The 71689-nt window shown below is 37.5% G+C and overlaps 9 protein-coding genes and 1 pseudogene across 10 annotated transcripts; 7 read left to right on the top strand and 3 right to left on the bottom strand.

The window, feature by feature from the left end:
* Positions 1–17942: 17942 nt before the first annotated feature.
* Positions 17943–22028, bottom strand: LOC128199377 (uncharacterized). Its single transcript, XM_052888667.1, has 2 exons — positions 21433–22028; positions 17943–21352 (listed from the first exon to the last, which is right to left on the bottom strand). Exons 1-2 carry the CDS (start codon positions 21935–21937, stop codon positions 18021–18023), a joined length of 3837 nt encoding a protein of 1278 aa, XP_052744627.1. The 5' UTR covers positions 21938–22028; the 3' UTR covers positions 17943–18020.
* Positions 22029–29520: 7492 nt separating this feature from the next.
* Positions 29521–31906, top strand: LOC128199379 (uncharacterized). Its single transcript, XM_052888678.1, has 3 exons — positions 29521–29989; positions 30155–30255; positions 31162–31906. Exons 1-3 carry the CDS (start codon positions 29707–29709, stop codon positions 31777–31779), a joined length of 1002 nt encoding a protein of 333 aa, XP_052744638.1. The 5' UTR covers positions 29521–29706; the 3' UTR covers positions 31780–31906.
* LOC112055933 (uncharacterized) lies at positions 30008–32339 on the bottom strand. The gene is made up of 2 exons (XM_052888675.1): positions 31902–32339; positions 30008–31078 (listed from the first exon to the last, which is right to left on the bottom strand). The coding sequence occupies exons 1-2, from the start codon at positions 32337–32339 to the stop codon at positions 30269–30271; spliced, it is 1248 nt and encodes a 415-aa protein (XP_052744635.1). The 3' UTR covers positions 30008–30268.
* A 669-nt stretch (positions 32340–33008) lies between these two features.
* LOC128199378 (leukocyte receptor cluster member 8 homolog) lies at positions 33009–35023 on the top strand. 2 transcript variants are annotated; one of them, XM_052888677.1, is made up of 3 exons: positions 33009–33253; positions 33344–33447; positions 34308–35023. In XM_052888677.1, exons 1-3 carry the CDS (start codon positions 33022–33024, stop codon positions 34923–34925), a joined length of 954 nt encoding a protein of 317 aa, XP_052744637.1. In that variant the 5' UTR covers positions 33009–33021; the 3' UTR covers positions 34926–35023. The 2 variants fall into 2 exon arrangements, with proteins under 2 accessions (XP_052744637.1, XP_052744636.1); XM_052888676.1 differs by having other exon boundaries at positions 33011–33447.
* On the bottom strand, positions 33242–34270 carry LOC128199380 (uncharacterized). Its single transcript, XM_052888679.1, has one exon. The coding sequence runs from the start codon at positions 34191–34193 to the stop codon at positions 33456–33458; it is 738 nt and encodes a 245-aa protein (XP_052744639.1). The 5' UTR covers positions 34194–34270; the 3' UTR covers positions 33242–33455.
* Positions 35024–36284: 1261 nt separating the features above from the next.
* Positions 36285–37025, top strand: LOC128199367 (uncharacterized). Its single transcript, XM_052888566.1, has one exon. The coding sequence runs from the start codon at positions 36285–36287 to the stop codon at positions 37023–37025; it is 741 nt and encodes a 246-aa protein (XP_052744526.1).
* Positions 37026–53457: 16432 nt separating this feature from the next.
* On the top strand, positions 53458–54957 carry LOC128199366 (uncharacterized; annotated as a pseudogene).
* A 1224-nt stretch (positions 54958–56181) lies between these two features.
* Positions 56182–63902, top strand: LOC112048424 (uncharacterized). Its single transcript, XM_052888565.1, has 5 exons — positions 56182–56777; positions 56858–60028; positions 61528–61677; positions 62091–62194; positions 63798–63902. The coding sequence occupies exons 1-5, from the start codon at positions 56273–56275 to the stop codon at positions 63900–63902; spliced, it is 4035 nt and encodes a 1344-aa protein (XP_052744525.1). The 5' UTR covers positions 56182–56272.
* Positions 63903–67146: 3244 nt separating this feature from the next.
* On the top strand, positions 67147–67719 carry LOC128199365 (testis-specific gene A8 protein-like). The gene has a single exon (XM_052888564.1). The coding sequence runs from the start codon at positions 67147–67149 to the stop codon at positions 67717–67719; it is 573 nt and encodes a 190-aa protein (XP_052744524.1).
* A 199-nt stretch (positions 67720–67918) lies between these two features.
* Positions 67919–68641, top strand: LOC128199364 (histone-lysine N-methyltransferase SETMAR-like). Its single transcript, XM_052888563.1, has one exon. It carries the CDS (start codon positions 67919–67921, stop codon positions 68639–68641), a length of 723 nt encoding a protein of 240 aa, XP_052744523.1.
* Positions 68642–71689: the final 3048 nt, after the last annotated feature.

Here is a 71689-nt window from a genome sequence, read left to right as displayed (position 1 = left end):
AAAAAAAAGACAAAAAGTTTTCCTCTGTCCATGCTCGAACTCAGGATTATTAGATCGTACCTTTGTTATACACCACTAGGCCAAATGACTATATGGAACATTGTTGAAATTAATGTACGGTTACTGTCTATCTGTAATAATCCCTTTGCTTTAGAAATACAAACACATTCTTCCTATCGCGCGTCAAAATTAAAAGGATAAATAATTCTTTTCTTTTGTTTTTTTTTCCATACTTACACGGTTTAAATCTCTAAAAACATTAAAATACATACACACCATAAGTAATTGAATTTACTATCCTGGAATCTTAAATCTAGAATGTAGATGGCGCTGCTTCATAAAGATTTCACGTTCTTCTAAGTTCCCATGGCATGGTTAGGAGTAGTTAGTGTTCTGTGTATTGAATTATTGATCGTATTCAATTCATTTATAACGTATAAGTTTCGTTTCGTATTCGTCGTATTCAATAATTTACTCAGGATAGTGTAGTTTTAAATTATAATTACAGTAATTTGTTTTCACTAAATAGTACTATTTATTAAATCAAAAAGGAAATGGAAAATTTTAAATGTAAATTGTTAAAGTGTATGTAGGTTAAACTTACCGTATGTTGAATTGTTGACGGTTGTTCAAATTAAATATTTATTTCAATCATTTGTGGTTAGAATTAGAACCGAGTTTTGTTGTGGTCTATAGAAAATGTTTTTGCAATGTTTTGTGATGAGATTTTTTTGTGTAAGAGTTACGAAAGTGGTGGGATGAAGTTAAACTTTGTTGTGTTTCAATCTGAATGTCTAGTAGAATGGTAAAGGTAAAACAAGGTCTGGCGGTCAGATGTTCTTTTAGAAACCTGTATGGCCATATCTTCGTCTTTTATCGTATGCTGAATGTTATTCAGTCTGTTCTACTATGACAAGTAGGTACAACAGTTGATAGTTGGGATCATGTAGTTTTGAGCAATAGCTACTACCTGTAGCTGGTAACGGGAAGCTCCTTGTTCTGTGTAAAAAGTGATTTTCTTTGAGACTTACTGTATTATATATTGTTTTTAAAAGCTCTATATATTGTTTTTATAAACGCCTCCAGGATATTTGGCCCAGCCAGGTCTTGGAGGTGCCGTGCGAACTGTGAAGGCTTTCTATCACCTAACTCCTCGTGCATCAGGAGTTTCCGTACTATCAATTCGTGTGAGGCAGATAGTATTTTTATTAATTCCAACTTTACTTTTTCATAGCGGTTACAAGGGGGTGGATCTATTATGACATCTTTCACTATCTTCCCGAAAACTATAGGTACCTATCTAAATTATTTATCACATGAGCAAAACTTGTTTGGTCTTCAGTAATTCCAGCCGTCCAATCGCCCTTCCAGTAAGCCAAACTATAATTGTAGATCCTCTGCTGAAAACAACGGCACTTTGATGCGTGATTTGCCAACATATTAAAATTTGTCTGGTAACTATTGGTAAATATATAAAAAAATAATTGAAAAGAGAAGCTCAAGGCAGAATAATTCCAGACATTAAAATGAAACTATCTTATGATGAAATAGTTTGAGATACAGCTTAAATGAAGTTTTGTTTTCAATGGATGACAGTGGGATAGCATTTCAGTTAAATCATTGATAAACTTATTTAAAAAGCTGAAATTTCTTTTGTTCTTTTTGTTTCAGATTTTGTTGTCTCTGTCTGCTCTTTAGTCGCTTATAAGTAAGCTCAATCCAGTAATACACAGAATTTCTAGTACTGTTTGAAAATAAATTTAAATTTTAACTTGTTTAAGCGCTGATGAGCGTTTAAAAAAGCTTCATGTTGTGGTGTTGAGTTGTTTCTATAGTTTGCTCCTATAATTTTATCTTTCTTCTGGTTTTATAGAAACTTGCTCTTCAGTCGTTCCCTTGTTGTATTGATTACTTCTTCAACCATTAATTATTTTAATAATAGTGTCTTAACTTTTTGATGAAGTTTGTTCAATTAAATCCAACAAAAATAGTTTTATCTTTATTGCTATATTTATAAAATTTATAAATAAACACAAAGATACAGCTATTTTAAAAAAAAAATTAAAGTAAATTGTTTAGATCAGCATTTTCTAAAATTAACTCTTTATTTGAACCAAGTATTTAATTGAATGTCTAGTAGAATGGTAAAGGTGAAACAAGGTTGGCCGTCAGATGCTCTTTCAGAAACCTGTGATGGCCATGTCTTTGTCATTTACCGTATGCTGAACGTTATTCAGCCTATTCTACTATGACAAATACAATGGTTGATAGTTTGGATCATGATAGTTTAGAGCGATAGCTGTAGCTAACAGGACCCTCAGTGTTCTGTATAAAAAGTGATTTTCTTTGGAACAGTATGAAAGACATAAATTCATAGCAACTCTTTGCTGGACATCCCTAGGGCTTACATTTATCTAAAAAGCCACAAAGCTACGTGTCTTGCGGAGAACAGGATTTTTTATACTATTTCCTACATTATTATAGTTTTCTACACCGAGAAAACAATACTTCTAATTGGTCTTATGTTGGCAAAAATGTGCTTGAAATATTAATAAGTATATGAGCTTTTAAAAAATCTGGTAATTTGATGATTAAATTAAAAAAAATAATTAAAAAAGAAGATCAAGTGGTATTAAACCCAATAAGACCTTTTTTTTTTTTTAACGTGGGGAAATCCTCATGGATACCTTTTCGCCACGGGGAGGCAAGAAGGTGATGTCGGACTTCAACCGACTAAAACCCCACGGTGTTCCGACTCGCCGCCTTATGACTGAGCCACGGGAACATTTCATAAACTACCGCAACCCAGCCAGCAAACCCAATAAGACCTGAATAATCTCAAAATTGGATATTTTTTTGATATATTGTTGTTAAAGGCACTATAACTTATTTCTGGTAATTAAAAGTTGAATTGAATTCTTCCTTTACTATCTAGTTTTCGAGGCAAGAAATGCGATTTCATTCATTCAAAAAAAATGTCAGAGGTTATATTTTTTGCTTTTGGCTTGGCTTGGCTTTGACATATAAACCACTGAACCAGGAGGCATTCCATTTTCAAATTCAGCTTTCTTCCTCTGCCCTTTCATAATGCATGCAGGAGATACAAAGTTTCCTTCAGCATTACAACAGCCTATTACCGTTATCGTTTCCGCTTTTTCTGTAGAAATTGACATAGCTTTGGAACCATTTCCAGCCAAAACTGCTAGATTATTTAATTGCAACCTGGACTCGTCCATTTTGTAAATATGACCAGGTTTATTAATTAGATAATTTTCTCTGAGGGTTCTTTCAAGCATTTCAAAATACGCATTAATATCTGCTTAATTCATCTCTTGGTTTCTAGCATGTGACACCCCTTCCGATTTCCTCAATGAAATATCGTAACTTCTTTTCAAAAACATTGCACCCAATAATAGCCCACCTTTTCAGAGGTCATATTGAACCTGTGGTTGATACCTAATAGTTCAGCATACTTGAATGAAATTTCAAAGCAAAGCCTCTTGACTGCATATCATTTAAATGCTTGCTCAGTCTTATTTCATTTTTGATACCGTAGGTTGATGTTGGTCCCATGGGTCACTTTGTGCAGTTATTTTGTTTTAATCTTCTTTCTAGTGTTTTTCTTGGAATATTATATATAATAGAGGCCCTATAAATCTTCATTCTTCTATTTTGTACTTCTTCCATAGCATTTTTCAAATCTTCTGCTCTCCAGGCACCTCGACCAACTGCTGTTTTCCGTACGTATTGGTTAGGCATCTGTATAAAATAATGTAGATTAAAAATAAATCCAAATGAAGACATTAAATTTTATGGCTATCTCTCCCGTTAGTACCATGGCCATCTCTCCCGATTGTCCGAGTGAGATGGCCAACTTAGGTAAATAAAACAAATCCTAAAATTCAAAAGTAATTTTGAGGTTAAAACATCGAGAATATTGTTACTTCATCGGGAAACCACGAAATCGGACATATTTTTAAAAATCTTTTTTGGGCACTTAATATTAGGGGTTAAAGTATGAAATTGCCGATTTGTACTGAAAATCTAAATTGTTTATTTTTTATTTTTTTTACAAATTTATTTAATCAAAATAGTTGCCATTATTATCTATACATTGCTGCCATCTAATGGGAAGGTCATTAATGCCTTTGCTATAGAACTCCGACGATCTAGACTGCACAAACTGTGTGAAAGCATTTTGTGCTGCCTCCTGGGAAGAAAACTTCTTGTCACGTAGATAATTGTCCAAATCACGAAAAGATGGTAGTCCGTTGGAGCAAGGTCTGGTGAATACGGAGGATGACGAATAGTTTCTAACTGCAGTTCCTGAAGGGTTAAAATGGTTTCTCGTGCTGTGTGAGGTCTCGCGTTGTCGTGGAGCAATAATGGTGGTAATAATTCATGAGTCGGGGCTGTTTAACTGCTAGTTTTGTCTACATGGTTCGGAGTTCGGCACAATAGACATCTGCCGTTATTGCTTGACCAGATCGAAGAAAACTATAGTGAATAACACCATGCTGAGACCACCAAACAGTTACCATTACCTTTTTATTGATAAGTTTTGCTTTAGGACACTGTTGTGGCATTTGACCTGGGGTCAGCCATTGCATTTTTCTTTTCCGGTTATCATAAAGAATCCACTTTTCATCACATGTTACAATTCGACCCAATATTCCTTCATTTCTGTACCGGGTCAACAAGGTAACACAAGTTTCAACACGCGTTTCTTTCTGCAGATCAGTCAAATCATAAGGCACCCATTTTTCGTATTTTTTTATTTTATTGATTTGACGCAAGTGAGTCAATATTGTGCGTAAGGTAACGTTAAACCATGCCGCTAATTCCTGGGTAGTTTGACTAGGATCGGTTTCCACTATCTCTCTTAATTCATCGTTATTCACCTGTGTGGGCGGTCTTCCTCGTGGCTCATTCTTTAAGTCGAAATTTCCATCACGAAAGCGTTTAAACTAAAATCGCACGGTGCGTTCATTATTAGACACCTCTCCAAACGCAGCATTGATATTGCGGGCTGTTGCTGCCGCGTTAGTTCCGCGTCGGAACTCGTATTCAAAAATCACTCGAATTTTCGCAGTATCCATCTTTCTTGTCTAAATTGAATAACAAAAACAATTGAAAGCCGATATTCAAATGTTTCACATTTTTTTTAAAAAAAAAACATCATAGAAACCATTTGAAAAAAGTTTCCCCTATTAATAGCAAATAACTCACCTTTCGGTTATTTTTCAAAACATAACCGACACTGGTTGGCCGCGGTCACGTGGACCCAACTGAATTGTAAGTAGTGCCATCTATTAATTATTTCCTGAATTTATTTCGATTGGTCATCTGTCCCGTAATTATCCTATTATAATCCTGTTACTTTTTATATAAACAAGAGTGCCCTGCCACGCTGTGCCTTAAACATATTTTATTTGTTTGTCAGCGGAATAAAATTATTAAGGCGATTCTCACAAACTGTTCTAGTACCTTCATATACGAGACTTTTTTAATGAGTCAGCAGCTGAAAACCAGCGAATAAATTGTCACATTGAAAGCTCTTTGGCAGAGACTTAAAATGGTAGGGCAAATTGTCTATAATTTTTACTAGAGGTGATGCTGCTTTACCAATCATTTTGTTATATTCAAGGTTCTCTTTTCCACTCTTTCCCTGTTATATCTCAAAGTTGACCAAGTGTCCATAAGATGTGTTCAGACACCAGTTTTTAACCACCAAAACGGATGGGCTTGCCACAGATAAACTGCTTGCAGTCATGTTTACCAAAGTATTCGATCATTGACTCTTCATAGTTTTTATTCTTGGTAAATCGCGACATGATAAAAACGAAACTGTTGATGTTTTTCACAACGCAGAATTCGCAATAATCGTCAAATTGATGAAAATGTTTACTGATACGAGTATATTGGCGATGCGACAGCAAACCTCAAATACTGTTGAATTGAAGCTCTTCCCAATAAGATCAATGACACTGCTTCGTTGATGTCATGGTATCATAGGCTAAGAAGAGCTTTAATGAGACTTTTTGTACTTCTCATGAAATTATCTAATTGCTGAATATTCAGTAGAAGATATTCAGTCTGGTGGTCGTGTGCTAACTGCCATGTCAAGTATTGATAAATCATATTCGGAAAGCCTAACATTGATCATAACGGGTTCTGTAACATAATAAGTTTGATCCTTGCCAGCCAGTTATTCTAGGTATTATATTTTCTCCGCGTTGAAGGATCCAGATCATCAAAATATTATTAGGACTCATGATATATCATTTTTACTAGAGGTGATGCTGCTTTACCAATCATTTTGTTATATTTAAGATTCTCTTGTCCACTCTTTCCCTGATATATCTCAAAATTGGCCAAGTGTCCATAAGTTGTTTTCAGACACCAGTTTTTAACCACCAAAACGGATGGGCTTGCCACAGATAAGCTGCTTGCAGTCATGTTTACCAAAGTATTCGATCATTGACTCTTCATAGTTTTTATTCTTGGTAAATCGCGACATGATAAAAACGAAACTGTTGATGTTTTTCACAACGCAGAATTCGCAATAATCGTCAAATTGATGAAAATGTTTACTGATACGAGTATATTGGCGATGCGACAGCAAACCTCAAATACTGTTGAATTGAAGCTCTTCCCAATAAGATCAATGACACTGCTTCGTTGATGTCATGGTATCATAGGCTAAGAAGAGCTTTAATGAGACTTTTTGTACTTCTCATGAAATTATCTAATTGCTGAATATTCAGTAGAAGATATTCAGTCTGGTGGTCGTGTGCATAACTGCCATGTCAAGTATTGATAAATCATATTCGGAAAGCCTAACATTGATCATAACGGGTTCTGTAACATAATAAGTATGATCCTTGTCAGCCAGTTATTCTAGGTATTATATTTTCTCTGCGTTGAAGGATCCAGATCATCAAAATATTATTAGGACTCATGATATATCATTTTTACTAGAGGTGATGCTGCTTTACCAATCATTTTGTTATATTTAAGATTCTCTTGTCCACTCTTTCCCTGATATATCTCAAAATTGGCCAAGTGTCCATAAGTTGTTTTCAGACACCAGTTTTTAACCACCAAAACGGATGGGCTTGCCACAGATAAGCTGCTTGCAGTCATGTTTACCAAAGTATTCGATCATTGACTCTTCATAGTTTTTATTCTTGGTAAATCGCGACATGATAAAAACGAAACTGTTGATGTTTTTCACAACGCAGAATTCGCAATAATCGTCAAATTGATGAAAATGTTTACTGATACGAGTATATTGGCGATGCGACAGCAAACCTCAAATACTGTTGAATTGAAGCTCTTCCCAATAAGATCAATGACACTGCTTCGTTGATGTCATGGTATCATAGGCTAAGAAGAGCTTTAATGAGACTTTTTGTACTTCTCATGAAATTATCTAATTGCTGAATATTCAGTAGAAGATATTCAGTCTGGTGGTCGTGTGCATAACTGCCATGTCAAGTATTGATAAATCATATTCGGAAAGCCTAACATTGATCATAACGGGTTCTGTAACATAATAAGTATGATCCTTGCCAGCCAGTTATTTTGGGAATTATATTTTCTGCGCGTTGAAGGATCCAGATCATCAAAATATTATTAGGACTCATGATATATCATTTTTACTAGAGGTGATGCTGCTTTACCAATCATTTTGTTATATTTAAGATTCTCTTGTCCACTCTTTCCCTGATATATCTCAAAATTGGCCAAGTGTCCATAAGTTGTGTTCAGACACCAGTTTTTAACCACCAAAACGGATGGGCTTGCCACAGATAAGCTGCTTGCAGTCATGTTTACCAAAGTATTCGATCATTGACTCTTCATAGTTTTTATTCTTGGTAAATCGCGACATGATAAAAACGAAACTGTTGATGTTTTTCACAACGCAGAATTCGCAATAATCGTCAAATTGATGAAAATGTTTACTGATACGAGTATATTGGCGATGCGACAGCAAACCTCAAATACTGTTGAATTGAAGCTCTTCCCAATAAGATCAATGACACTGCTTCGTTGATGTCATGGTATCATAGGCTAAGAAGAGCTTTAATGAGACTTTTTGTACTTCTCATGAAATTATCTAATTGCTGAATATTCAGTAGAAGATATTCAGTCTGGTGGTCGTGTGCATAACTGCCATGTCAAGTATTGATAAATCATATTCGGAAAGCCTAACATTGATCATAACGGGTTCTGTAACATAATAAGTATGATCCTTGCCAGCCAGTTATTTTGGGAATTATATTTTCTGCGCGTTGAAGGATCCAGATCATCAAAATATTATTAGGACTCATGATATATCATTTTTACTAGAGGTGATGCTGCTTTACCAATCATTTTGTTATATTTAAGATTCTCTTGTCCACTCTTTCCCTGATATATCTCAAAATTGGCCAAGTGTCCATAAGTTGTGTTCAGACACCAGTTTTTAACCACCAAAACGGATGGGCTTGCCACAGATAAACTGCTTGCAGTCATGTTTACCAAAGTATTCGATCATTGACTCTTCATAGTTTTTATTCTTGGTAAATCGCGACATGATAAAAACGAAACTGTTGATGTTTTTCACAACGCAGAATTCGCAATAATCGTCAAATTGATGAAAATGTTTACTGATACGAGTATATTGGCGATGCGACAGCAAACCTCAAATACTGTTGAATTGAAGCTCTTCCCAATAAGATCAATGACACTGCTTCGTTGATGTCATGGTATCATAGGCTAAGAAGAGCTTTAATGAGACTTTTTGTACTTCTCATGAAATTATCTAATTGCTGAATATTCAGTAGAAGATATTCAGTCTGGTGGTCGTGTGCATAACTGCCATGTCAAGTATTGATAAATCATATTCGGAAAGCCTAACATTGATCATAACGGGTTCTGTAACATAATAAGTATGATCCTTGCCAGCCAGTTATTTTGGGAATTATATTTTCTGCGCGTTGAAGGATCCAGATCATCAAAATATTATTAGGACTCATGATATATCATTTTTACTAGAGGTGATGCTGCTTTACCAATCATTTTGTTATATTTAAGATTCTCTTGTCCACTCTTTCCCTGATATATCTCAAAATTGGCCAAGTGTCCATAAGTTGTGTTCAGACACCAGTTTTTAACCACCAAAACGGATGGGCTTGCCACAGATAAACTGCTTGCAGTCATGTTTACCAAAGTATTCGATCATTGACTCTTCATAGTTTTTATTCTTGGTAAATCGCGACATGATAAAAACGAAACTGTTGATGTTTTTCACAACGCAGAATTCGCAATAATCGTCAAATTGATGAAAATGTTTACTGATACGAGTATATTGGCGATGCGACAGCAAACCTCAAATACTGTTGAATTGAAGCTCTTCCCAATAAGATCAATGACACTGCTTCGTTGATGTCATGGTATCATAGGCTAAGAAGAGCTTTAATGAGACTTTTTGTACTTCTCATGAAATTATCTAATTGCTGAATATTCAGTAGAAGATATTCAGTCTGGTGGTCGTGTGCATAACTGCCATGTCAAGTATTGATAAATCATATTCGGAAAGCCTAACATTGATCATAACGGGTTCTGTAACATAATAAGTATGATCCTTGCCAGCCAGTTATTTTGGGAATTATATTTTCTGCGCGTTGAAGGATCCAGATCATCAAAATATTATTAGGACTCATGATATATCATTTTTACTAGAGGTGATGCTGCTTTACCAATCATTTTGTTATATTTAAGATTCTCTTGTCCACTCTTTCCCTGATATATCTCAAAATTGGCCAAGTGTCCATAAGTTGTTTTCAGACACCAGTTTTTAACCACCAAAACGGATGGGCTTGCCACAGATAAACTGCTTGCAGTCATGTTTACCAAAGTATTCGATCATTGACTCTTCATAGTTTTTATTCTTGGTAAATCGCGACATGATAAAAACGAAACTGTTGATGTTTTTCACAACGCAGAATTCGCAATAATCGTCAAATTGATGAAAATGTTTACTGATACGAGTATATTGGCGATGCGACAGCAAACCTCAAATACTGTTGAATTGAAGCTCTTCCCAATAAGATCAATGACACTGCTTCGTTGATGTCATGGTATCATAGGCTAAGAAGAGCTTTAATGAGACTTTTTGTACTTCTCATAAAATTATCTAATTGCTGAATATTCAGTAGAAGATATTCAGTCTGGTGGTCGTGTGCATAACTGCCATGTCAAGTATTGATAAATCATATTCGGAAAGCCTAACATTGATCATAACGGGTTCTGTAACATAATAAGTATGATCCTTGCCAGCCAGTTATTCTAGGAATTATATTTTCTGCGCGTTGAAGGATCCAGATCATCAAAATATTATTAGGACTCATGATATATCATTTTTACTAGAGGTGATGCTGCTTTACCAATCATTTTGTTATATTTAAGATTCTCTTGTCCACTCTTTCCCTGATATATCTCAAAATTGGCCAAGTGTCCATAAGTTGTGTTCAGACACCAGTTTTTAACCACCAAAACGGATGGGCTTGCCACAGATAAACTGCTTGCAGTCATGTTTACCAAAGTATTCGATCATTGACTCTTCATAGTTTTTATTCTTGGTAAATCGCGACATGATAAAAACGAAACTGTTGATGTTTTTCACAACGCAGAATTCGCAATAATCGTCAAATTGATGAAAATGTTTACTGATACGAGTATATTGGCGATGCGACAGCAAACCTCAAATACTGTTGAATTGAAGCCCTTCCCAATAAGATCAATGACACTGCTTCGTTGATGTCATGGTATCATAGGCTAAGAAGAGCTTTAATGAGACTTTTTGTACTTCTCATGAAATTATCTAATTGCTGAATATTCAGTAGAAGATATTCAGTCTGGTGGTCGTGTGCATAACTGCCATGTCAAGTATTGATAAATCATATTCGGAAAGCCTAACATTGATCATAACGGGTTCTGTAACATAATAAGTATGATCCTTGCCAGCCAGTTATTTTGGGAATTATATTTTCTGCGCGTTGAAGGATCCAGATCATCAAAATATTATTAGGACTCATGATATATCATTTTTACTAGAGGTGATGCTGCTTTACCAATCATTTTGTTATATTTAAGATTCTCTTGTCCACTCTTTCCCTGATATATCTCAAAATTGGCCAAGTGTCCATAAGTTGTGTTCAGACACCAGTTTTTAACCACCAAAACGGATGGGCTTGCCACAGATAAACTGCTTGCAGTCATGTTTACCAAAGTATTCGATCATTGACTCTTCATAGTTTTTATTCTTGGTAAATCGCGACATGATAAAAACGAAACTGTTGATGTTTTTCACAACGCAGAATTCGCAATAATCGTCAAATTGATGAAAATGTTTACTGATACGAGTATATTGGCGATGCGACAGCAAACCTCAAATACTGTTGAATTGAAGCTCTTCCCAATAAGATCAATGACACGGGAAATGGTGTATTCTGGATCTTCTTTTGATCCAGAATAACCATTTCCCTCTACTGACGCCCATTTTGATTCATTTGAAGTCATTGTCGAATGTCGTACGAAAACGAATACAGATTCGTATCGCACTTCTACTTACAGTTTTGGCAATATTTTCTCTTGGGCCAAATAACCTGTCGCAGGGCAACTTCAGGGTGTGGGAGCACGATAAAACAAATCAATTCAAGAATCAAACTTGCTTTTATTGAAAGAAACTTTACAATCATATAGGTTAAGGGTTTGCCCCGCATGGCTGGCTAGACCAAAGAGAGCGGGCCGGAAAAACACAAAATGACAAGATGACAGATCAGTATTTCCATAAACGATTATAAAAGAGATGTAGACACATAGACAAAATTTCCAACATAATTCCTGGACACTTCCTTAGTATCAACGACATTTTCTTGTCGTCAAATTAAAAACATTGAAAATTTAATTAGTAAGAAATACAATGAAAAAGTCCATGAGTTCTACTTATTAAAATGTTTTCATGATACATGGGTACATAGACAGGTGCCTGCAATGATGCTAAATAATATTATTCTTGAATGACAGTTTTGGTCCAGGTTTTTTTGGAGTTTTTGGTGGTGTATCTTTGTTCTCTTTAGATTCTTTTAGGACAACATAAACAACACGTTTTCCTATTCCTAATATTTCAGCTACTTTAGTTACACATTCATCTTTCTTTCAAACTCCGCCAATTTCCCAGACTGTTCTTGATACACGTACTTGTAGGCGTTGCTGATCATTAGTTTCTCCGTGACAGCTAAAGCCTTTCGTGGACGTTTTTTTGTCGGAGACAAAATGCCGTGTCTTTATCATGTGCGATGTGCTTGGATGAGTATCCATTTTGAACGAAAACAAACAAATGCAGTCAAAGGCCACAAACAAAACAAAAAAAAACGTAACAATGAAACAATACGCAATGACAAAACAAACGTAACAACGAAATAAAACTTAAAAACAAACTCAACAATATAACAACTATTACAGAGGAATCGAAACATTCGTGCGCTCAGGCTGAAAGAATGAAGCCGAATGGCGAAAGACAAGAAAAAAAAATCGCGTTTAGTGCAAAATACCTACCTCTCTCGACTTTTTTTGTTTAAAAATAATCGAGATAGATGGGTTTTTTCTTGTCTTTTTTTGCTGTTAAATTATATTAATTAAATAATTTAAGTATGGTATCATCTTAACATTATTTTTGAAAGTTACATAAGCGTATGTCAGTTTACTGCATCGATTTAAATGTCCGACTATAGACTATATTGAAAAACGCACGAAAAAAATGAAACATTTGCCCTTAAAAATCTGCTTTCTTGGACTTTAAAAATACATACGTATGCAGAAAACTAATAAGTGAAAGAAACTATTATAATATTTTGTATCTACTGATCACTTTGAAGGCGGTGCCAATGGTCCACAAACAAAACTTTTTATTGAGTGGTCCGATTTTAATCATTAATTTCATCATTTGATAAAATAACTTCAACTCTAAAAGTAAGAAAACAAGGTATGATTAATTTTAGTGTAAAACCAAGCATAACTTTATATTAAGTAGTCCGAATTTAATAACTCTGTTTTAAATAGAAAGGGTATGTAAACGACGCGAATTAATATTACTTATTTGTTGTTTATCTGAGTTTATATAAAGGGTGAAATGGAACGCGTGTGGTGACAGTAAACGTCACTCATTGACAGCTAATTTGAAATTCAACGACTTTTCCTCCAACCGAGAAACCGTCACCAGGCACGTCTCCAAATAAATAAGCCGTTTCACAAGAAAAACTGTGTTTTTTATTGAGCCTAGTCCCTACAAAGTGGTCCTTCGAGCCGGATCTTGAACCGAATACAAGATATGTTTCAAACTCCGCCGCCAAGCAATATGGCATATCCTGCGCGTACTGATGAACAAGGGCAGGAACGGGAGCAGAAACAGCACGTCACTGAAAAAGAAAGGCAAGTACTCATTAGAGAGGAAATTCGTAAAAAGCTCTTTGATATCGCAGAAGCGGGCTCTAGTGGCTCAAGTAACAGATCAGTTACACATAGCAGAGCTGCACATTCAAAGGCGTCCTCAGCCTCCATCCAGGCGAAAAAGGCACAACTGGGGCTAGAGGCAGCGGAGACAAAAGCTTGCATCGACAAGGAGTTAATAGATAAAAGGTTAGAAGCTGAAGTAGCGGCGCTAAATGATGATGAATACAGTTCACAAGATGATAAACTAGACTACTAGTAACGTTGAGGAATGGCTAGATCGTAGCCAGCAGGTGCAGGCAGCGCGGCCCGCTGTAGACGAGCCGTGCCTCCCCGTCGCAGCAATTGCTGACCACAGCTACAAAAGATATGACAGCCCTTTCTCTGCGCAACGTCCCAAGCAATATCAGCCGTATCAGCTTACAAAAAGAGTTACCGGTATACATGGGTGACCCGATGGAGTGGCTCCATTTTAAGCAAGCGTATGAAGAGTCCACTCAGGTTTGCAGTTCCAGCGAACAGGAAAATTTATAGAGACTGCGGAGCTGCCTACGCGGACCGGCCAAGGAGGCGGTTACGGCGTTGTTGATTGGAGCCACAACCACTGACAAGATAATGTCGCTGGAATTAGTTTGGCAACCCAAATATAATTATTCTAATTTTTTTTACGTCCTGTATTGTTCTTTTGGCTTTCTTGATTTTTTAGAAGAGTTTCTTTCCAGCGCCGCCTGTACAATTGTTTTTTGGGTTTTCCAAATGGTAGCAACAGTGGATTGACTTAGTTCAAAACACTTTCCAACGTCACTTTTCTTTTCTCCCTTTTCAATCGCACGTATCACACAAACTTTTTCGTCAACACTAATCGCTTTCCGATTACTGGCCATGTTAACAGTTTCAAAGTAGGTTCACAAATGAAAATACGATAGGTACGCAGTATGCTTGGTCGAAGACCATCACTTCCGAGAAAACAATGTATCAATTTGAACACGTATTCAAGGCAATTAAGGATAACAGAACCTAGACGGACCTCGGATGTTTCGGAGCTTCAAAGTCTTTTTTTACCTGATAACATAACAATAACATAAACAATAATACCGGTAATAAATATTTACTGTCTAAAAATATGAACACATTTCTTCGTAATAGAGAATGGCGTATAGCTATAAATAGTTTAATATGTGGGTTTTAACGCAAACCAACCAAGCTGGGCTCACGTCAACGTGTTTATTGTTATAAAGGATAACGTTATAAAGAATTTACACTGTATTCAAGTTCGTTAAAAATGTGGCAAATATTATTTTAAAAAATAATTAGTAGAGTGGATACTGGATGTTTTAGGTACAGAAGTGAGCACAAAGTTTAAAGAGGTAGTGTCACAGGAATATTGGGAATTGTTTGATGGCAAGGTAGGCTGCATTTTACAGCAGATTAATAATGAAAGTGATGAGAGGGCTACCCCGGTAATTTCACCTGCTCGTAGAATTCCATATGCACTTCATGTTAAAGTAAAACAGGAGTTGGTTAGGAGTTGGACATAGAATGGTTACTATGTATTATGTGCTAGTATTAAACTTGTAGATGAACCAACAGAGTGGGTTCGTCAAATGGTTGTGGTGCAGAAAAAAAATGGCTCATGACGTATTTGTTTAGATCCAAGGAGCTTTAACTTAGCTACTAAAAGAGCTCACTATCCATTACCTGAGTTGGAAGATATTTTATCAAATCCGAGTGGTGCAGAACATTTTTGTAAACTGGACGCCCAATCAGGGTTTTGGATGTTGCCATTTAATGAAAAGAGTTCTAAATTATATACATTTCAGAGGAAATGGGGTATGTATTCTTTTTTAAGGCTCCCATTTGGAATTAATGTGGCACATTGCAAAGTAAAAGGTTTGTAGATACGGAGGTAGGTTTTTTCATGTTAATGATAGCTTTATTCTTTTCTTTGTCAATAGCCATAGCTTTACAAAACTTATGACCAAGAAATAAAATTTCCTGGACATCATAAACAATTTTACTCGGATTTATTTTTAATCCGAGTAAATTTGTTTATAATTTGATATCCGAGTAAATTTGTTTATGATATGATTTATGAAAAGCTATCATTAACATGAAAAAACCTACCTCCGTATCTACAAACCTTCGTGGGGAAACTCCAAGAGGTTAAATAGCAAGTTGAACATCAACAAAATATTCGGAAAGGAACGACTGATAAGGGCCGTCGTAACGGGCCTAACTATGAGGAAGGTGATCTGATCCTTGTCAATAGCCATCCGGTCAGCAAAAAGAAAAAAGGTTTCACTCAGAAATTTGCAGACGAGGGTCCGTATCGTATTGGGAAAGCTTTGTCCCCAAATACCTATCAGGTGCTGGGTAATAATGATATGGTGAAAGGAAAGTACCACCTGAGCCTTCTTACACCGTATAAGGGTAATGAGCCAATTATAGAAAGCTGGAAACGGGGTAGACCTAAAACTAAGCCAGGGTTCTCGGGCTGAGTCCAGTGCATAGGAGTTCCAAGTCACCTCCGGGCCGTAGTTGTGACTTGGAGGGGGAGGTTATAGCACATCACTATAAACTCAGACCAATTATTGTATTGGATTTGCTTTGCTAGACGTTACTTTTCTGTCAAAGTATATGATCAACGATCTATTGCGATTATAAAAACTGTCTTTATAGTATCGATGTTAAATAGTTGTAATTGTGTTCGTCGATTAAAGAGCTCCTTAAAAATGTTTTTGTGAAGTTGAATGGTGTTAAAAACGGGCAAAAACTACTAGTTTAGTATAAGATATATACCAAATCGAAGCTCGTTTTCCTCAGAAAATGACAGACAATTTTGCTCGTGACTATGAGTGTGATACAGGTCCTTCTATAATTGGTCTGACTTCGCAACACTATAAGCCGTGGGCGCCCGCGCCGCGCGCGCCGCGCATAGGCAGTCGATCACAACGTTGATACGCGAACGGACGCACTCGTGGTCGAGTGCGCTAATTACGTACTATTAGTAACAACCCCAGTTCTTTATTTGTATAACCATAAGTTTTTTTAATAAAGTGTATAAATAGAATACGTGTTTGAATAGTATTTCCTATACAATTTAAAAAACTGTCATCGTCCCTATTCAGTAAAGCTGGAGTCAATATTCACTTTTCAGTATATTTTACTGTGTAATTATATTCAAATTCAGAAGTCTTATACAGGGTGATTCGGACTTTAGTGCGGATATTTTTTTTCGTGGTTCCGTATCATTAATTGAACTTAAATCTACAAACAGTTAGATACATTTTATGTCTATTTTTTTTTCAATTTATGTCTCAGAAATAACAAAATAATGGACACATTACCAAACAAACTGCGCAACTGCTGGCGACACTTTGTAAGACGCCGACAAAGCCGTCGCGTGCGCATTTAAGTCGAATCACACGTGGTACCACCTACCTAGTAACCTAGTACCTACCAGCTGATTTTGTAGCTGCCTATTACCTAGTACAGCGATAGGGTGACCCTCAAATTTTGTTTAAACGTAAATAACTTTAGCTAACGATAACTTTGTTATTTTTGAGCTAAAAAAAAAAGAAAAAATACGTGATCATTAAATTTTGTTTATGTACAAAATATAAAAATATCCGTACTAAAAAAATTTTCTTCCTGTATAGTGTCAATCAATTACGTCAAAACTTTTTAAAAAATTACTCTGGCAGATTTCCATCGTCTTTTAGTATCAGAAGAAGTATTTGAAATGGTGGTCGATTGTACGAACATTTTTGCTATAAAAAAAATTATAGTCTAACGTAGCATCTAAATCTGCACGTATTCGACAGTGGAAACCTACATCGGCAGGAGAGATGGAACAATTTTTCGGATTAATAATTTATATGGGGATCGTAAAATTACCTAAAATATCTGACTACTGGTCAAAAAATCCTGTTCTTGGACAGAATTTTTCTTGAACAATATAAGTCGAAACCGATTTGAACTACTACTACTACTACTACAAATGTTACACTTTTCTAAGCAAGACGAAAACAATAATGCTAATAGATTGCACAGGATTGAGAAACTACTCGAAGTTGTGAACAGGAACTTCCAAAAAAACTACATTCCTTCCGAAGAGATCTGCATAGATGAAAGCGTAGTGCCTTTTTGGATGCAGAAACTTATCTCGTAGGCACACTGCGGAAGAACCAGAAGCATCTGCCAAAGGATGTAGTAAATGCTAAACTGAAACGAGGCCAATTCGTGTCGAAAGAGAACAGTGAAGGCATAACTGTAATGAAGTGGAAGGATAAAAGAGACGTCCACAAAACATTCAGTGCGATTCCAAAACGTGCGAAAACGTAGCAAAGTTATTTTTAAACCAAGAATTGTTTACCAAGTTATTGATTACTAGCGGCCCGGTACGTGCTTCGCTACGTATAAAGTGAAATAAAATAAACAAATCGGAACATCAAATTCATTTATTTAATCAAAAAAATATTTTATTTAAAATCGAAATCAATTGCTAGCTATTTACAACACACTTAATCCAAAACATTTGGATAAACAATATTTTTTGTTTTTCCATTTTGAGCATAAATAAACAAACGGCTGGGGGTACCGACTCTGGAACAGGCAACATATAACTGGCCATGTGAAAAACAATGTTCCTCCAAATTCACACCACAAACGTGAAGTGTTTGACCTTGGGCCTTGTTGATGGACATCGCAAATGATAAACGCACAGGATATTGTAAACGTTTGAACTCAAAAGGCATATCAGTTGGAATCATAGGTATACGCGGTATCAAAACAACTTCTCCTTTTGATTTACCAGTTAAGATCGTAGCTTCAATCAAATTTGGCAATAACTTTTTCACTGCCAATCTTGTTCCGTTACACAGTTTTGGTGGATTAATATTTCGCAATAATATAATCGAAGAACCAACTTTCAGATTCAAGCAATGCGGTGGCATACCAGCCGGCTCCAATGAATTTAAAAATTCAATTGGATAATTCATTGCCTCATCTTGATTCATAACACTGTCAATTGATTTATATTTCGTGACTACGCCTGGCAGTTTCGCTTGAATTTGAAAATTAATTGCATTGACATGAATGTTTTTCGGTGCTAAAATGGCGCGTTCTGTCAACCAATCATGATTTCTGTAATTCTGAACAATATTCGGAAAAACACATTCAATCAATTCATCTATCGATTGCGCAATTGTACAAAAATTGTTCGGTACAGCGATCAATCCGTTGGTTCTGTCGATTTGTATTTTGCCGTCACCAATTTCTAACAATTGTTTTGAGAACTCATGGGCAGCTGGATCATTTTGTAGGTGAACACGCATATTAATGTTTAGTGTCAATTTTTGTAGATATCTCCAAAGAACTGATGACTTCAAGCAGGCATTTATTTCATCAGCAGGAGTTGATCGAGGAATGACAGGCAATGTTTGACGAAAATCCCCTGAAAGTAATATCAAAGCACCACCAAAAAGCTGTTGATTACCACGTAAATCTTGCATTGTTCGATTGAATGCTTCTAGTGATTTTTTATTCGCCATTGTACACTCATCCCATAAAATAATTGACGTTAATCGCAGAACTTTTGCCATAGCAGAATTTCTCGATATATTGCAAGTTGGAGTTTCAATCACCTGTACATTCAATGGCAATTTTAATGCAGAGTGTGCGGTCCGACCACCTTCTAATAATGTAGCAGCAATTCCCGAAGATGCAAGTGCTAGTGCAATTTTCTGATCTGATCGAATAGTCGCTAAAATCAATGATATAACGAACGTTTTACCTGTGCCACCAGGTGCATCCAAAAAATATAATCCACCTGCATTATTGGAAACGGCTTGCATGATTGTATCATATACATGTTTTTGCTGAATATTTAATTTGGTTATATTCGATTGTACAAATAAACGCAAATCATTACAGTTGAATTCCTGCTCACGTTGCAATTCACGATCAAACAAATCATGCATGGGACGATTTGGTGCGGTCATACCCAATTGTACTAATGCTTTATTTGCAATCGTTAGACATATATCTTCAATTATTATCAAAGCTTCGTTGCACATTTCCAAGGTAATCAACAAATCAGGATTTCTTGCATGATGACGCATACGAATTAAAATATCTTCTGCCATATAATTTTTATATTTGTTCCATAATTCAAGTGGATTTGATGGCATACATGTCGATAATATAATGGCAAATAGCATTCGTATTTGTTGTGGATGAGCTGACGTAGATGCATCATTAAGTGTTGAATCCCAATGTGCATCATCCTCCAACAAATGCAAGAGTTGACATGCTTCACGATATGTTTGACACAAATGACCGTCGACTGTCCTTAATTCTTGAAATGATTTTGGGCCATTGACGTTAACTAATAGCAATCGCAAATAAAAACACTCAGCATTGTTTGGATGTACTGTATACATTCTCCCAATTGCATCTGTTTTGAAAATGCCTGAATGCCCATCGACTGCTGTTCCTTGTTTACGTCTTTGAGATTTTTTTGAAGACACATTCCATGTATAGTACTGAGGCACTTCGGAATATAACAAATTTCTAGCAAATGTATCAGTTTCGCATAATTTGAAAAAAGCTGTCAACGTAGTCGCTGGTGGGTGTGCTGCTCTTTCCAATGCATTTGCTTCATTAAAATAAATACGTTGGCCATTCTCAAGATGCACAGCTAAGTGAACAACCACAGGATGTCTTTCGTGCATTGGAAACGACAGAATCCTCCAGACAGCTTCATTACTACTAATATAGCGCCCCAGTTGATACTGAGTAATTTCATCATTTCTATTATCACCAGCTACACCGAAAACAGCCATATCGCTCCCTTTATTTACATACTTGCAAATATATTTAATGGATTTGACTGAATTACAATACTCCACATTTATATGAGCCTTGAATATTTTCGATAATAATGGACAATACGGAACCACCCAACGATTATCAACTTCAACGTCCTGGTTACGCATTCTAATGGTTGCCGTTTTGCCATTATCATTAGGTGATCTACGTCTATACAACGGATATCCGTCATTGCCCGTTATTGTGTCTGAAGTCAATTGTCTTGGGTATCGTTTCGAACACTTTCCATCAATCATACATGGCGAATTCATATTTAGTTCACCGCACGGACCATGTATCATGTTTTTAACGACAACATCAAATAACTCAGGATCAACAGTTTGATCAGGAATTTCACCTGATATAACGTTATCGATTTGATCCGGAGTTATTTTATTTACCAGCCAAATTAATATATGTGCGTGCGGCAATCCCCTTTTTTGCCATTCGATGGAGTACATATGGCAACGCACCTCTCCAAATACACGTAATTTCACAATTAAATCCATAAGTGCTTTCAATTTTCGCCGAAAAACACGTGCTGTAATGTCATGACGATCAGTTGTCGACTGGCCTTCAAATAAATTGTTCTTGATGTCATCCCACTGCGGATTACATGTAAATGTAATGAACAGATCCGGTCGACCGTATTTTCGTACATAAGACATTGCGTCTTGTGCATATTCGTTCATATGCCGTGGGCTACCAATATACGAAGATGGCAATATAGTTAAACGTCCGATGTCATTAACATTAGCATCATTCGCTATCGCATCTTGCAAATGAATATATTCTTCGGATCTTAATTTTGCTTGGTTGAAACGAATATAATTAAGACGTTCAGTCTCTATTTTGGCATACATATCAACGATGTACTGATGATATAGTTTACCACATTTTAAGATATAATTTTGTTCTTGTGGACGAATCATCAATCGATACGAATAAAAATTCATGGCACTAACTTTTTTCTGTATATGTAGACCTGAAAATAATTACAAAATGTGACTTTAGAAAGTTGTAGAAATGAAATGTCAACACACTAAAAATAGGTCAATTATTTACCTGTTCGTGGATCAATCATTGGTATATTGATATGGTAACCATCGTCACCTTTCCAATGCAATATTGGGTACTGTAATGCATCGTAACTACGATGAAGTTCCGAAACACGTTGCAATTGCTCATTTCTACGATGAAGTACAATATCACGGGATTGAAACTGATCACCAAGAATTACAATTGCAACCTCATCAATTGTTGGTGCATTAAATCGCCTTGCATGCTCTCCAAAAGGTGTTCTATCAGCTCTTATTACGATTTTGTGATTATCAGTTGGCATACGATCGAGAGCAATTTTAAACAATTGAACTAATGCGTTATGCTGATGGAAAAACCTTTGTAGCTCACGAATAATTTCTCGTCTTGTATTCGAAACAATTGCACAACGTTGATCCAATTCACGATTTTCATCACCAATAAAATAAATTTGCAAAAATTGATGATCAGCGTCGGGGTATGGCAATAACGAACCAGCTTGATGATAAATCTGGCCCTGAATCTGTAACATGTATACAATTTTAGGTAAATCTTATATCAGTTTTTTTTTAAATATACTTTATGCTTCAGATTGATACAAACATGGAATAATCCTGTTGAAGTATTTACCTTAAACGTCGGCATAAAATTATCTCTAATAATTTTAGTTGCACCAAAAGAAGTCATTTGAAATGCCGAATTGTATTGTTGAATATGACTCAGAAAGTGCTTCGACGCTTGCGATGTCCCAAAAATAAATGAATACAATGGTTCGGGTGGAGTTTCTAATGCTGGCAATCTCACTTTGCCATTAGCACAACACATGCCGGGCGTTTCACCTGGAAAGTTAGCCGCATCACAATGTGGACATATTGCGTCCATCATTCCAATGTATCCATACATACTATAATCAATCTGACTGTTGTAATTAAAAGCAGCACGCATCATTTCAGCCAAAACAGCACGACGTATTCGTGATGGCCGTGCAAGATTCAGTACAGGTACTGGGTTAACAAATCCATTGCGTGCATTACGTTCACGCTGCGATGCATTAGCTTGTGCGCGTTCATCTGCAGTCTGTGATCGTCTTAGTAATGCCACATCATTTGCATTACGCGTTCGCCGACCTATATTTGCTCGTCTGGCTGGTGGCATTTTTCCCGTATGCACATATGTTTTCGCTTAAAAATCGAAAAAAAAAATTAGAACAAAAAAAAAACAAATTCCCAAGAAGCTGTCGCATATGATGCCATGTGAAATCATATACGGCAACTTAGAAAAGTACACATAAATTCAGGACTCACCGTTTGTATGAATGCACTGCAAATGCAATTATGTGAAAAGAAATTTATCGCTGATAATATGATTTAATCAAACCACGTCCAAAATGAATTGACGGCATGAATGACATAACAACGTGCTTGTCCTGTCAACAAAACTTCAAAAAAGTTTCTGTGAAAAAACTTTCTATTGAATTCATTTATGACAAAAAATGTGACAAATGAGGAACCGCTCGACTAAAATAATAAACACAAAGAAATTTATCGCTGATAATATGCTTTAATCGAACCACGTCCAAAATGAACTGACGGCATGAATGACATAACAACGTGCTTGTCCTGTCAACAAAACTTCAAAAAAGTTTCTGTGACAAAAGTTTCTATTGAATTCATTTATTACAAAAAATGTGACAAATGAGGAACGGCTCGACCGATTTTATGCAAACTTCACATAAACCATCTACTAAATATGCCGACCAAATCCTAAGCATTTGGTTTGGATAGGTGAGCCCGTTCTTGAGTTATGGAATTACAACGAAAAGTGGCATTGATTTTTATATATATAGATAACGGCGCTAAACGGGCAGTATATCTGTCAGATTAAATGGCTGCTTACTCAACTCCACTGAGGAAATCCATAAAATGGTACAAGAAGTTTTTATAACTTCATCGACCCATTTCTCTCTTGGTCTACCTCTTTTTCTTTTGAATATTGGCCCTTGCCATGTAGTCACTCTCTTTGCCCATTTTTCATTGTCCATACGTGCAATATGACCTGCCCATTTCCATTTATAATCTTTGTTGTTTTTCTTATCTCTGTGTTACGTTTTCTATGTATTCTTCTTATGTTTAATATACTTCTTTTCATCGTTATTTGACATACTTATTTTGTTTTTGAGAATGTTCCAAAGCATCAATAATCTTTGTTGTTTTTCTTATCTCTGTGTTACGTTTTTTATGTATTCTTTTTATTTTTAATATACTTCTTTTCATCGTTATTTGTTTTTGGTTTTATTATTGTATATCCATGTTTGGCAGCCATATGTAAGACAGGGAAGCAGGCATGAGTCCATTATTTTTTTCTTTAGATTTATAGGGAGTTTTGATTTAAGAGTTTCTTTATTACTCCAGAATTGATTCCAGGTTATGTTTACTCTTCTTTTAACCTCGTCTACGTTTTTTGTTTTCAAGAATGATATTTGTTGACCCAAGTAGTCATAACTTAGAACATATTCTAAAGGATTGTTATTGACCTTTATTGGTATGGTATTGTGGTTTGTCATGACCTTAGTTTTGGTAGTATTTAGTTCCAAACCAATTGTGTTACTTATATTATCAAAGCGTTACTAGGCAAAAATTACAAATGGGAGACTTTCGCTTGGAACTGCTAAAGTCGTTTTGCAGCCAACTAGATGTTCCAGTTGCAAAGCCTAAAAGAATGGCACACAAACTGCAACAAAAAGAAGGGCAAGCCAGAATAGCAGGCGTACTTGTGTAAATTGCTACAAAAATAATGTAGCGTCTTACGGCAGAAAGTTAGCTAAAAACAAGACTAAAAAGGTGATAACATTTTGTCCACAATGCCCAGATAAGCCATTTCTTTGCATATCTTGCTTCAATGTGGTTCATCATTGATATTATTTTTTTTTACTGGGCTCAAACTCGACACAGAGAAGGAAAGTCTGATTATTACGCGCAAGCTGTTCTCCAGGGCCGCGCCGGTCACACTCAATATAGTTTTGTGCCGGCATTGTGTCCTCCAGCGAGAAAATGTAGTTTAACTACGAGCCCATAGTATTGCTGTCACTCACCGGTGGGCCCCATGGCCCATATGGAAAAAAGGGCTCATAGACTAGGTCTTATTAGTGATCGATTAGCCAACGAGTCTGCCGAGTAGAGGGCTCATAGACTAGGTCCTATTAATAATCGATTGGCCAACGAGTCTGCTGAGCAGAGGTCTCATACACGAGGTCTTATTAGTGATCGATTAGCCAACGAGTCTGCTGAGCAGAAGGTTCATAGATTAGACAACGAGTCTGCTGAGCAGAGGGCTCATAGACTAGGTCTTATTTGTGATCGACTATCCTAAGAGTCTGCTTAGGCACGTGAAAACCGGCTTGCGAAAAGCTGACGTCTGTTGCGAAAGCGCAACAGACTCCACAAAGACTACGTTCAGATATTGAGCGTAAATTTCTGACCACCATAAATCAGTACCCTGAAGCATGTTAAATTTCGAAATACAAATTATGAAAAAAGTTTGTACTTGCGGATGTCAAAGAGACGCGTTGAACGAGACTAAATAAAAAACTTTAAGTTGGAATGAAATGCAGCGTTATTGTCTGTGGAATGCGTTAATTTTTTCATTTAATTTTTATTGAGTTATTTTAATAGAGCGAGATTTGAAGACATGGGGCATCCTGTACGGTGTAATACCTTTGTCTTATTCTCATGTGAAAAAAAAAATTAAACAGCGAGAATTTAAAAAACAATTGTCGTGAATTCATTACTTAATTTTTTTAAGATGTTAAACTCGTTAAGGTTGAATTCCGCCTGCAGGTAGTGGAGATGTTTTAAAGAACTGTTTTACTAATGATAGATGTGCGTGTGTGCGTTGTGTATGCATATTAAACGAATGTTTGTTGTGTGATAGCTTGCAATATGAATGTTATGTATGTAACGTTTTGTATACGACGTATGACTGTGTTTTGAGTTATATATTTAGCTTATTAATCTAAACAAAGAAATTTATTGTAAATTTGTGACCGTAACATACATATTGTTCAACATTAATAGTTATTGTTGTCATCATCTAGTGAGAATGGTGATCCTAATTTGGAGATGGATGAAATTTTCAATCTGTTACCATTAAAGTCGAGGAGCATTTACTTAAATAAACCTTAAACCTAGGTACAGTGGAGAAAACAACAACGAATGGATTCACTTAAGAAAGGAGTTTTTTAAATTATTATCTCCCACGTTTACCTCACATCCTCACATACTCATTATTCATCTACAAAGTAGTCGGAAATTATGTTACCGGGTAAAAGCATCTCCCTTAATATCCAAAATTGTAGACTTCGTACATTTAATTTTCAATTAAAATAAATCATTGAATATTGTACTAAACTATTTTATTTTCTGGCAATCGTAGTGAAAAGCAGAGTGTAACACGTGGGGCTAAACCCATTATAAACTCGGTTTCTATTTAGGCGGCCCTCGCCTTACGTCTCGGGCCCTAAAAATACCTCGTATATAATGGGTCTTTTTAGCCCCTTGTATAACAATCAAACAATAGTTCGAAAGAGATGCTCCGGTTGCTATGCCAAACTAAAAAGTCAAGGGCAATTAGCTCGTAAAGCCAAACAAGTGCACACAGAGTGCAAAGCATGCAAAAAACCATTTTGTTTAGATTGCTACTATAAAAAACACGTTTTATTATTTAGTCTTAGTAACATTTTCGCTAATAAAACATTTTTAATGTCTTTTACTTTTGTTTTATTTCATCCAAATACAAAACCTTATCCTTTACGAATACTCATCATGATTATTATTGCCCTTGTTACCGTCCATTTCGAAGTGAAAATAAAACTCAGATTTTGCTAGCGTAAATATCTTTATTTCGACACCTATTATATTAGTATTTTAGTCTTACTTCTATAAACATTTTAAACAGCATTAATATTGGACCTGAATGAGATAGACTACGATTGTCCTTATCTATACATAGCAACAGGTGAATCGACAGAGACGGCATACTTCGAACTCCGTATATAAATATGTTCTCGCTCTAACCGAGCTTAGTATTAATGCGAAAGGCGACGACATTGGCAGTCAGCGTTCCTAATATGATGCGTCGTGCTGAGTTCGTGAATTGCTTTGTATGCTGTTTCGCGAAATTCAGGTGTCAGGTATGGACGTGCAGTTCCTGTAGACATCTCGCACAGAATAGACGCTGTGGTATGTGGTAGAGTTACAAATTTAAAATTCAAGTTGCTTCGGTGTTGTATGTCTTTCAGCTCCGTGTTCTGCTTTTGACTCTGTGCTAATTTTTCGTAGTCTATTGGAGACGGGCAATATATCGTTTCTACTCTTGATAAGGCATCTGCGACTTCGTTTTGTTTGCCGGATATATATTTTATTTCAGATGCAAATTGACCAATGTAGTCCAGATATCGTGTTCTGCGTGGAGTTTCTGTTTTGCTTTGTGACGTCAATGCATAAGTTAAGGGCCTGTGATCCGTATAAATAATTAATTCTTGTCCCTCGAAGGTGTGGCGAAAATGGCGAATAGCCATATATATGGACAAAAGTTCCCTGTCATAGGTACTGTATTTCCTTTGGGCTTCGCTAAATTTTTTTGAATAAAATCCGATTGGTACCCAAATTCGTTTTCTTTGCTGTTGTAAGACTGCTCCAGCGCACGAGTCCGAGGCATCAGTCATAAGACAGTAGGGTACTTCTGAAGACGGGTGATACAGTAGAGCAGCAGTTTTCATGTCGTCTTTATATTTTTCAAAGGCTTCTTTTGCTTCATGCGTCCATTGAATCTTGGTGTTGTCATTTTTTTTAGAATTATGAAGATATTTATGTAGTTCTTTTTGATGTTCTGCGGCTTGAGGTATATTTTCACGATAAAAATTCAACATCCCCAAAAACCTTCGAAGCTGCTGAATAGTATGAGGGAGTGGATAATTAGAGATGGCCTTTACTTTTTCTTCTGTCGGTTTTATCCCCTCAGCTGAAACTGTGTAGCCTAGAAAATCTAGTGTTGTTGCACCAAAAATGCATTTTGAGACGTTTAGCGTGAGACCGTTACTTTCTAGACGTTTAAAAACTTCTTCCAAGTGTTCTTTGTGTTTCTCTTCTGTTTCTGAAGCTATTAATATATCGTCGATGAAAGGAAATACCGGTAAGCCTCTTAATACGTTATCTATGTGTCTCTGGAATGTCTGTCCGGCGTTCCTTAATCCAAAACACATTTTGGTGAACTCGTATAATCCCAGAGGAGAAACAATCGCAGTCTTCGGAATATCGCTTTCTCGAACTTTAATTTGAAAGTATGCTTTCTCTAGGTCAAGTTTTGAGAAAATTTTCTTGTTTTCCAGGCAATGAGTAAAATCGTGGAGTCGAGGTACAGGGTACCGATCTGGTACTGTAATAGAGTTCAATCTTCTGTAATCACCGCATGGACGATAACTGCCGTTTTTCTTTTCCACCATGTGCAGTGGACTTGCCCATGGGCTGCTGGACGGACGGCAAATACCCTGATCAATCATAGCTTGAAACTCTTCTTTAGCTATCTTATACTTCTGTGTTGATAATGGGCGTGCTTTTGCAAATACAGGAGGTCCAGTGGTCACGATATGATGCTCGACATTGCTAAGTGAAGTTTTCATTAGGTTCGGTCGAGTTATATCCGGATATTTCGCCAGTAAGTCGTGATAAGGTTGTCTAATGTCCACTGTGCGTATGCTTGGTTCTTGCGAAGGGGTTACACAACCTTTGACCATTTCACTGCCTCTTGAATCGATTAACCTTCGGCCTCGAATATCAACCATTAAGTTATAATGTTCCAAAAAATCGGCTCCTATAATAGGTCGACTCACGGAAGCAATGATGAAAATCCATTTTAATGGTCGATGAAGGCCAAGGTCGAGCTCCGTTGTGTGGGTGCCGTAAGAGGAATGGCGGTCCCGTTAGCAGCGTACAGATGATTTTGCGGCTCGGAGAATTTTTTCTTTGAGTTTTTCAGTGGCAGAACTGAGATATTTGCACCCGTATCTATAAGGTAACGTAGTCCGGTTGTTTTATCTTTAATAAATAGACGGTTCACTCGTACTTCTTCGACCCGGGCTCCCGTCGCAGCTTGAGTCGTATTTAGTTTACCGTATTTTTCTCTCTGCTTTGATTCTTGAAATCACAAGGTGATAAACAACGGTACGCTTGGTTACCGAATCGGCGATGATAAAAACAAATCCTACTTCGGTTGAAACTACCTTCTTGTGATGTTTGTGGGCGGTATACGTTTGATCGACGAGGAGGCCGGTGTGAATACTGTGCTTGATTTACTTTAATAGCAGCGATTTCTTTTGAGAGCTCTTCAATCTTGGTTAAAATCAAATCACTGTCCACTTGTGATGACGTAGATGGCTGGCACACGGCACTGACTTCAGAGGTTTGGTGTTCAGTCATCTTGTCAGCCGTTGTAGCGATCTTATCTAAATCGGTTTCGTTGCTCATCATTAGCGAAGTGCGTACTGCTGGCGGGAGATGGCTAATCCACAACAGCTTTAATGTTTCCTCTGGGAACAATTTTCGTGCTATATCTCGCATTCGCCTTAACAGTTGTGACGGCTTCTGGTTACCAAGTTCCATTTCATGCATAACTTTGTGCAGTCGTTTAGTGTCAGATTCTTCGTAAATGGAAATTAACCTTGATTTGACGGCTTCATATTTCCCGGTAGCTGGAGGATCCAAAACGATGTCACTAATTTGTTCAATGTCACACAGATCGAGTTGCCCAACAGCAAATTGAAATTTCGCTTCGTCGCCGAGCTTCTGACTAGCAATTATACATTCATTATATTCGTCTGACGCCGACGGCGCGGCGCGTGCATGTCTGATAGCCGCTACACCCTCAATTAAAACAAATTACGAAATTTTTTTTCACTTCATTAAATTTAAGGTTTTTTGATATAAGTTCACGTATTTATTATTGGTACAATATGTCACGTTTACAACAAAAACACAGCCCCAAGTTGCACCAACAAATGACTCATATATGACTTCTGAACTTATCTCAAAAGGTCATCATGAGTCACATATGACTCATTAGCCGGGTCCACACCGGACGATCCATCGCGCTCCGATCGCGCGCGGCAGCAGCGCGATCCAAAGATGCAGGCGGTGTGGACGTGCCGCGCGCGATCCATGCGCACGTATTGGAGCGCGCGCTCCCTACCTCGCGCGATCCGTGTGCGGTCGGTTTTTGTGCCAGCCTCAAAGGTGCCTCAGTTGCGTGATGCGCGCGGTGTGGACGGTTGTGTTGGTTCGCGCGATCCACCTCGCCATGAACATCTCAGAAAGTCGCCGTTTGATATCGCTTTATAAAGAATTTAAATGTTTATGGGATCCCAAAGATTCTAATTACACCAATAGAGGTGTTAGAGATGATGCTTGGCGTCAGATTTCTTGTGAAATGGGGAATAAGTCGATCGAGAACCTAAAGAAAAAAATGCGATCTCTGGCGGGAGGCTACAGAAGGGAGAAACACAGAGAGAAGCAAAGCCGTATAACTGGATCCGGTAAGAAAACAAAGCTACTTTTTATCTGTAGGTATTAAAATTATATATTTTATTATAAGTAATTACATCATAATATTTACTGTGGATTTCACGTGATTTCGCTTTTTACATTTAAGCTGTTAGAAATACACGTGGTTATTTTAATGAGTAACTTGTTTATTTCAGGTGCTCAAGATACATATAAATCAAAGTGGTTTGCGTATGATGACTTCGACTTTATGGCGGATAAAAATGAACCCGGAACCACACGCGATACATTGGAACATGTGAGCTATTAGTTTACTGATATTCATTTTGCCAAACTATTGTATGGTTTGTAACAAAGTGTCTTGCTAAGTGGGACCGTATTGTAGTGGCATTTTCTGTTGCTCTTCTTGGTACGACGGCCATCGGTTGTAGCGATTGTGATGGCGGTTCATTTCGCCAGCTTCCAGGTATTACATCTCCATTCTCCTGTACTGTATCAAACGTTCCTGGCGATATAAAGTTAGGATTACTGCGTAAGTAGTTATATAGATGAACCGTTGCCAGCACGACTTTAGTCGCAGTTTCTGGTTCCAAAAGCATAGGTTTACGCAGGACTCTGTAGGCAGAACTAAGTACTCCAAACGCGTTTTCAACTACTCTACGTGCTCTTGACAGTCGGTAGTTGAAAATTCTTTCACAAGAACCCCTTTCCCGTGTACCATCGTATGGTTTCATAGTATAATCATTAAGCTGAAAAGCTTTATCACCTAGTATATAATAGGGTACCTCAATTTTATAGGGAACTTGCAATATCTCCGGTGGAGGAATATTTAGCTCTTTTTTTTCAAGTTTTTTATATAAATTTGTGCTTTTGAACACGCCTCCATCTGATATTCTGCCTTTAGTCCCAACATTCACATACAGGAACCTATAATTTGCATCTACTAATGCAAAAAGAACAATACTAGGAAATAATTTGTAATTATCAAAGTCGTTGCCACTATTAAAAGGCGATTGTATAGCGACGTGTTTGCCGTCCATCGCTTCTATCACGTGTGGGAAATTCCACTTATTCTCGAATTGCTGAGAAACTGTACGCCATTCTTCTTTAGTTGACGGCACCTGAAAATAAAGGAGATCTTAATTATAATATAAAGCTGAAAATAAGAATAAGCAGTAAATAGTAATAATAATTGTTGTTACAGGTAGAATCTGATACGACTGAAGGGGAACTTGAAGTTAATACTACAGTGAGCGAAAACGAGAACAGTAACATTACTAGTGACACACAACCGGAGAGAGCCAACCACCACACAGATCAGAGTAGAGAGCAGAATGATCAGAATGCACAATCCAGTGTCCAAACAACAAACAAAAGAACAAAAAAAAGAAAGAAAACTACTTCTAATAATGCAGATGACATATCAGATGAAACTCTTTCAGAGGCTTTCCAACTTCTGCAACAATGTGCTCAGCCACCACAACCGGAAACTGATTCTTACATTGCTTTCGGGCAGTATATATCTACTGAATTGCGGAAATATGATGCAGTAACATTAGTTAATGTCAAAAATGCTATATGCCAAGTTATTTTTCAAGCTGACACAGGAAGATATGGGGATAGCAATTATGGATATTACACTAATTCATATCCTGGCACACCAATAGCATCCACTTCATCACAGTCCCAGTCTCTACAACCTCAAAATTATCCAGCTCCAATTCCACAGACATCACCGTCTGCTCATCTAGCCTCCAATTCATCGCAGTCCCAGTTTCTGAAACCTCAGGATTATTCACTTCCACAGTCACCACCGAATTAAATAAGTACCTAACTATATCATGTTTTCAAAAAATAATTAATAATTGTAAACATGTTACTTCTTTAAATTATGATTGTAATACACTACTTTTTTATTGAGTAATAAAGTATGGTTTTACTTACCTTTACATAATCATTTAACAGGTCAATGATGGCTTCACAAACTTCAGGAATAATTATCGATATAGACTGTTTGGAAATGCGGAACAGATACTGCAAACTGACGTACGAATCTCCAGTTGCTAAAAATCTCAATGTTAGTAATAATCTTTCCTTCACAGTAATGGCATCTCTATAATTTGTATCATTCTTTCTTAGCTTGTTATTTAATAATGAACACAATATCTCAAATTGATTAGCATTCATTCTTGCAAAATTGTGTTCAACTTTATCTGACACTAACTCTGCGTACAGCTGAGTCCCAGATTCCAAGCGATTTTTGTAAATTTGTTTCACCCAAAACCGTCGTTTTCTTTTTTGTGATTTTTTGCGCAAGCATTTAAGCAAAATAAAAGTTACTGCTGCAACGGCAAGACGCCGCCGTTGTACGTGTGACTCCATATCGTACAAGAGTTAGACTGGCTGAATCACGGATCGCCTTAGGATCGCTTGGAGCGCATATTTGGGATCGCAAGTTTCCAAGAGTGGATCGGCCTAACACGATCCACGATCCACGCTCCGCGATCCTGGATCGTCCGGTGTGGACCCGGCTATTGGACAGTGAAGTTGTTAATTTAGAATTAATAAAATTCCCTGAGCAGAGATAAAACAGCAAAGAAGGGGGAGGGAAAATAGACTTACCAAGGTTAAGGCTAGGGAGTGAAGTTCTTGCAAGTCTCTTACTATTAGGATAAAAAAACGATCTTCAAAATGACGATTGCAGATAAGATAATTTGTATATACAGTATGTTTTAAAAATACCGTCCGCTATGAAAGATTGTCGCAGGGTAACATCAGCGAGTGGAGCACGATAAAACAAATCAATTAGCCGCGTACTGACTGAGCGAGCAGCCTCGCGAGGCAGCCGCGCGAGGCAAATCCTCGGTCGGTCAAGACGCGCCTCGGCCGAGGCAAACGCACGCGCTGCCTCGCCCGAGCGTGCCGCGACCCGAGCCAAACGTTGTCGGTTTTTGTCCATGCTCAAAGGCGCCTCAGTACGTTTGCCGCGCGCACTCAAGACGGTCGTGTTTTGCCTCGCTTGTTCGACGAATACGGAATAGAACATAAGTATAATTATATTATCATGAATAGAGAACAGTGTCTCAAATTAATACATTTATATGGAGAATATAAACTACTTTGGGATGCGCAATGTCCTAATTATACCAACAGAGGACTAAGAGAAGATGCGTGGAATAACATAAATCGTGAAATGAACATTCCAATAATGGATTTAAAAAAAAAGATGGAGTCTTTGCTAGGATCCTATAGGAGGGAAAGGTCACGTGAAAAGAAAAGCCGTATCACAGGATCAGGTATGTTTATGTTTATTATTATGTTTTCGTACAGTCATTACATATTTATAGTCAGTCGTACAAATTTAATTAATTTATTATTTATTACAGGTCGTGGTGACATATATAAATCAAATTGGTACGCCTATGAAGCTTTCAGCTTCCTGGGCGATAGAAACCATCCAGGAAATACTCAAGATACTTTACCTGAAGACGTGAGTATTTACTGATAATTATTCTGCCAAGCAATTGCTCCATTTGTAATAAAATGTCTCCCTAAATGTGAACGTATTTCTTTTAAATCTGTTGGCCCTCGCCGTGGCATAGCTCGAATAGGTAGCATTGATGACATTTCTGTATCCTGCCGCCATCGCCCGGGTATTATTGTTCCTTCAGCTTCGACATCAAATGATCCCGGGGCAGTAAACCTTTGAGAGGCCTCTTGATCCCTTCGCAAGTAGTTATATAAGTATATAGTAGTTAACACGACTTTTGTAGCTTTTTCTGGTTCCAATAGTATGGGCTTCCTCAATACTCTGAACACAGAACTTAAAATGCCAAAAGCATTTTCCACAACTCTCCTTGCTCTGGACAGTCGGTAATTAAAGATCCTTTCCATTGAACCTCGATTTGGAGTACCTTCATAAGGTTTCATTGTGTACTCATCCAATGCAAATGCTTTATCGGCCAAAATAAAATACGGCACTGCAGTTTCATAAGGTATTTGTAAGATTTCTGGCGGAGGAATATTAAGTTCCCTTCTTTCAAGTTTTTTATATAAATTGGTATTTTTAAACACACCGCCATCTGATATACGACCTTTGCTACCAACATCTACATACAGGAATTTATAATTGGCGTCAACTAAAGCAAATAGGACTATACTGGGAAACAATTTGTAACAATCGAAATCATTGCCACTATTTATAGGCGATTGTAATATAACATGTTTCCCATCCATTGCTGCAATAGCATGCGGAAAATTCCATTTTGTCTCAAATTCTCTTGCTATAGTAAGCCACTCTTCTTCGGATGATGGTATCTGTAATTAAAATTATGATTTTTCACCCTACAGAATGCATGTCACAGTGAAATTCAAAATGATGGAAGTCAAAGTAAAACTCGAAATGATGGCAGTGAAAATGAAACTCAAAATAGTGGCAGTCAAAGTGAAACTCAAAATCAAGTCGGTAATGAAAATACAGTTAAAGAAACCAGAAATGAATATACGAGAGCAAAGAAGAGAACTAAAAGAACTGAGCCAAATGATTTAACTGATAATGCTATATCAGAAGCCTTAACACTATTACAACAGTGTGCAAGTGATAGTGCTGCTTCGGAAAAACATGACTCCTACGATGTTTATGGGCAATATGTCGCAAATGAGTTGCGAAAATATGACGCTTTTACTTTAGCACATGTAAAGCATGCTATAAATAAAATTATTTTCGAAGCGGACATGGGAGCATACCCATCATACACTGGTTATTATACTCAATCATACAGTGGGCTAAACAGTTCCAATAATACGTCTTGTCTTTCTTCCTCACCGATGCCTCCTCAATCACCGATGCCTCCTCAATCACAGATGCCTCCTACCTCACCGATGCCTCCTACCTCACCGATGCCTCCTACCCCACCGATCCCTCCTACCTCACCGATGCCCCCTCCGCCTCCTCATCCTCATTGTTAGATAAGTACTTGTTTAATTAAGCGTTTCATATTAATTGTCTTTTTGTCTATTTGTCATGTTGTAATAATTAATAAAAATGTACGAAAAATGGAATAAAATTATTTTATTTTACCTTAACATAATCCCTTAGCACATCGATTAACGCATCACACAAACTTCATGAACGATTACTGATATTCTTTGTTTTGATATACGAAACAGATACTGCAAACTGGTACTGTTCGCGCGGCGAGAGTTTGGCTTTGACCGTTATTGCGCAGAAATCAGAAATTGGGTATCAACGGGCATTAGCGGGGTGCGGGGCGGGTGCGCGGTGCTCTGATTGGCGCTCCAGTCGTTACCTGCCTCTCGCACCGAAACGACGTACCGCGCACTCCTGTTGTACAATCACGTTCACAAATGAATTGCTATTTTCGTTAATTGTTGTCGATTGTTATTATTTGTTGAGTTTGTTTGTTTAAGTTTTTTTGTTAAATATTAAAAAGTGATTTAAAAATGCGTAAAAAAAACATTGTTTTAAAAAGGCAAGCACGGAAAATGATATATGACGTGAATTGCTTTTTAAAGAAAGAAGCTGACGAATGTATCGATTCATTGAAGCAAATTCGAAGTAAGATTGAGGAAGTTGCTTCTTTACTCAGTCAGTCGGAAAATAACCAAACTATAGAGACTTTGCAGGTAATGAAAACGGAAACTGTTTCTAAATTAAATAGAGTAGTCAGTAAATTAGCTCAGATTCAAAAACGGACATCGGAGGCCACTAAGACTTCAATTGGCACTGTAAAAAATATCGCAAATCAAGCCAAGAGTTCCGATTTGCTAATTACTTTCAGAACACCTGGAAAAAAACGTCCCAGAGCTAAACCAGTTACCAATATTGATAATTTTGACCAAGGTGTTATAAAAAGATGTTTACACAATTTTCACAAGACGAATAATGAACTTCCCACCATTGGGAAACTAAAAAAGAAACTTGAGGAAGATATAAACTTTAAAGGGTCAGAAACAAGTCTTCGTGTAATTGTAAAGGAGTTAGGATTTCGCTGGAAAAAAACAGAAAACAACCGTAAATTACTAATAGAAACATCGAATATCCGATTACAACGCATTGAATATTTAAGAAAAATAAAAAAATATCGACAAGAAGGAAGACCCATTGTTTACACAGATGAATCCTACGTAGATTCATCGCACTCAACAACCAAAGCCTGGAGCGATTGCCCTACGGAAGGACTAAAAAAACCCATTTCTAAAGGACAACGAGTTGTGATAGTCCACGCAGGATCTGAAGCTGGGTTTATACCAAATGCTTTATTAACTTTTAAAGCCGGCACCAAAACAGGGGACTATCACGACAACATGAATTACGAGAATTATGAAAAATGGCTTAGGACACAATTAATTCCCAACCTACCACCCAATTCTGTAGTGGTTGTCGACAACGCCTCATACCACAATAAACAATGGGATTTAGCACCGTCCTCCAATACCAAAAAAGCCGATATGCAAAATTGGCTAACTAATAAAGGCATACAATATGATTCAACAATGCTCAAGCCACAATTGTACAACATGATAAAAGCTAATAAAGAAAGATTTAAAACTTTTTCAATAGATCAAATTTTAGCAGAAGCAAACCATAGCATATTGAGATTACCGCCTTACCATCCAGACCTCAACCCCATAGAAATGGCATGGGCTACTATTAAACAATATGTAGCTAGCAAAAATGTTAAATGGAATTTACAAGAATGTACCAAACTTATCAAAGAAAAAGTATCCTTAATGGGTGCCCAGGAATGGGAAAAAATATGTAAGAAGGTAAAAGATATAGAAGAAGAGTACGCCAAGAGTGACTATGTAGTTGATTTACTTACCGAGCAATTTATAATTCGCGCCGATGATAGTTCCGAAGACGATGATTCTGATGATGGTTATGAAGATGATGATGATGACAACTGCGACCGAGGAAGCCCTGAACCCGGACCCTCAACAAGCAAAAGACGTTGCACAATTTCGTGCAACGTCGGCAGCACCAATGACCCATGCGGTAATTTCATAGAAGGCGTTAAACCGTTAACTGATTCAGAATCTGAATAGTACTGCTGCTAAGACTTTTTTTTAATGTTAACTTTTTTAAATTACATTTTGGTGTAGTTTCACCCCCTTTTGGTGTTGCAGATTATCCAGGGACACACTGTATTTAATAATTATTTTAAGTTTTCTTTTGTTCTTATGTACCAATTTTACATGTATCTTGGAATAAATAATTTTATTAAAAACAATTATTTAGAATTTTCATTGCTGTCTCTGTATAAACATTTTAAATATGTAAAATAACTATCAATAGTTTTAATAAATGAAGAAGTTTATCTACTTCGTATTATTTTCTAGCATTATTATCACTATACATGAATTTTGACCCACTCAAATATCCAACCTGGTACATAAAAAAGGAAAAGTATTGTGTGCGTGACAGTACCCATGCGCAGTAATCCCCTCCATCCGAAGGTCAAAGCCAAACTCTCGCCGCGCGAACTATATAAGAATCTCCCGTGGCCAAAAATCTTAACGTAACCAACAATCTTTCCCTTGCGGTTATTGCTTCTCGAAAATTTGTGTCCTTCTTGCTTATTTTGGCGTTTATAAGAGAGTACAGATGTTCAAATTCAATTTTATTCATTCTAGTGAAATTGCTTTCTGCGTCATCAAAGCACAGCTCTTCAAATATTCTGTTTCCAGCTTGAAATCTGTTTTTGTATAACGTTTTTATCCAAAAATGTTTAGATTTTTTTCTTTTCTTTTTTTGTACAAGTTGATGAATCAGTATAAAGGCAGTGGTGGCGATAGCCTTCCGAACGCACGGCCTCATGATAATCTTAATCTAAACTGAATATGCGCTACTCGCGCGTGGCTTCTGTTCGACTTGTGAGTAACTACTGAGCGTTCGAGTCTTTTGCTCAGCCTCGGTCTGGCTCGGCTTTGCCGCGCGCGGCAGTCTCATGTGTATTAAATTACAGAATGAGGCTGCCTCGCGCGGCAAACGTTGCGAGGCAAACGTCCGAGGCTGCCTCGATAAGCTGCTCGCTCAGTCAGTACGCGGCCATTCAAGAATCAAACTTGCTTTTATTGAATTAAATTTACAACATTATGGGTTTTGGGTTATCACCGCATGGCTGGCAAGAACAAAGAGAAAGAGCCAGAAAAAACACATATGACAATAGAATGACAGATGAGTGTTTCCATAATAGATTATAAAAGAGATGTAGATGCATAGACAATATTTCCAACACTCCTCCTTATGCTCTACATCAGATACTTTTACAAACAAAACAAGTATCATATTTAATACATGCCTTTATATACTAATATAAAAGAAAATACATGTATTCATTCTAGTAAATATGCAAACACATAGGTACTACAAACTATGACAGCAGATGAACTGTGAAACCCATAATATTAACATAAACTGACACTATTTGATTTCTTTGAGATTTATCTCTCTCACACAATTATAATGTTTATTACTACACAAAGGCTTAGTTAACACATCCGCTAACATTTTTTCTGTTGGTAAATACTTTACATTTATCATACCTTTTTGTACAAGATCTTTTACAAAATGATAGCGCAAATCTATGTGTTTTGTTCTTTTATGTGAGTATTCCTTTACTAGCAGCAATTTCTGAGCACTTTGGTTATCATTGTATACTGTAACACTTAAATTTTTGTCATAAATTTCTGTTAAGAAGTTCTGAACAAAACATATGTCTTTACATACATCACTAATTGCCAAATACTCAGCCTCCGTACTAGACAAGGCAATGCAACGCTGTTTTCTAGATTCCCAGTTGACAACGTTGCCACCCAATTTAATAACAAAACCTGTGTAGGATTTACGATCAGACAGATCATTAGCCCAATCTGCATCAGTAAAGGCATCTACACTTAAATTATTTACTTTAGAATAACAAAGTCCATAATTTATAGTTCCTGCCAAATACCTTAGAACACGTTTAGCAGCACGCCAATGATCTATATCAAAACATGTAATGTATTGACTAAGTTGACTGCAAGCATATGATATATCAGGTCGAGTACAGACAGATAAATACATTAAAGATCCTAATAATTGTCTATACCTATAAACATCATCTTCTAGACTTTGTTTATTTGATTTATCAAGTTTAGTATTTACAGCTAGTGGTGTAAGTACTGTCTTACACTCACTCATATTATACTTAGCCAGCAAACGTTTTACATATTCTGACTGATCTATAAAAAGAGTGTCTTTTTGTTTTGTAATATTCATGCCTAAACAATTCTTAAGCTCTCCTAAATGTCGAATTTCAAAATGCTTTTGTAATAATCCCAAAACACTATCTATACTATTATTATGGAATACATATAGATCATCAACATATAAAGCTATAATTACATATTTATGTTTAGACTTATTTATATAAATACAGGGTTCACACTTGCTTTGCACATACCCATTGCTACACAAAACATTATGTATTTTTGAAATCCACATACGGCTTGCTTGTTTTAAACCATATAGGCTCTTTTTTAATAAACATATTTTATTGCTAGTACTGTCAGATTTAAAACCAGTTGGTTGCTCCATATATATAATTTCATTCAACTCACCATTTAAGAAGGCTGTGGTGACATCTATATGGTCCATATTTAAATTCAACTGATTTGAAATACTGAACAAAATACGCAAAGTAGAATGCCTAACAACAGGTGAAAAAGTGTCAGCATAATCTATCCCTTCTTTTTGACTATAACCACAGGCAACTAATCTAGCTTTAAATTTTATAAAGTTACCCGTTGAGTCATATTTTCTCTTAAAAACCCATTTATTTTTAATAATGTTTACATTGCTTGGACGATCAACCAGCTCCCAAACTTTATTTTTAATCATAGAGTCATACTCACTCCTCATAGCTGTAAGCCATTCATCCTTTTGAGGAGAATTCATTGCCTCTTGGTAAGTGGGGGGATCATCCAGTATGCTTACATCAGCCAATAGTGTGGAAAGATCATAATCATTAAATCTTAGTGGCACCTTACCTCGGGTGCTCCGGACTGGCCTAGAGGTAAGAGAATCTAAATTATTTGATATCTCTCCTCCTTGAGATGTAGAGGGTGACAGCGTAGTTGTAGGGCTAGAAAGCACCTCACTATCATCATCAATATCCTCTGCAGAATCTTCACTGGCAGTACGGTAAGTGTCCGACAAAGGTGACAGCACCGGTTGGCTTAAAGTCACATCTGTAACCACATTATTATCTATAATATGCTGGTTATTACTAATAGTAGAATTATTATTATCATTAATTACATTATCATTACAACTAGTATCACAGATAATATCACTATTAGTAGAATTATTTTGATCAATTAATGAATTATTATCATTTATAAAATTGTCAAATAAAATAAAATTGGCTCTTCTAGCCTCAGCCTGCGGTAACTTCTTACCATAAAATTCATTCTCATGAAAAGCTACAGTTCTAGAATGAATAACCTTACTGGGATTAAGAGGGTCTGCAAGACGATAACCCTTGCATGCTTCACCATATCCTACAAATATAAATTCCTTTGCTTTAGCATCTAATTTGCGTCGTTTGACACCAGGTATTAGAGAATAAGCTACACATCCAAAAACGCGCAGGTGACTAAGGTCAATATCAGACCCTGTCCATTCACACTCAGGAATTCTATGTGATAGGGAAGCAGTGGGAGACCTGTTTTTTAAATAAATAGCTGTCATTACAGCTTCACCCCAAAAACGTTCACATAGACCTGATTCCTGTAACATGGACCTAGCTTTCTCAAAAATTGTACGGTTAACACGCTCAGCTAGCCCATTTTGTTGAGGACAATAAGGCACAGAGGTTTGGTGAATAATTCCTTCCTGCTTAAAGAAGTCACATAAAGTTTTATTACAGAATTCAGTACCTCCATCAGATCGAAACACTTTAATATGCAAACCAGTCTGATTTTCAACACATTTTTTAAAATGAATAAAATGGGAACTTACCTCTGATTTATTCTTCATAAGGTAACCAAAGGTTTTTCTGATACAGTCATCAGTGAAGGTAAGCAAGAAACGAGCTCCACCCCAGCTGCTGACTTGGATTGGGCCACATACGTCGCTGTGGATCAGGTCCAATGGAGAAGTAGCACGTTTTGTACTTGACCGGGGATAAGATGACTCATGCATCTTACCGGTAAGACAAGAAACGCAACTATTTGGCTCATTGTTTTGATTCTGAAAAACGACACCTTTACATTGATTTCCACCACCAAGTGTGTACATACCTTTGTAACTAAGGTGACCCAAACGCTTGTGCCATAGACTCAAGGGAGCACAAGCTGCAGCATTGGCACTCATGGTTCGCTGCCTAGATTGAAGGGACATAGAATGACCTATTTGGGGTAATGGTCGATCTTGCAACTTATATTTATATAGCCCATTTACTTTAGTTGCTGAAAATATCTGGTTGCCTGTGATCTTACAATTATTATATACAGTACAAGAATTCTTAAGGAAAACAACAACATAACCTTCATTAGTAATTTGACTAACAGACATTAGATTGTTAGAAAGCTTAGGAACAACTAATACATTTTTTAAACTAACAACTGGAGAAAGTATTACATTACCAACAAATTTGCTACATACATTTTGGCCGTTTGCTACAGAGATATTACAACTTCTATCCTTGGCGTCTATCACTAGCTTGTCATCCTTCACCATGTGACAAGACGCACCAGAGTCAATAATAAAGTCATCAGCAGCAGTTGTCGCTGAATTTGCAGAAGCAACCATGGTGTGTTCTTCCTTCTCTTTTTGATTCTTTTGGTCGCGCTTCCTCTTGAAGCAGCGCTGAACTGTATGATTGCTTTTCCTGCAATATGTACAGCTGACATTAAGGCCTTTTTTCTTGTTTGTGATGTAGGCTGTTGAGTTGGTATTGGTACTTCGCCGATGATCTTCTTGCAGTAGACGCATTCTAACCACCTCGCTGGTCAAGCTATTGGCTAAACATGCTGTCTCAAGGCTGGATACGACAACATCATATTCTTGAGGTAGACCTGACAGTAAAATCTCTGCCACTTCTCCATCATCCACAATCTTCCCTATATCAGCAAGTTGTTGTACCAACCGCATGACACCGTCTATATAATCAGACATATTAGGGTATTGACTGTATTCAATCCGATGTAGTTGGCGTAATAGAAGGACACGTCGATATAATCCTTTGTCTTCAAAGCAGTCTGCAAGTTTTTTCCATGCCTCAGTTGCTGTAGTACATCCTCGCACATGTTGAAAGAGGGCAGGCTGTAAGCCGAGGCAAATCCTAGCTAACGCTTTGTTACCACGTGCGGCGTCCGTATCCGTGCCTTCAACGCAATTCCATAAGCCTTCCAGAACAAGAAGCATTTTCATAGCGAATTTCCAGTTAGTATAGTTTGTTAAACCCTCTAATTTTTCAATGAAGTTCATGTTAGGAGAATTATTTACGCCCATATTTGATTCATTTGAAGTCATTGTCGAATGTCGTGCTGTATTCGTATCGCACTTGTACTTACAGTTTTGGCGATATTTTCTCCTGGGCCAAATAACCTGTCGCAGGGTAACATCAGCGAGTGGAGCACGATAAAACAAATCAATTCAAGAATCAAACTTGCTTTTATTGAATTAAATTTACAACATTATGGGTTTTGGGTTATCACCGCATGGCTGGCAAGAACAAAGAGAAAGAGCCAGAAAAAACACATATGACAATAGAATGACAGATGAGTGTTTCCATAATAGATTATAAAAGAGATGTAGATGCATAGACAATATTTCCAACAAAGATGCGTGTAAGGATTCTAATATTATAAACAGAAAAAATAAAAAAAAAATATTATTCAATTCTTAAGATTTTTTTTTTAATAATAAGTTTTCTAATATAAGACAAATTTTCCCAAAACTAGGAAAATTTACAAAGCGACAACATTGTTAATAATGATGGTATTAAGGTATTCCTATGCTGTTACCTATTGCCTACACTGCTGTATAAAAGTCGGCAATTGTTAAAGCCTTTATAACGCCGCCGTGCTTACCGCAATAAGGATACCGGTGCTGGCGGCGCGTGTTTGCGCAGTAAACCTATATCTAGTTCTCGAAATTTGGTCAATAAAATTTAATTAATCAGTTTTGCGCGATAATTGCATACGAGTGGTAGTTTTCTTTAAACACTGCAAAAAATGTCATTTTCTAATCGAGAATATTTTAATATGCTGATGTGTCTAGGTCGAAGTGATTGCAATTATGCAGCAGCTCGAAGAGAGTACGAGATGCGATTTGCGATTCCGCAAGGTACGTCGGTACCTTCGGCGCGTGCATTTCAACGTTTACACCATCGGCTGTATGCAACGGGTAGTGTGCATGGGCGTAGTAACCCTGATGGAGGTAGAGCGCGAGTGGTGGACGAAACCTTTTACAGGCAAATGATGCTTATCACGTACGCTTGAGGTTAATGAACATAGGCAGGTAATTTGTGTGTTCTTTGCATGCTCTTAAGATTAGGTCACACACAATATCACAACACGCAAGTAATACAAACATTCTGAACAAGATGTCAAAACAATTGGGCAAGCACATTACACCTTGTGTACTTGCCTATTCAATACTGCTTTGAATGTAATCGTGTAAACAAAGCACAAAACAAGAATGCACACTACCTTTTTTGATTTTCTATTAATGCCTATTATTTTTATTGGTAAACCTAACCTACCTCACCTTCTGTGTTGCCATAAAGGTTTTTGTAATTTCGTATTTTTTATTTTAAAATGCAGGGAAAAAAATATATTTATTTTGAAATAAAAAACTGCATAAATTGAACCTATACACGATACCTAAGTACACCCTAAAGGATCGGACGGTGTTTCCACCAACATACTGTATATCTTCATCAGTTTTGCCTGCTATGCACTTTCCTGCTCTGTCTTTTCGTAGTTTTAACATCTTTATAGTGGTTGGACCAGGTTTTGGAAAGCGGTGCAAAACATCTGAAATGTTAATTTTGGTTGTACACATAATTATGTTGTAAAGGTGTTAAGTCACCTAAAAAGTTAGATAGTTTTATTTGTACATTTACTTGAACTAAGTAAATAACACTTTGACTGACAGATAGCTTAAACAAAAAGCAGTAAAAATAAATAATGATTATTTCTGTTAAAGTTCATAAGCTTGTGAAATACACAGGGAAAGCATATATCTACTAAAATATTTCGGTAAAACGTCTTTTATTAAAAGTGTTATGATTTTTCTTAGCTGTTTATAGGTACTCATTGTACTGATGTGATGACACCCCCAGGTAAAGACGGGGTCCAGGGATCAATAAGTACTAGTAAAAAAGCTTTTCGATTTACAGGTAGCAGTAATGCTAAGTATAGCCATTTGCTCCCTCAGTGTAGATCAGTATTAGCACTATAATAACAATCGTTTCTTCAGTAATTAAATACCACGTGTATACGTGGTCTTTGTAGTCATCTTCCACAGAACGATAGATACTTTTTGATACAAAAACACAAATTACACATTAATCTAGAGAAAATATACTTACCAAAATTGTCACAACCGGAAACACATCTAGTATTCCGTGGCATTTTGAAATTTTGAAACAAAACGAAACTGTGATTAAGCAATCCAAAGTTCGTAAGTAATTCGTAGCCGTTATCAAATCGTTTAAGCAAGGAATCAGTCCGTAAAACAAGCCGTAATTATCGCAGTAGAATCAGAATCAGTATCCGGTAAACAAAGCAACTACTATAGATAAAAATAACATAGGAAAAAATTTCGGAATTTAAACGCAACGGAAACCCAATATTGTCAACCACCATTCAACAACAGAGATAGAAAAAACGATTTCAATTTTGAAAATGTCATAAAGGTACTTTCTTGAATTTAAACTTTTATGTGTCATCTACTGTCATTTTATGTAAACTAAGCCATTAATAAGTTCTTTGCCTTCTCATACTTGACGACTTTATAAATTCTTGATCGTTTTTTGTTCCGAAGTTGCATCCCAATGCCCTGAAGTACCCTGTACAGTTAGTAAGAAATTATTATATCCAAAACAACAAATGTCATAACAGTCAGTGCCAACGCGTTCCGATTTCCTTCCGCAAGATTTATTGGCCTTGGAAAAAAATATCGTATGTTCACTTTGCTCAACTACCATAAAAAAAGAAAAGTTCCATCTCAGGGCTACTGGAACAACATGGAAGTAATGTCTTTGCCTACTGAACTGGCTGACATGATAGACGTCGAGCAGACTTTTGTCAAGAGTAGTTTGTTTTATGAAAATTATAAAGCTACAAAATCGTTTAGCCAGAGTTGGTGTCGTGGACAAGTAATTTTATTTGCTCAAAACGTCGCTGAAGTGGCGAAGCAATTACCGTTGTCTTTAGCTTAAGCAGTTATTGTGTTCGTAGTTAAAACACGTCAACATTTATTAAATCACAGACAGTTTCAAGTCAACATCCAAAAAATATAATCTGCACTAAATTGGTTGCTAAAATACAACCATTTATATCGTGATGTAAAACAGAATTTTGCAAATATAATAAATTGCGATATTTCACAAATTGTAGCAGTGTCGGAAAATAATCAGGACGAAATAAATAACGGTCATAGTGGAAATGATATCGTTTGTAAAACAAACAGCTTAATAGTAAATATACAGGATACTTGGATGTAATATTAGACAAAATTCATAGTGTACGCAACCGCCTAGGTTTGTTACTTATCTGTCAAATTGTCTTGTCTATTGTCTACTGTCATGTCCTTAAGTCTGTACACGTATCTATCCTATTAAATAATATAATCGTCAAGCATCCGTGGTCTTATTTATTATTACAAACGTTACATGGTGTCAGAAGAAAAAGCAACGACAGGGAAAAAATGTCTAATGAAGATTTTGTCAACGCAATGCCAAGGAGAGTAGGCAAGCAGGCATGACTGTACCACCATTGACCAACAACTCAAATAACATGCCGATGGAGTGGAAAAATGAAGAAGTGGTTGACAAGGTTAAAAGTGTATATCAGAGCAAATAACCTAAATGGCAGTCATGTCACTTGACTGTATCCTGCCAATATTTTGTCATTTATTTAACTTTTCCTTAACCGCCAACATTTTTCCGACTGCGTGGGGTAAAGCCTACGTAGTCCCTATACCCAAAGTAAGAAATCCTTTAAAACCTTCTGATTTCAGACCTATTTCTATTCTTTCATTTCTATCAAAAGTAGGGAGATGTAGGCAATGGGAGATAGTTGGCAATGGTGATCACCTTAATATAACAAAAACCGAAGGCGATCGGACGATGCGAATGTCCTTATATGCTAGTATTGCATCATATTCGTTGGCGACCGGGACCTGGCTTTAGTTCGCGCGACGCATTCGCGAGTGACAGACGTGTGAAGTTTTGGCGCCATTTTGATCTAATTTTTCGACGTAATAAATATTCGCATTCGCATTCGCATTCGCGAATGTGAAAAATCCAACATTCGTTACATCACTATTGCCTATTCAATACTGCTTTGAATGTAATCGTGTAAACAAAGCACAAAACAAGAATGCCCACTACCTATTTTGATTTTCTATTAATGCCTATTATTTTTATTGGTAAACGTAGCCTACCTCACCTTCTGTGTTGCCATAAAGGCTTTTGTAATTTCGTATTTTTTATTTTAAAATGCAGGGAAAAAAATATATTTATTTTGAAATAAAAAACTGCATAAATTGAACCTATACACGATACCTAAGTACACCCTAAAGGATCGGACGGTGTTTCCACCAACATACTGTATATCTTCATCAGTTTTGCCTGCTATGCACTTTCCTGCTCTGTCTTTTCGTAGTTTTAACATCTTTATAGTGGTTGGACCAGGTTTTGGAAAGCGGTGCAAAACATCTGAAATGTTAATTTTGGTTGTACACATAATTATGTTGTAAAGGTGTTAAGTCACCTAAAAAGTTAGATAGTTTTATGTGTACATTTACTTAAACTAAGTAAATAACACTTTGACTGACAGATAGCTTAAACAAAAAGTAGTAAAAATAAATAATGATTATTTCTGTTAAAATCCTTAAGCTTGTGAAATACACAGGGAAAGCATGTATCACATCATGTTAAGTATATTTTAGATATTACAAAATTAAATAAAAGTAAACTAATACTTGTTAACAAAATACATAATAAGTAGGGGAGATGTAGGCAATGGGAGACAGTTGACAATGGTGATCACCTTAATACAGTGCAACCTTAATATAACGTACCTCAATATAACGACTTCCTCGATTTAACAAATTTTTCGTAATCCCCTTGAATTGTCCATAAGAGTCAATATAAAATATACCTTTACATTGCGAACATTCTTTGCGTACAACCTCTTTATAACGAATTTTCAACTATCAAGAAAAAGTATTCATACCTCTAATTAACGAATTTTGCCAACCCAAAACCTTTATATAAAGTTTCTACCAATAATATAACTTTTAATCTTATAATGTGATTCATGTCTCGACATGTTTCGAAACGCTTTTGTTTGTAAAGTAATCAGTGTTGTTTTGATGGAAAGTAATGTAAACACCTCTGCTCGTCACTATTGTTGAAGATTTAAGTTAAAATGGCTCAGAAACGTAAAAGGCGTTCCTTATCGGTCGCAGAAAAGCGAAACATCATTAATTATGTTGACCAAAATCCCATGACGAAAAAATTAGACATAGCTAATAAGTTCGGGATTCCTGCAAGTACATTGGCTACAGTTTTAAAATTTAAAGATAAGTTTTCTGAAGAAAGTGGTTTCAATGTAAACAGTAAAAGATTAAAATCATGTGAGTACAAAGACGTAGAGGAATGTGTGTTAAAGTGGTTAAAACAGTGCCGAGACAAAAAAATCCCAATCGGAGGCCCTATTCTTCAGGAAAAGGCTCAGCGGTTTGCAGTAGAATTGGGACATGAAGGGTTCCGTGCTAGCAACGGGTGGCTTCAAAATTTCAAAAAACGAAACGAGGTTGTTTTTCGAAAAATATGCGGTGAAAGTGGTAGTGTTAATGAACAACTATGTGATGATTGGAAAGACAAACTGGCAGAGCTGACCACCGGATACGATCCCGAAGACATCTTTAACGCTGATGAAACTGGACTATTCTATAAATGTTTACCTGACAAAACCTTATCATTCAAAAGCGATAAATGTAATGGTACTTGATATTACGAATATTTTCTTGTTCCCCTCCGATTTGTTATATCGAGGTTGCACTGTATAACAAAAACCGAACGCGATCGGACGATGCGAATGTACTTATATGCTAGTATTGGATCATATTCGTTGGCGACCGGGACCTGGCTTTAGTTCGCGCGACGCATTCGCGAGTGACAGACGTGTGAAGTTTTGGCGCCATTTTGATCTAATTTTTCGACGTAATAAATACGAGGTAAGTCACAAAATAATAAGTATTTACTTCTGTACTTCTAATATGTAATAGCCGTAACATTTAAGCTTGTAATCCAGCAGCCATTTCGTTTATTAAACTTTTGTCAGGCATTTTTTTTCCGTCTCAATTCCCATGTAGGTAATGGGAGTCGGGTGATCCCCATTACATACATAGTGATCCTCATTGCCCACACTAACTAGCTTTGGTAAAATAGTGTTATTATTTGTTTGTAGATGCCGAAAACTCGTGCTAGAAAAACAAATAAAGCTAAATGGACTTTAGACGACCTGGCAAATGCTGTAAAGCTGATTGAAGAACAAAAATTTTCAATCAGAAAAGCTGCCGAGATGATGAATATTCCATTTGCCAGTCTTCACAAGAGGTACAAGAAAAATATAATTAAGCCACCTCATCTCGGTCGTTATACTGTATTTAGCCCTGAGATGGAAAAAGAATTAGCGGACACCATTAAGAAAATGGCTAACTTATTTTATGGGTGCACTCCATATCAAATAAAAAGAGCCGCATTTGAATACGCTGAAGCCCTTAAGCTGAAACACAATTTTAATACCGTTTCGAGGTTGGCTGGACGAGTGTGGTTTGATGGATTAGTTACCAGGAATAATATTTCTGTGCGGAAGCCCGAAGCTACTAGCATTAACAGGGTTACAGCCTTCAACAGAACTGAAGTTCAACAATTCTACACGATGCTAGAAGAGCTAATAGAAAAATACAAGTTTGTACCAAAGAATATATACAACTGCGACGAAACTGGCATATCTACCGTCCAGGATCCAGGAAAAATATTGGCTGCAACAGGGCAAAAGAGAGTAGGAAGCATAACAAGTTGGGAAAGGGGTAAGAATATAACTCTACTCTGCGCCATGAGCGCCCCTGGTGGATATGTCCCCCCAATGTTTATATTCCCCCGAAAGAGGATGACACCAACTCTAGAAAAGGATGGCCCAACAGGAGCAATATATAAATGCTCTGACAACGGTTGGATAAATGAAGAACTTTTCCTTCAATGGCTCAAACACTTCACCCACTTTACCAAACCTTCTGCAGAAGAACCAATACTATTAGTGTTGGATAACCATGCAAGCCACATTTCTTTGTCGATATATGAGTATTGCAAGGAAAACCATGTCCATATGCTATCACTACCACCTCACACATCTCATCGCGTGCAGCCATTGGATGTGTCCTTTTTTGGTCCATTCAATATATAAGGCATATAGAAGAGAATGCGATTTATTCATAAAAAGCCAGCTTTTACAAAAAATAACACCATACGATGTTGCTTCATTGGTCAAAAAGGCATTTTCGAATGTTGCCTCTATGAGCAAAGGCGAAGCTGGTTACAGAGCAACGGGAATATTTCCTATAAATCCCAATGTTTTCAGAGATGAAGACTTTCTGCCAGCTGAAGTCCTTCAGGTAGAACCAATTGTAGTTCAAGATGTTGCTGAATCGACTTCTGCTGTTGCTATTGACTCCGCACCAACCCTACCAGCTACTATTGAGCTAGATCGGAATAGTCCTATTCCGAGTACATCCACCGCACCAACCCTACTAGCTACTATTGAATTAGATCGAATTAGTCCTATTCCGAGCACATCCACATTTTGTCATACTACTTCTGAATCAAGGACTGACATGGCACCAAATCTTACAATCCAAAATTTCATTCAGATGCCTAAACAAAAAACTGATGTCAAGACAAACGGAGGAAGAAAAAAACAGCATGCAACTATTTTGACATCCACACCACTCAAAGACGTCCTAGTGGATAAAGAAAATAAAAAGAAGGAGAAAGCTGCGAAGAATAAAGGAAAACGAGTAGGAAAGAAGAGCAATCCACAAAAGATCAGTCGTGAGAAGGTTAAGAAGAAAATTCTACAGGACTCTAATGACACTTCGGTGTCAGATGTAAATACTGATGAGTTATGTCAGGATGATGAAAATGATGATGCAGGAGATGCAGGGAACTTATGTCTTGTATGTGGCGAATTTGGGCGAGACAATTAGACATGGTACCGGTGCACTTCTTGTGGGCTCTGGGCTCATGCCGAATTTACTGGATGGGATTCTGCGCACAATTATGTGTGTGATATGTGTTGATCACCATTGCCCACATACTGATGATCACTATTGCCAACCGATGTTGACAATGGTGATCAAACGTACTTTTTTTTATTTCGTTGATTGTACCAAAATTAGTAAACTTATGTGATGAAAGTTGATCTCAGTTGATAGTTAAGAAAGTAAAGTTTATGATTATAATAGAACAATATATAGTTAAATGATAAACATGTTTTTATTCTTGTTTTAGCTTAAGTGATCCCCATTACCTACATCTCCCCTATATGTATCTTTTCAATTTCATGTTGAATTTATAAATCTAATAAAAATATTTTGGTAAAACGTCTTTAATTAAAAGTGTTATGATTTTTCTTAGCTGTTTATAGGTACTCATTGCACTGTAGTGATGATATGTGATGACACCCCCAGGTAAAGACGGGGTCCAGGGATCAATAAGTACTAGTAAAAAAGCTTTTCGATTTACAGGTAGCAGTAATGCTAAGTACAGCCAGTTGCTCCCTCAGTGTAGATCAGTATTAGCACTATAACACAATCGTTTCTTCAGTAATTAAATACCACGTGTACACGTGGTATTTGTAGTCATCTTCCACAAAACTACTTTTTGATACAAAAACACAAATTATACATTAATCTAGAGAAAATATACTTACCAAAATTTTCACAACCGGAAACACATCTAGTATTCCGTGGCATTTTGAAATTTTGAAACAAAACGAAACTGTGATTAAGCAATCCAAAGTCCGTAATTCGTAGCCGTTATCCAAATCGTTTAAGCAAGAATCAGTCCGTAATACAAGCCGTAATTATCGCAGTAGAATCAGAATCAGTATCCGGTAAACAAAGCAACTACTATAGATAAAAATAACACAGGAAAAAATTTCGGAATTTAAACGCAACGAACACCCAATATTGTCAACCACCATTCAACAACAGAGATAGAAAAAACGATTTCAATTTTGAAAATGTCATAAAGGTAATTACGGTCGCGTTCATTTTAGATTAACTTTCTTGAATTTAAACTTTTATGTGCCATCTACTGTCATTTTATGTAAACTAAGCCATTAATAAGTTCTTTCGTTTTTCGTTTTTTGTTCCGATGTTGCATCCCAATGCCCTGAAGTACCCCGTACAGTTAGTAAGAAATTATTACATCCAAAACAACAAATGTCATAACAGTCAGTGCCAACGCGTTCCGATTTCCTTCCGCAAGGTTTATTGGCCTTGGAAAAAAATATCGTATGTTTACGTTGCTCAACTACCATAAAAAAAGAAAAGTTCCATCTCAGGCCTACTGGAACAACATGCAAGTAACGTCTTTGCCTACTGAACTGGCTGACATGATAGACGTCGAGCAGACTTTTGGCAAGAGTAGTTTGCTTTATGAAAATTATAAAGCTACAAAATCGTTTAGCCAGAGTTAGTGTCGTGGACAAGTAATTTTATTTGCTCAAAACGTCGTTGAAGTGGCGGAGCAATTATCGTTGTCTTTAGCTTAGGCAGTTATTGTGTTCGTAGTTAAAACACGTCAACATTTATTAAATCACAGACAGTTTCAAGTCAACATCCAAAAATATAATCTGCACTAAATTGGTTGCGAAAATACAACCATTTATATCGTGATGTAAAATAGAATTTTGCAAATATAATAAATTGCGATATTTCACAAATTATAGCAGTGTCGGAAAATAATCAGGATGAAATAAATAACGGTCATAGTGCAAATGATATCGTTTGTAAAACAAACAGCTTAATAGTAAATACACAGGATGCTTGGATGTAATATTAGACAAAATTCATAGTGTACGCAACCGCCTACGTTACGTTACTTATCTGTCAAATTGTCTTGTCTATTGTCTACTGTCATGTCCTTAAGTCTGTACACGTATCCATCCTATTAAATAATATAATCGTCAAGCATCCGTGGTCTTATTTATGTTTCTTCTGGTCTTAGTTATTAACGTTACATGGTGTCAGAAGAAAAAGCAACGACAGGGAAAAAATGTCTAAAGAAGATTTTGTCAACGCAATGCCAAGGAGAGTAGGCAAGCAGGCATGACTGTACCACCATTGACCAACAACGCAAATAACATGCCGATGGAGTGGAAAAAGGAGAAGTGGTTGACAAGGTTAAAAGTGTACATCAGAGCAAATAACCTAAATGGCAGTCATGTCACTTGACTGTATCCTGCCAATATTTTGTCATTTATTTAACTTTTCCTTAACCTCCAACATTTTTCCGACTGCGTGGGGTAAAGCCTACGTAGTCCCTATACCCAAAGTAAGAAATCCTTTTACAACCTTCTGATTTCAGACCTATTTCTATTCTTCCATTTCTATCAAAAGAACTTGAGCGTATAGTGCAACAGCAACTCAGTCTCTATTTAATTAGACATGACATATTCTGTCAATTTCAATCGGGTTTTAGGTATGGACATAGTACAACAACAGCACTGGTTAAGGTCTGCGATGACATACGGTTTGCTATTGACAATAAAAATCTTACTGTCCTTGCTTTTGGACTTTAGCAACGACTTTGACCTACTCTTAGCAATTTTAAAAAATAATGGCATGCCCCAACCCATTATTAATTGGTTCCAAACGTATTTATGTAATCAACAGTGTGTGCGTTTGAACAATAATATATCTTCTTTTATTAACCTTGAGACAGGTATGCCTCAGGGTGGAGTTCTTTCTCCTCTTCTTTTTTCTATTTATATAAATTCCATTTTCACAGTTATATCTTCTTTTAATTTGTATGCCGATGATTTGCAGGTTTATGTTTTAGCGCCTTTGGATGATCTTGCTTTTGTCATTGACTCACTTAATACAGACTTAAATAAAATTTGGTGTCGTTCCTTTGGAGTACGGGTGAATTTAAATACGCGCAGTGTAGACCCAAAAATCTCAAAAATGTCTCATCAGCCCACCATGTCGACATCATGTGGCGGATGCGCCGCGCTCGGGGCGGAGCTTAGGCGCCACTCGGAGCGAATCCGGCGCCTGGAGGAGTGTGTTTTTGCAATGGGGCGGCACGCGGCCGCCATTGCTGATAGTGGTGACGCCATTCGCGGACCAACGCGACCATCCAGTGTCGGCCGCTGCAGTCCCATCCTGCCCTGGGAGCTCGGCTTCGGGAGTAGGGAGCCCGAGGACATCCCCGTCTGTCCTCCGGAAGAAGAGCGCTCCCAGCCGAGCAGCCCGGGGCACGATCCTCCCGCAGCAAGTGCCACGCCCCCGACCACCGCGGGACGGCCCGCGGCGCTCCAGCACGAGGCGCCAGCAGCGCCCACACCGCCCATGTCGCCCACCACGCCCGCGACGCCCGCCGCGACCGCAGCGTCCACCGCGCCCAACACGCCCGCGTCGCTAACCGCGCCGGCGCTGACCACGGCTCCCTCATCGAGCGATGCTCACGGCGCGCGCAACCCCAACAGCGCCAGTTTCATCCCCGGCGTCAGTCACCAGTGCCATGATTCGCGGGGACCCGAGGGGGGTAACCAAGAAGGGGATAAAACGGAAGTGCGGCAGGCAATGCGTGTTGTGTGGAGCCTTTTACACGTCGCGCAACATCCTACGGCGCTTCCGTTTGCGCCACCAGGGGTACCGATCGGGGATGATGAGGGATGACCCCCACTATCCCCATTACTATTGGTATAAGACGGTGGCGCCTACCCAAATCTGCCCCCGGGATCATAGGCCCCCGCGGCAGGTAATGCGCGGCGTGCCGGGGGTGAGGCCGGCCTTTGCGCGCGGTCTGCTCTCCGTCGTGAGTTCGGGCCTCAGCGAGGAAAGCGATGAGATAGAGAGCAGCGGAGGGAGCAGCACCTACTGTCTCAGCTCCAGATCGCCCAGCCCCAGCTTAATTGTAACATGTGATGAAAAGTGGATTCTTTATGATAACCGGAAAAGAAAAATGCAATGGCTGACCCCAGGTCAAATGCCACAACAGTGTCCTAAAGCAAAACTTACCAATAAAAAGGTAATGGTAACTGTTTGGTGGTCTCAGCATGGTGTTATTCACTATAGTTTTCTCCGATCTGGTCAAGCAATAACGGCAGATGTCTATTGTGCCGAATTCCGAACCATGTTGACAAAACTAGCAGTTAAACAGCCCCGACTCATGAATCGATCTTCACCATTATTGCTCCACGACAACGCGAGACCTCAAACAGCACGAGAAACCATTTTAACCCTTCAGGAACTGCAGTTAGAAACTATTCGTCATCCTCCGTATTCACCAGATCTTGCTCTAACGGACTACCATTTTTTTCGTGATTTGGACAATTATCTACGTGACAAGAAGATTTCTTCCAAGGAGGCAGTACAAAATGTTTCACACAGTTTGTGCAGTCTAGATCGTCGGAGTTCTATCGCAAAGACATTAATGACCTTCCCATTAGATGGCAGTAATCTATATATATAAAAATCAATGCCACTTTTCGTTGTAATTCCATAACTCAAGAACGGGCTCACCTATCCAAACCAAATGCTTAGGATTTGGTCGGCATATTTAGTAGATGGTTTATGTGAAGTTTGCATAAAATCGGTCGAGCCGTTCCTCATTTGTCACATTTTTTGTAATAAATGAATTCAATAGAAACTTTTTTCACAGAAACTTTTTTGAAGTTTTGTTGACAGGACAAGCACGTTGTTATGTCATTCATGCCGTCAGTTCATTTTGGACGTGGTTCGATTAAAGCATATTATCAGCGATAAATTTCTTTGTGTTTATTATTTTAGTCGAGCGGTTCCTCATTTGTCACATTTTTTGTCATAAATGAATTCAATAGAAAGTTTTTTCACAGAAACTTTTTTGAAGTTTTGTTGACAGGACAAGCACGTTGTTATGTCATTCATGCCGTCAATTCATTTTGGACGTGGTTTGATTAAATCATATTATCAGCGATAAATTTCTTTTCACATAATTGCATTTGCAGTGCATTCATACAAACGGTGAGTCCTGAATTTATGTGTACTTTTCTAAGTTGCCGTATATGATTTCACATGGCATCATATGCGACAGCTTCTTGGGAATTTGTTTTTTTTTTGTTCTAATTTTTTTTTTCGATTTTTAAGCGAAAACATATGTGCATACGGGAAAAATGCCACCAGCCAGACGAGCAAATATAGGTCGGCGAACGCGTAATGCAAATGATGTGGCATTACTAAGACGATCACAGACTGCAGATGAACGCGCACAAGCTAATGCATCGCAGCGTGAACGTAATGCACGCAATGGATTTGTTAACCCAGTACCTGTACTGAATCTTGCACGGCCATCACGAATACGTCGTGCTGTTTTGGCTGAAATGATGCGTGCTGCTTTTAATTACAACAGTCAGATTGATTATAGTATGTATGGATACATTGGAATGATGGACGCAATATGTCCACATTGTGATGCGGCTAACTTTCCAGGTGAAACGCCCGGCATGTGTTGTGCTAATGGCAAAGTGAGATTGCCAGCATTAGAAACTCCACCCGAACCATTGTATTCATTTATTTTTGGGACATCGCAAGCGTCGAAGCACTTTCTGAGTCATATTCAACAATACAATTCGGCATTTCAAATGACTTCTTTTGGTGCAACTAAAATTATTAGAGATAATTTTATGCCGACGTTTAAGGTAAATACTTCAACAGGATTATTCCATGTTTGTATCAATCTGAAGCATAAAGTATATTTAAAAAAAAACTGATATAAGATTTACCTAAAATTGTATACATGTTACAGATTCAGGGCCAGATTTATCATCAAGCTGGTTCGTTATTGCCATACCCCGACGCTGATCATCAATTTTTGCAAATTTATTTTATTGGTGATGAAAATCGTGAATTGGATCAACGTTGTGCAATTGTTTCGAATACAAGACGAGAAATTATTCGTGAGCTACAAAGGTTTTTCCATCAGCATAACGCATTAGTTCAATTGTTTAAAATTGCTCTCGATCGTATGCCAACTGATAATCACAAAATCGTAATAAGAGCTGATAGAACACCTTTTGGAGAGCATGCAAGGCGATTTAATGCACCAACAATTGATGAGGTTGCAATTGTAATTCTTGGTGATCAGTTTCAATCCCGTGATATTGTACTTCATCGTAGAAATGAGCAATTGCAACGTGTTTCGGAACTTCATCGTAGTTACGATGCATTACAGTACCCAATATTGCATTGGAAAGGTGACGATGGTTACCATATCAATATACCAATGATTGATCCACGAACAGGTAAATAATTGACCTATTTTTAGTGTGTTGACATTTCATTTCTACAACTTTCTAAAGTCACATTTTGTAATTATTTTCAGGTCTACATATACAGAAAAAAGTTAGTGCCATGAATTTTTATTCGTATCGATTGATGATTCGTCCACAAGAACAAAATTATATCTTAAAATGTGGTAAACTATATCATCAGTACATCGTTGATATGTATGCCAAAATAGAGACTGAACGTCTTAATTATATTCGTTTCAACCAAGCAAAATTAAGATCCGAAGAATATATTCATTTGCAAGATGCGATAGCGAATGATGCTAATGTTAATGACATCGGACGTTTAACTATATTGCCATCTTCGTATATTGGTAGCCCACGGCATATGAACGAATATGCACAAGACGCAATGTCTTATGTACGAAAATACGGTCGACCGGATCTGTTCATTACATTTACATGTAATCCGCAGTGGGATGACATCAAGAACAATTTATTTGAAGGCCAGTCGACAACTGATCGTCATGACATTACAGCACGTGTTTTTCGGCGAAAATTGAAAGCACTTATGGATTTAATTGTGAAATTACGTGTATTTGGAGAGGTGCGTTGCCATATGTACTCCATCGAATGGCAAAAAAGGGGATTGCCGCACGCACATATATTAATTTGGCTGGTAAATAAAATAACTCCGGATCAAATCGATAACGTTATATCAGGTGAAATTCCTGATCAAACTGTTGATCCTGAGTTATTTGATGTTGTCGTTAAAAACATGATACATGGTCCGTGCGGTGAACTAAATATGAATTCGCCATGTATGATTGATGGAAAGTGTTCGAAACGATACCCAAGACAATTGACTTCAGACACAATAACGGGCAATGACGGATATCCGTTGTATAGACGTAGATCACCTAATGATAATGGCAAAACGGCAACCATTAGAATGCGTAACCAGGACGTTGAAGTTGATAATCGTTGGGTGGTTCCGTATTGTCCATTATTATCGAAAATATTCAAGGCTCATATAAATGTGGAGTATTGTAATTCAGTCAAATCCATTAAATATATTTGCAAGTATGTAAATAAAGGGAGCGATATGGCTGTTTTCGGTGTAGCTGGTGATAATAGAAATGATGAAATTACTCAGTATCAACTGGGGCGCTATATTAGTAGTAATGAAGCTGTCTGGAGGATTCTGTCGTTTCCAATGCACGAAAGACATCCTGTGGTTGTTCACTTAGCTGTGCATCTTGAGAATGGCCAACGTATTTATTTTAATGAAGCAAATGCATTGGAAAGAGCAGCACACCCACCAGCGACTACGTTGACAGCTTTTTTCAAATTATGCGAAACTGATACATTTGCTAGAAATTTGTTATATTCCGAAGTGCCTCAGTACTATACATGGAATGTGTCTTCAAAAAAATTTCAAAGACGTAAACAAGGAACAGCAGTCGATGGGCATTCAGGCATTTTCAAAACAGATGCAATTGGGAGAATGTATACAGTACATCCAAACAATGCTGAGTGTTTTTATTTGCGATTGCTATTAGTTAACGTCAATGGCCCAAAATCATTTCAAGAATTAAGGACAGTCGACGGTCATTTGTGTCAAACATATCGTGAAGCATGTCAACTCTTGCATTTGTTGGAGGATGATGCACATTGGGATTCAACACTTAATGATGCATCTACGTCAGCTCATCCACAACAAATACGAATGCTATTTGCCATTATATTATCGACATGTATGCCATCAAATCCACTTGAATTATGGAACAAATATAAAAATTATATGGCAGAAGATATTTTAATTCGTATGCGTCATCATGCAAGAAATCCTGATTTGTTGATTACCTTGGAAATGTGCAACGAAGCTTTGATAATAATTGAAGATATATGTCTAACGATTGCAAATAAAGCATTAGTACAATTGGGTATGACCGCACCAAATCGTCCCATGCATGATTTGTTTGATCGTGAATTGCAACGTGAGCAGGAATTCAACTGTAATGATTTGCGTTTATTTGTACAATCGAATATAACCAAATTAAATATTCAGCAAAAACATGTATATGATACAATCATGCAAGCCGTTTCCAATAATGCAGGTGGATTATATTTTTTGGATGCACCTGGTGGCACAGGTAAAACGTTCGTTATATCATTGATTTTAGCGACTATTCGATCAGATCAGAAAATTGCACTAGCACTTGCATCTTCGGGAATTGCTGCTACATTATTAGAAGGTGGTCGGACCGCACACTCTGCATTAAAATTGCCATTGAATGTACAGGTGATTGAAACTCCAACTTGCAATATATCGAGAAATTCTGCTATGGCAAAAGTTCTGCGATTAACGTCAATTATTTTATGGGATGAGTGTACAATGGCGAATAAAAAATCACTAGAAGCATTCAATCGAACAATGCAAGATTTACGTGGTAATCAACAGCTTTTTGGTGGTGCTTTGATATTACTTTCAGGGGATTTTCGTCAAACATTGCCTGTCATTCCTCGATCAACTCCTGCTGATGAAATAAATGCCTGCTTGAAGTCATCAGTTCTTTGGAGATATCTACAAAAATTGACACTAAACATTAATATGCGTGTTCACCTACAAAATGATCCAGCTGCCCATGAGTTCTCAAAACAATTGTTAGAAATTGGTGACGGCAAAATACAAATCGACAGAACCAACGGATTGATCGCTGTACCGAACAATTTTTGTACAATTGCGCAATCGATAGATGAATTGATTGAATGTGTTTTTCCGAATATTGTTCAGAATTACAGAAATCATGATTGGTTGACAGAACGCGCCATTTTAGCACCGAAAAACATTCATGTCAATGCAATTAATTTTCAAATTCAAGCGAAACTGCCAGGCGTAGTCACGAAATATAAATCAATTGACAGTGTTATGAATCAAGATGAGGCAATGAATTATCCAATTGAATTTTTAAATTCATTGGAGCCGGCTGGTATGCCACCGCATTGCTTGAATCTGAAAGTTGGTTCTTCGATTATATTATTGCGAAATATTAATCCACCAAAACTGTGTAACGGAACAAGATTGGCAGTGAAAAAGTTATTGCCAAATTTGATTGAAGCTACGATCTTAACTGGTAAATCAAAAGGAGAAGTTGTTTTGATACCGCGTATACCTATGATTCCAACTGATATGCCTTTTGAGTTCAAACGTTTACAATATCCTGTGCGTTTATCATTTGCGATGTCCATCAACAAGGCCCAAGGTCAAACACTTCACGTTTGTGGTGTGAAAATTGATTGAATGTGTTTTTCCGAATATTGTTCAGAATTACAGAAATCATGATTGGTTGACAGAACGCGCCATTTTAGCACCGAAAAACATTCATGTCAATGCAATTAATTTTCAAATTCAAGCGAAACTGCCAGGCGTAGTCACGAAATATAAATCAATTGACAGTGTTATGAATCAAGATGAGGCAATGAATTATCCAATTGAATTTTTAAATTCATTGGAGCCGGCTGGTATGCCACCGCATTGCTTGAATCTGAAAGTTGGTTCTTCGATTATATTATTGCGAAATATTAATCCACCAAAACTGTGTAACGGAACAAGATTGGCAGTGAAAAAGTTATTGCCAAATTTGATTGAAGCTACGATCTTAACTGGTAAATCAAAAGGAGAAGTTGTTTTGATACCGCGTATACCTATGATTCCAACTGATATGCCTTTTGAGTTCAAACGTTTACAATATCCTGTGCGTTTATCATTTGCGATGTCCATCAACAAGGCCCAAGGTCAAACACTTCACGTTTGTGGTGTGAATTTGGAGGAACATTGTTTTTCACATGGCCAGTTATATGTTGCCTGTTCCAGAGTCGGTACCCCCAGCCGTTTGTTTATTTATGCTCAAAATGGAAAAACAAAAAATATTGTTTATCCAAATGTTTTGGATTAAGTGTGTTGTAAATAGCTAGCAATTGATTTCGATTTTAAATAAAATATTTTTTTGATTAAATAAATGAATTTGATGTTCCGATTTGTTTATTTTATTTCACTTTATACGTAGCGAAGCACGTACCGGGCCGCTAGTGTATAGATAATAATAGCAACTATTTTGATTAAATAAATTTGTTAAAAATTAAAAAATAAACAATTTAGATTTTCAGTACAAATCGGCAATTTCATACTTTAACCCCTAATATTATTAGTATGTAAAGTATATGTAGTTTATTTATTATTTATTATAGCACTGTCCGTTTTCTATTACTTGATTCTTACATTGCGGGTTGTCTGGAGGAGATCGCTATTAGCGATAAGACCGCATTTGTGCATATTTCTACCTACTTATTTTGTTACTTGATGAATATTGTTTTATATTTTTTTATGTGCAATAAAGAATCAATCTATCTATCTAGACGACGCCAAGGATTCAAGGAAAGTTGCTATCTTATTGCAATTTATTGGGCCAGAATCTCTTGAGATCTTCTATTTTTTTGGAAAAGACATCGACGATGTCACATTCCAAGAGTTGTGTGACCAATTCGACAAGTACTTTATACCAAAATTAAATATCACAGTTGAAAGGCACAAGTTGTTTAGCCGGAAACAACAACAAAATGAATCAATAGAATCTTATGTCACAGATCTCAAAAACCTAAGTTATACTTGTGAGTTTGGTGATCTGCGTGAAAGTCTGGTTAGAGATATTGTCTAATTGTCTTATAAATATGATAATGTCTAAATAGCCGCGTACTGACTGAGCGAGCAGCCTCGCGAGGCAGCCGCGCGAGGCAAATCCTCGGTCGGTCAAGACGCGCCTCGGCCGAGGCAAACGCACGCGCTGCCTCGCCCGAGCGTGCCGCGACCCGAGCCAAACGTTGTCGGTTTTTGTCCATGCTCAAAGGCGCCTCAGTACGTTTGCCGCGCGCACTCAAGACGGTCGTGTTTTGCCTCGCTTGTTCGACGAATACGGAATAGAGAACATAAGTATAATTATATTATCATGAATAGAGAACAGTGTCTCAAATTAATACATTTATATGGAGAATATAAACTACTTTGGGATGCGCAATGTCCTAATTATACCAACAGAGGACTAAGAGAAGATGCGTGGAATAACATAAATCGTGAAATGAACATTCCAATAATGGATTTAAAAAAAAAGATGGAGTCTTTGCTAGGATCCTATAGGAGGGAAAGGTCACGTGAAAAGAAAAGCCGTATCACAGGATCAGGTATGTTTATGTTTATTATTATGTTTTCGTACAGTCATTACATATTTATAGTCAGTCGTACAAATTTAATTAATTTATTATTTATTACAGGTCGTGGTGACATATATAAATCAAATTGGTACGCCTATGAAGCTTTCAGCTTCCTGGGCGATAGAAACCATCCAGGAAATACTCAAGATACTTTACCTGAAGACGTGAGTATTTACTGATAATTATTCTGCCAAGCAATTGCTCCATTTGTAATAAAATGTCTCCCTAAATGTGAACGTATTTCTTTTAAATCTGTTGGCCCTCGCCGTGGCATAGCTCGAATAGGTAGCATTGATGACATTTCTGTATCCTGCCGCCATCGCCCGGGTATTATTGTTCCTTCAGCTTCGACATCAAATGATCCCGGGGCAGTAAACCTTTGAGAGGCCTCTTGATCCCTTCGCAAGTAGTTATATAAGTATATAGTAGTTAACACGACTTTTGTAGCTTTTTCTGGTTCCAATAGTATGGGCTTCCTCAATACTCTGAACACAGAACTTAAAATGCCAAAAGCATTTTCCACAACTCTCCTTGCTCTGGACAGTCGGTAATTAAAGATCCTTTCCATTGAACCTCGATTTGGAGTACCTTCATAAGGTTTCATTGTGTACTCATCCAATGCAAATGCTTTATCGGCCAAAATAAAATACGGCACTGCAGTTTCATAAGGTATTTGTAAGATTTCTGGCGGAGGAATATTAAGTTCCCTTCTTTCAAGTTTTTTATATAAATTGGTATTTTTAAACACACCGCCATCTGATATACGACCTTTGCTACCAACATCTACATACAGGAATTTATAATTGGCGTCAACTAAAGCAAATAGGACTATACTGGGAAACAATTTGTAACAATCGAAATCATTGCCACTATTTATAGGCGATTGTAATATAACATGTTTCCCATCCATTGCTGCAATAGCATGCGGAAAATTACATTTTCCGCATGCTATTGCAGCAATGGACAGCACATGTAAAGCATGCTATAAATAAAATTATTTTCGAAGCGGACATGGGAGCATACCCATCATACACTGGTTATTATACTCAATCATACAGTGGGCTAAACAGTTCCAATAATACGTCTTGTCTTTCTTCCTCACCGATGCCTCCTCAATCACCGATGCCTCCTCAATCACAGATGCCTCCTACCTCACCGATGAATGGAATAAAATTATTTTATTTTACCTTAACATAATCCCTTAGCACATCGATTAACGCATCACAAACTTCATGAACGATTACTGATATTCTTTGTTTTGATATACGAAACAGATACTGCAAACTGGTATAAGAATCTCCCGTGGCCAAAAATCTTAACGTAACCAACAATCTTTCCCTTGCGGTTATTGCTTCTCGAAAATTTGTGTCCTTCTTGCTTATTTTGGCGTTTATAAGAGAGTACAGATGTTCAAATTCAATTTTATTCATTCTAGTGAAATTGCTTTCTGCGTCATCAAAGCACAGCTCTTCAAATATTCTGTTTCCAGCTTGAAATCTGTTTTTGTATAACGTTTTTATCCAAAAATGTTTAGATTTTTTTCTTTTCTTTTTTTGTACAAGTTGATGAATCAGTATAAAGGCAGTGGTGGCGATAGCCTTCCGAACGCACGGCCTCATGATAATCTTAATCTAAACTGAATATGCGCTACTCGCGCGTGGCTTCTGTTCGACTTGTGAGTAACTACTGAGCGTTCGAGTCTTTTGCTCAGCCTCGGTCTGGCTCGGCTTTGCCGCGCGCGGCAGTCTCATGTGTATTAAATTACAGAATGAGGCTGCCTCGCGCGGCAAACGTTGCGAGGCAAACGTCCGAGGCTGCCTCGCGAAGCTGCTCGCTCAGTCAGTACGCGGCCAACGTCTAATGAATGTCTAATAATATAATCGTCAAGCACCCGTGGTCTTATTTATTATTACAAACGTTACAGTGATAATGGAGGAGAATTTACTTGAACATTTTTTAAGGATTTTTGTAGAAAGAAAGGTATAAGGATTGAGTACACATATCCTTACAGTTCGCAGATGAATGGAACTGCAGAACGTGTGAACAGGACTTTTTATGATAAATCAAGAATCATTTTAAGTGAATCAAAACTGCCAAAACACAATACACTTATGGAATGAAGCAATATTGTGTGCGACATGTCTTTTAAATAGAACGCCTCAAGAGCAATTAATTTTTATACACATTATTTTTTAATATAATTAATTAGGTAGTATTTGTCTAAAAAATTAAGCGACTGTTTGTGGCCAATCACCCACAAATATGAAGGTAATCAAAAATCTCGTCACGGAACGAAAGAAAAATACCTGCGGATTGGAGCCGAATATAAAAGCATGGCATTCGAAGTAAATAATAACAAAATATTTCCAATCTTTGATCCGCCACACTCAAAGGTTTTCAGGAAAAAAGGAAACAATCTAATGACAAAAATTAAAAATTCGTACAAAATAGAGAAACGAAGATTGGAAAATAAGAACATTTACAAATGTTTTCGATTATTGACGTGGGTGAACAAGATATTCGATTAGTAAACAAACTTACTGAGTCACATGTATAAAGATGAAAGTAGAACACGCAGCTAAATTATTTAATCAAGGTGAAAGTAACCTAATCTGCAGCTTTAAGGTTTTTAACTTTTTAGCAATCTTTATTGCCTATTATTGTTTATATCTGTTACTTTAAAGCCATAACATACCTATTTATAGATGTCTCTCAAAGGCAAGAATATAATGTGTTTTTTTTCAGATCACAATCTTTTGCCAAAAGAATGTCTTACTGCTGCTGATCTACTACTACTTTTTTGAAAATTATATTTATGATAGTTTTAATGGTCATAATTATAGTGCAAAATTGTACAAATCACCTTTAAAAAAATACATCTGTGTTGAACTCTATGAACTTTGAACGAATAAAAGAAGATGGTAGTCGATTTGTTTCAGTAACGTAACTAAAAAATTGGATACATAACATTTACGTTTTTAAAGAAATATTTTCTTCTGTTTTAAACGCGGAACATAGCTTACGGAGCTTGTTAACAAGAAATTTTAACCAGGATCCATTAGAAAACTTATTTTCTGGAATAAGAAGAAATGAGGTAAGAAATGTCTCTCCAACATGCTGCCAATTTATTAGAGCTTACAAAACTATAAGTTAATAATTTAACTTCTTCACATTGGATTGGTGCAAACTGTGAACGTGACAATAATAAAAACTCTGACTCAAAAGTGATTTGACATTTAGGAACGAGACTAACAAGTGTAAACATCCGTACCTGAAATACCTGAAATAGTTTTCTACTTTGTTCTGTTACTGAACGAATAAGTAGACATTTGTGCTGACTTATCATACAAGAGTATTAAAATAATATATAATAATAAATATAATAATAGTTTTGCAAACTTTACTTTGCCGTGTTTCTCAACTAATAATTAGACATGTGATGACACAAGAGTCATAATTATACGCTAAATGAAAGATGTGTGTGTGAAGAGAAGAAGTGTCCTTGAAATGAAAGATGGTAATAATAATTTTTTTTGTGTTTTACAAGTTTTTTCGTTTCAAAGGTGCTTGTACCGGGTGCGAGTCCAACACAGCATTGGTGGTGCCGTGTTCTGGCAACCATATATTGCAAGTGCAATACGATTGCTAAATTATTTTGCTTGAAACAACACGTTTCATCAGTAAAACACAAAAAAGCGATTGAACCAAAGAAAAGTCAAAGAGTAATTAATTTTCCCACATTCAGAAAAGATCTAAGCACTCAAAAAGCAGAATCTTCTCTTGCGTTGTTTGTATCTGAACACTCTGCAATTATAACTATTGACCATTTAGCAGAATTGTGCAAACATCTTTTTGGTGACTTTTGACATTTTTCTTATTCTAAAGATCCTTTAGCAATTCCATCATAGGAGCAATACACGGCGACCCCCGTAACGAACATAGCTTGTTTTGTAAGTAATTACAGGAGTCACTTCGTGCCGACATTCATTACGCAGTCGCAAGGGTCGCCAGATGTCGACTCCCACTACCTGTATCTTTGTATATTAATCTATCTTCTGTAAATATATGAATTTTACAGAGTAACTTAACGCACTAATGTCCTTAGTCTAGGAAATTCGTTTACTTTCACATTGATAGAGAGTGACCAATGGCTGATTCTACGATTTACAAGCGGATCACTCATGAGTGGCAAATTGTGGTCCCCACTTGATGTCCTCCATGACACAATTAAAGTGGTCACCGAGTGTAGACCACCTCAACCAAAATATTTGCAGTGACATTTCATGAACAGTATCTAAACGAGGCAACGCCACTACTATACACTGTGTATACATAGTATATACACATATATGTGTACCACCAATTTCTTTTATTATTTTACTGTTACTGCAGGCGCATGGGGAGTTGCTACAGTCCCTACCGCACTATAGATACCTCCGTTCATTAATCATTTCCAACTGAAGTTGTAATTTTTTTACATATTCCTGACGCTATTACGCTATTATTATTAGTTTTACTTTACCCATTGCAGTTTGAGTATAGTAAGCATTTTTAACGACTGCAATGCATGTCACTAATGGCCAAAGTTTATAGTTAGCCTAGCAGAGAACACAGGGACATTTTTATTTATCATATTCCTCTTCTTATTTAGGTAAGTTTAACTATACAGTATATTGCAAGAGATTTTTATTCTTTTATATATTACAAAGAATTGCGATACAGTATATAGAATATGTTGTATGTATTATTTAATGAATCCTCCTTAGCAATTATATAATCAGCAAGAGTAACTGCCATCTATCGGTTGACTGTGTGACCACGTGGTGGCAGCGAGAGTTAGTGTTAACACCGGCGTGACGTTCGCGCTGCATTAGTTTGCAGTCTACTTCACGTTGTTTTTCTATTACTCATTAGTATTACCTGTGGCTTTAAAGCATCCGTTACGGCTCTCCTACGACCATCGCCACGTTTAAATACGCGCAGTGTAGACTCAAAAATCTCAAAAATGTCTCATCAGCCCACCATGTCGACATCATGTGGCGGATGCGCCGCGCTCGGGGCGGAGCTTAGACGCCACTCGGAGCGAATCCGGCGCCTGGAGGAGTGTGTTTTTGCAATGGGGCGGCACGCGGCCGCCATTGCTGATAGTGGTGACGCCATTCGCGGACCAACGCGATCATCCAGTGTCGGCCGCTGCAGTCCCATCCTGCCCTGGGAGCTCGGCTTCCGGAGTAGGGAGCCCGAGGACATCCCCGTCTGTCCTCCGGAAGAAGAGCGCTCCCAGCCGAGCAGCCCGGGGCACGATCCTCCCGCAGCAAGCGCCTCGCCCCCGACCACCGCGAAACAGCCCGCGGCGCTCCAGCAAGAGGCGCCAGCAGCGCTCACACCGCCCATGTCGCCCACCACGCCCGCCGCACTCGTCGCGCCCGCGACGCCCGCCGCGACCGCAGCGCCCGCGGCGCTCGCCGCGCCTGCGGCACCCACCGCGCCCGCGGCGCTCGCCGCGCACGCGTTACCCGCGGCGACCGCAGCGCCCACCACGCCCGCGGCGCTATCCGCGTCGGCGCTGACCACGGCTCCCTCATCGAGCGTCTCGCTCCCGATGCGTGCAACCCCAACAGCGCCAGTTTCATCCCCGGCGCCAGTCACCAGTGCCATGATTCGCGGGGGGCAACCAAGAAGGGGATAAAACGGAAGTGCGGCAGGCAATGCGTGTTGTGTGGAGCCTTTTACACGTCGCACAACATCCTACGGCACTTCCGTTTGCGCCACCAGGGGTACCGATCGGGGATGATGAGGGATGACCCCCACTATCCCCATTACTATTGGTATAAGACGGTGGCGCCTACCCAAATCTGCCCCCGGATCACAGGCCCCCGCGGCAGGTAATGCGCGGCGTGCCGGGGGCGAGGCCGGCCTTTGCGCGCGGTCTGCTCTCCGTCGTGAGTTCGGGCCTCAGCGAGGAAAGCGATGAGATAGAGAGCAGCGGAGAGAGCAGCACCTACTGCCCCAGCTCCAGATCGCCCAGCCCCAGCTTAATTGTAACATGTGATGAAAAGTGGATTCTTTATGATAACCGGAAAAGAAAAATGCAATGGCTGACCCCAGGTCAAATGCCACAACAGTGTCCTAAAGCAAAACTTACCAATAAAAAGGTAATGGTAACTGTTTGGTGGTCTCAGCATGGTGTTATTCACTATAGTTTTCTCCGATCTGGTCAAGCAATAACGGCAGATGTCTACTGTGCCGAATTCCGAACCATGTTGACAAAACTAGCAGTTAAACAGCCCCGACTCATGAATCGATCTTCACCATTATTGCTCCACGACAACGCGAGACCTCACACAGCACGAGAAAGCATTTTAACCCTTCAGGAACTACAGTTAGAAACTATTCGTCATCCTCCGTATTCACCAGACCTTGGTCCAACGGACTACCATTTTTTTCGTGATTTGGACAATTATCTACGTGACAAGAAGATTTCTTCCAAGGAGGCAGTACAAAATGCTTTCACACAGTTTGTGCAGTCTAGATTGTCGGACTTCTATCGCAAAGGCATTAATGACCTTCCCATTAGATGGGATCTTATGTCACAGATCTCAGAAACCTAAGTTATACTTGTGAGTTTGGTGATCTGCGTGAAAGTCTGGTTAGAGATATTGTCTAATTGTCTTATAAATATGATAATTTCTAATTGTCTAATGAATGTCTAATAATATAATCGTCAAGCACCCGTGGTCTTATTTATTATTACAAACGTTACAGTGATAGTGGAGGAGAATTTACTTGAACATTTTTTAAAGATTTTAGTAGAAAGAAAGGTATAAGGATTGAGTACACATATCCTTACAGTTCGCAGATGAATGGAACTGCAGAACGTGTGAACAGGACTTTATATGATAAATCAAGAATCATGTTAAGTGAACAAAATTCTATAGTTAAAAAATTAATAACTTATTTTCAATTTCAGAAAATGCCACGTAATTACATTAGGAAGCGACCAGATAGGAAAATAGTGACAGAGGAACAAATAAAGAGGGCCCAAAGACTTATAAAAGAAGGTATGAGTCAAAGACGAGCTGCAGAAAAAGTTGGCATAAGCGAAGGTGGTCTAAGAAAAAGGCTCAAAAACAAGAATATTCCTTTATCGTTAGGTCGTTTTAAGCAGACATTTAACGAGGCTCAAGAGTTGGAATTTGCTGACCACTGTAGAAAAATGGATGAAAGGTTTTTTGGCTTAACAATTAACGATATGCATCGATTAGCATACGAGTTTGCTGTGGCAAATAATATTCAACATCGTTTTAATGATTCATGAAAAATGGCTGGTCGTGACTGGGTGGAGTGTTTTGTCCGACGCCATCCCAACTTATGTTTACGGCAGTCTGCTCCAACCAGCCTAGCTAGAGCAATAGGGTTTAATAGAGTCCAGGTAGATAGATTTTATAAAAATCTCAAAAAGGTGTATGATAAGTACCAATTTCCTCCCCATAAAATTTACAATATGGATGAAACTGGCATAAGTACAGTGCCTAAAAAAACCCCGAAGGTGGTAAGTTGCAAAGGGAAAAAGGTAGTTGGAAATTTTTTTTCTGCTGAGCGAGGAACAACCATAACGGCAGTACTGAGTATGAGTGTTACAGGTCATTTTGTTCCTCCGGTGTTCATTTACCCCCGAAAACGACCACGCTCTGAGTTGCTAGATGGCTGTCCACTTCAAAGTATATTGATGGTATCTGACAGTGGTTTCATAAATGCAGACTTATTTGTAAATTGGCTACAACATTTTAAATATTTCACCTACCCATCTCAAGAGGAACCTGTACTATTGATAATGGATAACCATTCCTCTCACATAAGCCTCGAAACAACCAGATATGCTCGTGAAAATCACATAGTAATGGTTACAATTCCACCACATGGAAGCCATAAACTTCAGCCGTTGGATGTTTCGGTTCATAGCTCACTTAAGACAAAATACGCAATTGAATGCGAAAAATGGATGGTACAGCATCCAGGCAGAGGAATAACGCAGTTTCAAGTTGCCAGTTTATTCAATGCTGCGTTTAAGCAGGTTGCGACATGTACATGTAACCAGAATTGTGTAAAGAATAAAAAAAATAATAAAAAAAAATGCACAAAAAAGAAATATGAAGAATACAGAACCAAAAAAGAATATAGGATACTATTGTCCCATCTGCAAAGAAAGATCCTCCAACAGAAGAGTGGATCCAGTGCTCTTCATGTGAAAAATGGTTCCATGAACAGTGCACGTGTTATGTAGGAGTTTTCGTGTGCGACTTTTGTGAAGATTGTTAACCTGTTTTGTTGAACATTCTATGATTACAATTTGTTTTTTTTTACATTATGTTTAAAGTAATTAAAAGATTTTAATTTAAAGTTAACATGATTATTTTATTTCAGTTTATATGGTGTAAAGAAGGTTTCTCGCACACCTTGTGTAAAGTCAATTAATAGTACTTTATTATTAACAAACTTTATTCGTTGCCTACTAAATAAGAGAAATTCGTGATTGTATGTCTATTGATTATTCCTTCCAACAGTTACCTAGCTATAATAATTTGCTTGAAGCAGGTGATATTCTACAGGATAAACGTGTTCACACAGCAACATCCACAGCTAGCGTAAAGTATCAGTTCTACTGGCAGTACCTTTAAAAATAAATTCAGTTTGTCTTTTGGTCGACTGACACTGAGTGAGAATCACTCAAAACTAAATTAAGAAATAAATCTCCAAACGACAACGCAAAAAGAACCTATGCTCTTATAAGAATCTTAATTCCTGATGGCACTTGTTGAGAAGAAAATGTTCAAAAAATTAGATTTATATTTTTATTTCGTGAACACTCTTTTCTTCCATGTGATAGCAGTTTTGGGCTTGTAAAGAAGAAATGCAAAAGAACCGTCAGAGTGTATACAGTGGATCAATATCTCCACTCCATAATTATGGAGTGTTCACAACTAAAAGGCAAATTTACTGTAAATTTGAAAAAAAGGAGGATATATTCAATTTCCAAGAATGGTTTCCAACATTTTATTATAATACTAAGCTATCGAATACAGTACAGCGGAGAGAATTGAATGAGAAATTTATGATATCTAAATATCATGAGTTTCAATTCAATACAAAACATGCTCAAAGTTTGGTTGCAAGAGTACTTTTGATCGCAGAAAAAAAGAACAAGTTGAATCTTCATTTACCTTTGCAGAATATGTAGGTATGATTCTCCAATACCTATAGCACAGAACAAAATCAATGATTTGCAGAAGTTATTATTTTTATTAGGAGTGTAAAGGGGAGGCTAGTACCAGTCAGCCTCTCAACTGCCAACCTCACTTGCTCGTGGTGCACCCTGGTTATACTGTCACGCTGAAAAACCCGTCTATGAAACATTTATCAACCGTTCTCAATAAACAATGCGACACAGTCACAATAGTTGCCTAGCCTAAAAACGCTATTAAAACCCAGAAATAACATGCCAAAGAAATGAAGACCAGAAAATTACTTGACGTGTCAAGTATAATTTTACTATTAGAACTACTGTACAGAATTACTAAAAAAATCATTTTCAGTAATTTTGTCAAGTATAATTTTAGAACCTCCTGCCATTAGAATTACTTTTCAGAATTACTAAAAAA

This window comes from Bicyclus anynana, chromosome 23 (assembly GCF_947172395.1).
Source record: "Bicyclus anynana chromosome 23, ilBicAnyn1.1, whole genome shotgun sequence".
Lineage (NCBI taxonomy): Eukaryota > Metazoa > Arthropoda > Insecta > Lepidoptera > Nymphalidae > Bicyclus > Bicyclus anynana.
Note: the sequence above shows the minus strand (reverse complement) of the source record. Positions and strands in the feature narration are given on the sequence as shown.

Bases quoted from the DNA above. Each gene is read 5' to 3' on its own strand.
- LOC128199377 (XM_052888667.1), bottom strand. From the start codon at position 21,937: ATGTTACAGATTCAGGGCCAGATTTATCATCAAGCTGGTTCGTTATTG. The intron at 21,353-21,432 runs GTAAATAATTGA...AATTATTTTCAG, and splicing joins AATGATTGATCCACGAACAG to GTCTACATATACAGAAAAAA.
- LOC128199379 (XM_052888678.1), top strand. From the start codon at position 29,707: ATGCGCGCGGTGTGGACGGTTGTGTTGGTTCGCGCGATCCACCTCGCC. The intron at 29,990-30,154 runs GTAAGAAAACAA...TGTTTATTTCAG, and splicing joins AAGCCGTATAACTGGATCCG to GTGCTCAAGATACATATAAA. The intron at 30,256-31,161 runs GTGAGCTATTAG...TTGTTGTTACAG, and splicing joins CACGCGATACATTGGAACAT to GTAGAATCTGATACGACTGA.
- LOC112055933 (XM_052888675.1), bottom strand. From the start codon at position 32,339: ATGGAGTCACACGTACAACGGCGGCGTCTTGCCGTTGCAGCAGTAACT. The intron at 31,079-31,901 runs GTAAGTAAAACC...CTTTATTTTCAG, and splicing joins TGTTAAATGATTATGTAAAG to GTGCCGTCAACTAAAGAAGA.
- LOC128199378 (XM_052888676.1), top strand. From the start codon at position 33,022: ATGAATAGAGAACAGTGTCTCAAATTAATACATTTATATGGAGAATAT. The intron at 33,448-34,307 runs GTGAGTATTTAC...TTCACCCTACAG, and splicing joins AAGATACTTTACCTGAAGAC to AATGCATGTCACAGTGAAAT.
- LOC128199380 (XM_052888679.1), bottom strand. From the start codon at position 34,193: ATGGATGGGAAACATGTTATATTACAATCGCCTATAAATAGTGGCAAT.
- LOC128199367 (XM_052888566.1), top strand. From the start codon at position 36,285: ATGAATTACGAGAATTATGAAAAATGGCTTAGGACACAATTAATTCCC.
- LOC112048424 (XM_052888565.1), top strand. From the start codon at position 56,273: ATGTTACAGATTCAGGGCCAGATTTATCATCAAGCTGGTTCGTTATTG. The intron at 56,778-56,857 runs GTAAATAATTGA...AATTATTTTCAG, and splicing joins AATGATTGATCCACGAACAG to GTCTACATATACAGAAAAAA. The intron at 62,195-63,797 runs GTGAGTATTTAC...ATTAAATTACAG, and splicing joins AAGATACTTTACCTGAAGAC to AATGAGGCTGCCTCGCGCGG.
- LOC128199365 (XM_052888564.1), top strand. From the start codon at position 67,147: ATGGGGCGGCACGCGGCCGCCATTGCTGATAGTGGTGACGCCATTCGC.
- LOC128199364 (XM_052888563.1), top strand. From the start codon at position 67,919: ATGCGCGGCGTGCCGGGGGCGAGGCCGGCCTTTGCGCGCGGTCTGCTC.